The sequence below is a fragment of the Pinus tabuliformis genome, chromosome 6 (assembly GCF_031772625.1).
Source record: "Pinus tabuliformis cultivar Carrire ecotype Pingquan chromosome 6, CPIR1, whole genome shotgun sequence".
Classification (NCBI taxonomy): Eukaryota; Viridiplantae; Streptophyta; class Pinopsida; order Pinales; family Pinaceae; genus Pinus; species Pinus tabuliformis.
In genome coordinates, this window is record NC_142292.1 from 1,113,092,163 (window position 1) to 1,113,164,251 (window position 72,089).

General features: G+C 38.4%; 1 protein-coding gene across 1 annotated transcript; it reads right to left on the minus strand.

Moving 5' to 3' along the window:
• Positions 1 to 9,550: 9,550 nt before the first annotated feature.
• Positions 9,551 to 40,117, minus strand: LOC149262792 (proteasome subunit alpha type-7). The gene is made up of 3 exons (XM_089425221.1): positions 39,735 to 40,117; positions 37,052 to 37,466; positions 9,551 to 9,952 (listed from the first exon to the last, which is right to left on the minus strand). Exons 1-3 carry the CDS (start codon positions 39,905 to 39,907, stop codon positions 9,791 to 9,793), a joined length of 750 nt encoding a protein of 249 aa, XP_089281347.1. The 5' UTR covers positions 39,908 to 40,117; the 3' UTR covers positions 9,551 to 9,790.
• Positions 40,118 to 72,089: the final 31,972 nt, after the last annotated feature.

A 72,089-nucleotide genomic window follows, 5' to 3' on the forward strand; every position in this document is an offset into this window, starting at 1 on the left:
ATAATCGGAGCCATTACTGAAAATAAAATTCCTTGCTCATGAAACCCATGAGACGAACATCACAATAATAATTTTATTTTTCTTCTTTACATCAGAGTGGCGCAGCGGAGACATGGTGTGGCTGGTACGTGAAGACCAAGCGATGAGATGGTGCATTGAAGCCAGAGCGGTGAGTTGGTGTGTCTGTCGAGAGCGTTGTGACTGTGACCTTAGCACCGTTGTGACTATGGCACAAATGGTATGTATGTCGTTGGTATCAAAGCACCATACGTTGAATATTGTGACTATGTTAATTTATTTAAAAAAAACAACCTCGAGTTTTTTACCACCGGTGTCACTTCCTGTGTACTCCATACGTCGTTGCTTTGTCCTGGTTCCCATCGTGGCCCCGTTATGCAATGATGTGTTGCGGCATCAAACTAATAATCTCGCACTCATACAACTCCACACAGGACTGAACTACGAGCATTCAATATAATATAACTCTGCCATCATTGCATACACATTGCAATACGGTGTCAGTTCGTTGTTGTGTTTTGGGGTAACCCCTCGACCCTTCGATCTTTTGGCTTCGACTCCCCTCTACATACGTTGTCCCTCACACCTACGCAGCCCCTTGCACAGTCGACACCCTCGCAGTCAACATCTCTCCACCCGTTGCAGTTGCACCATCATACAATACCGCTCACACCGCTCATTGTGTTGCTCCATGTTGTCAATACCACCCCGGCTGCATCTTATTACCACCCTAGCTGCATCTTATTACCACTCCACATTGCGTCTTAATACCGCTCATATAACACAGCTCGATTCCCACTGGTCATATCACTCATACAATTCGGTTAATACAATCCGATTCCCACCGGTCATACCGCTCATACAATTTGATTAATACAGCTTAGTTCCCACCGGTCATGCATTGACCTTGCTCCCCATTCAACCCTTCCCCACATACCAAATCATAGCTTTGTCCTATTCATACCAAAAGTGCATTTTTTGCCACCAGAAGTGCATTTTTTGCCACCAGAAGTGCAATTTTTTCCAGTACACATATTTTGAAATGCATTCATTGATATCTATTGTTGGAGTAGTTCTCTCAGGAAAAGAGAACTATCCCGAACGGTCGCGAAAGATAAAACACACTCATTTTCAATGAGTTGTGGAAAGGAGTTTGTATAGGAGAAGGAGGTAATGAACCTGCAAAGCCCACCCAAAATAAGGAGATCTCCATTTGGGAAAACAAGAACAGCAAGGCCTATGCCTTGATTGTTGCATCTGTAAATGAAGAGGTGAGTCGCCACATATCACCATTTCCAAATGCTTTTGAAGCCTTATAGAAGCTAAAGGAACTCTATGACTCACACTCTGAACTTGAAGTTGTCCAATTGATGATTAAATTGTTCAGTCTTGAATTGAAAAATGATGATCCTCTTGCTTTAGCATCAGAAGTAAGATCTATTATGCATGATATCAAAACCACTGATGTTCAACTAGACATTCCTCTCATAGCTTTTGTCAAGGCACTATATCCCACTTATTCAAATTATCTTGAGTCGTTGCAAGCAAGTGGAAACCTCAAGGAGATTACCTTTGACTCATTTGTGAAGAAGTTTGTTGAGAGAGAGAAGGCTTTTGGGAAGAAGACAACTCCTCAGTCTTCTGAAGAAGTTGTGTCTTGCGCATAAAGAGATGGACATGATGCATCTACATGTAAGTTGCCTTGGGACGGAATTGAGCTGGAAAGAAATCAATCCAAAGGTAAAACCAATGACAAAGAGAAAGGTAAAGCACCTGAATTCGCTCGTAATTGAAGACTTGTTCAATGCTTCACTTGCTTCTTGGAAAAATGATCAGTTGCTTAATTAAAGGGAAACTTGCCACATTACTTTTAGAAGAGATTTTTTTGAGGAATTTACTGACAATGTTGATGGAGCAATATACTTTGCAGACAAAACAAAACTCAAGCCATCAGGGCTTGGCATAATCAAGCTAAAATTGCCTAGTCTTCCAAACATTCTTCTACGTGATGCTTTATATCTCCCGCAGCAGGGGAGAAACTTGTTGTCCTTGGTCCACATCCGCTAGCAAGGACACTCCATTCATGTGTTTGATGGCAAGGTTGAGGTCAGAAAAGCATCAAATCACCCACTTGTCATGACAAGGATAGAAGAAGAAAGACTTCTGACGCTGCAAGGTACCTTTGTTCATGCACAAAACTTCTCATACAGTTCTCGTTATGATGGAGGTACATTTCCATCATCTTTTATGGCATGCTAGAATTGGACACTTAATCTATGACAGCCTTCGCTTGCTGAAGAAACATGGTGTTACTGGTTTGCCTACAATTCCTAGGAAACTTAAGCAATGTGATGCTTGTATTCTATGAAAGCATAGCAAACAGTGTTTTCATGATTCACATTCCAAAGAACATAGAAAACTTGAACTCATTCATTCATATTTATGTGGTCTGATGCTTGTTCCTTCTACAAATGGAAATAAATATATGATGACATTTATTGATGACTACACCAGAATGTGTAGGGTTTATTTAATGAAAAACAAATCTGATGCTTCTCAAACATTCAAGAACTTTCATACATAGATTGAAAATGATGCACAATCTCATATTGCTTATATTTGCACTGATAATGAAAAAGAATACACTTCAAATGAATTTGAAAACTATATTCGCCAGCATGGGATCAAACATTAAACAATTGTCCCTTATAATCCCCAACTGAATAGATTAGTTGAAAGAATGCACAGGACAATCTTAAATATGGTACGTTCCATGATGTTTTTCAAGAATGTAAAAAATGATGTTTTGGGTTGATGCAGTTCTATGCGTTGTGTATGTAAAGAATAGATGTCCATCTAATGCTATTAGAAACAAGACTCCTTATGAAATGTGGTATGGTCACATTCCTTCGATAAAGCATCTCAAGGTCTTTGGTTCCACCTGTTATGCCTTGATACCAAAGAAACAAAGAAACAAACTTGGTGCAAGGAGTCATAAGTGTATCTTCTTGGGATATTCAAATACCTCCAAAGCATATCATCTCTATGATGAAGTTAACAAGAAGTTTGTTGTATCTAGAGATATAATCTTTCTTGAATCTTCCAAAGCTGACAATGTTGTTGAGCGATAGCTTGATCATTTGGATATATTCAGACATGCAAAATCGTTTCAAGAATTTGATAATTAGATTCCACCTCTTGAATGGGGGGATTCCTATACTAGATCAATCTGTGGAATCTTCTTCTGAAGCACTCTCTCCCCCACATGAAGCTCCAACCACTGATGATAGTTTGAGTGATGTGATTGACAGAATTGGGAGACTCAATCTTGACTCAGCCCCAACTCCATCAACTGAGCAGCCTGGGCCATCTCAAAAAAGTCCTCTAAAATGGCTGACAAAGACACTTGAAAATGTTCATCCTTATGAGGTTGGAAAGAAATGAACAAGAAATTCAACTAGGCAAAATGGAGGTGATGTAGACGATTATGATTCACCTATTGACATGGATGTTTCTTATGATTGTGAATTGAATTTGTCTACAGATTTTGAACCAACTTCCTTCAAAGAAGTAGCTTCTCATGATGAATGGAAAGAAGCAATGCAAAAGGAGTATGATGCCTTGATAAAGAATGGCACATGGAAGTTGGTTGATCCTCCAATGGGAACCAAACAAATTGGCTACAAGTGGATCTACAAGAACAAGTATAAAGCTTATGGTTCACTTGACAAGCACAAAGGCAGGCTTGTGGCAAAAGGTTTTGCACAAAAGGAAGGGGTCGATTATGAGGAGACTTTTTCCCCCACAGCAAAATGGGCTACCATTCGAACACTCTTTGCCTTGACAGCTTAGAACAATTGGAAATTCCAGTGGGTCTACAAGAACAAGTATAAAGCTTATGGTTCACTTGACAAGCACAAAGGCAGGCTTGTGGCAAAAGGTTTTGCACAAAAGGAAGGGGTCGATTATGAGAAGACTTTTGCCCCCACAGCAAAATGGGCTACCATTCGGACACTATTTGCCTTGGCAGCTTAGAACAGTTGGAAATTCTATCAAATGGATGTAAAAACTGCTTTCTTGAATGGAGATTCGAAAGAGAATGTTTTCATGTCCCAACCAGAAAGATTTGTTATGAAGGGCCTAGAACACAAAGTATGCAAACTTGTGAAATCCTTGTATGGCCTCAAGCAAGCACCGTGAGCCAGGTATGAAGAGTTAACTAAGCATCTTCTGAAACTCAACCTCAAACAATATGATCTTGATGATGCAACTTTGTTTGTCAATAAAGTTGGCAAAACAGTTGTATATCTTGTGGTGTATGTAGATAATCTTTTGATGACAGGGAATAATGAGAGCTACATTACATCCATAAAGAAGGAAATGAAGAAAGGTTTTGAAATCACTGACTTGGGCTATGTTCACTACTATCTTGGTATTAAAGTAACTCAACATCCGAAGTTTATATTCCTCTCTCAGAAGAAGTATATTAGAGATATGTTGAACAGTTTTGGCATGGATAAGTGCAACCCTTTGACTACTCCAATGGAACAGAACTTGAAGCTCACATCCATTAAAGGAAAAGAATTTGAGGATGCAACAAAGTATAGACAGCTTGTAGGAAGTCTCAACTACCTGACTACTACCAGACTGAACATTTCATTTGTTGTTGCAATCCTCTCCAAGTTAATGCAAAAGCCTTGTGAGGGACATTGATCTGCTGCAAAAAAGTTCTAAAATACTTGAAGGGAACTCAAGACTTTCGACTCAAGTATACATAGATGGGCGACTTCAGCTTGATTGGATAATATGATTCAGACTTCAATGGAGATAAAGAAACTAGGGTATCTACTTCAAGTTATGCTACGTGTCTTGAATCAGGAGTTGTCTCATGGAGGTCACACAAACAATCAGTTCCAGCGAATTCCACAACAGAGGCAGAATATGTGGCAACAGCTAAAGCAACAAAGTAAATTGTGTGGCTCAAGAAAATTTTGGAAGATGTGCAGGTGAAACAAGTGCATTCAACTCCACTCATGATTGACAACACCTCTGTAATAAAGTTGGCCAAGAACCCAAACTTCCATGATCGAACAAAGCACATCAATACAAAATACCATCTAATTCGACATCATGTTGAGGCCAAGACAATCCATCTACGCCATTGTTCCACTAATGCGCAGATTGTAGACATCTTCACCAAAGTGCTTGGACAAGAAAAGTTCGAAAGATTCACAATGATGCTTGGACTCACCAACATCCCTTCAAATGAAAATAGTGTAAATAATAAATAAGGAGAATAGAAATATGAAGAGACATTGGGAGGTGAAGCCCAAGAGTCTCTCCCTCCATGTATATATCCATGAGCAATCTTAATGCAAAAATACACTCCACATTGTGGAGTTACCTCCTGGCCTGAAAAATTACATAAAATCAAAATTACACATGTCATTATGAAGACTGAACTTAGTTAGACTTTTCAACACAGGGGATGCAGCTCAACAAGACACGAAGGAGGATTGGGCACAACCGCCAATGAACAAAGGAATTGCAGTGTGCAGTGGACGTGGTCGAGCACAGATGCTTTGGACAACAATCAATGCCAACAAATTAAACCTAAGTAGATAACCAGGTCATGTGCTAAGATTACAGTCGTTGGCTAGAGTCAACAACCCCATTCGCACAGGTAATAGCCAACCTGCAGGGCTCGCAAAGGTAGCAAGACATCAAACTCTGGCGGCTCGTACCAGTCTCAGTTCGCTGCCAAGGATCAGCTATCGAGCTATAAGTGAATCAACGGTAGTAGAGGGGTTCAGCCACAAGACCTCATCCGCTAAGAGGTTGGACAAAGCGTAGGAGATTGGTGGCGTAGCAGTTGTCCTGGGATTGTCGGGAGCGCAGTAGAGTCTGGTGGTACAGGAAGTTGAACCATTATCTTGTAAAAGCACGCATAGATGGAACAACCATAGTTACAAACAGTGTTGCAAGAGGGTGGCAAGAACAAGGTTGCATAGGAGGTAAATCACAGACAGATTGCACAGCTCGGGCTTGGAACAGCTGAGTGGGGTTGTGACATTGTTGTGAGAGAACCCAAGAGCACAGGGGCAACGGTAGATCCATGGGCAATGAACTGTGATTTTCAGGCAGTATGCAAAAAATTCGAGCAACAATTTCGGGCAACAGGCAACAAGCCCAAGCAAAGGGCTAAATAGCCATACGGGATGCTCAAGAGCAAAAAGATCCTAGGAGCATGGTTGGAATAGGGGTTGTCGAGAGCGCAGTAGAGTTTGGTGGTGCAGGAAGTTGAACCATGATCTTGTAAAAGTGCATGTACATGGAACAACCATAGTTAGAAACAGTGTCACAAGAGGGTGGCGAGAACAAGGTTGCATAGGAGGTAAATCATGGACAGATCGCACAGCTCGGGCTGCGAACAGCTAAGTGGGGTTGTGACATTGTTGTGAAAGAACCCAAGAGCACAGGGGCGACGGTAGATCCATGGGCAATGAACTGCGATTTTCAGGCAGTATGCAGAAAATTCCAGCAACATTTTCGGGCAACGGGCAACAAGCCCGAGCAAAGAGTTAAATAGCCATACGGGATGCTCAAAAGCAAAAAGATCCTAGGAGCATGGTTGGAAGGAACAGGTCTTCAGATCGAATTTCCCAACAGGAAGCAAGGAAGCCTTCTAGTTCAAAGGGAGCAGCTGCAGCAGCGGAGAATGTGGTAGTGTTCGAGACAGATCCCGCTGGACGAGGTTCATAAAGAAGCACTTGCCTCGCTAAGAGGGAGTGTTGAAACATGTAGCAAAGAATGTCTTCTTCTTGATTTGTGCCTTAGTCAAAAGAGACCTCAAGTTGTTTTCCTTTTGTCAAGTACAAGTTCTTGGAAAAGGAAGAGTTAGATTGTTCATGTGCTAGTTGGAGGCTCAATTATGTAGCTCTCCAAGTGCGTGTTTATATTGGAAAAAGACGAGTGAGAGTCTCAGTGTCAAATTGAGGCAACGATGAGTTAGGAGAGTCAATTCAACCAAGTTAACAAATCAATCACAAGTCTGAGTTCTAAATATGAACTTGCCAGATATAGCATGATCAAATAGCATAAATGAAGGATGAAGGCACTGAATTGATTCATTTGTTTCTGTGTGCACAAGGTTGTCAGATAAGACAATAGAGCATGAGTTTTGTGTCAGAGCTTCTTGTGGGAAGAGTGTATCAAGGAGCAGCTTATACACAAGTTTTTGACACAGAGAGAATTTCCTTGTGAAGTGCGCTAGGATTTAGGGAGAAATTCCTAAATAATAGGGGCTCAGATCTGCGTTAGGAAATAGGAGATTTCCAGCGAGATAGGAGCAAAGGCTGCGCAAGGAAATAGGGGGCTGGGTCAGTATCCTTGCAAGGAGGCTTCGCGCTATGTATTAGCAGAGAGGACAGTCTTGCTTTCTGTTGAAACAGTTTGCCTTGTAAAGAGATCAATTGCTCTATTTTCTGTCAAAAAAATTCTACAACAGAGGGTTTTCCCAGTTGGGTTCCCTATAAAATTATTGTGGCTTTTGTGTAATTGTGTCTTTATCTCTGTGTTTAATTCCGCTGCTTCTATTGTTGAGAAATTATGTGTCTTGGTGAAAAGAAAAGTAGTTTCAGATTTATCATCCAAGCAGCAAGCAGAATTTTCAAGGAAATTCAACAAACTTGTAGTAATATTGCCTCGATGGCCCATCGGAGTGTGGTCTAGCAGCAAGGTGATTGGACTTGCATTAACAAGTAGACCCTGGTTCAAAACCCTCTCAAGTGGGTGTGAATAAAGCCAGGTGCAAGTCCTGATTGACTTCGATGGCATAAATACTACCCTCATAGTGCAGCAGCTAACCCAAGAGACTCTATAAGAATTATTTCTTGAATATATATATATATATACATATAAGGTCAGTACTATTATTAAAGTTCAACATCAAGTGTTACTAATTGAAATGGCTTAAACAGGATATGGGAATTTCAAGTTCGTAAAAATATCATTGTCTGCAAAATAAAACAAGAAATCAGATCTGTCTCTTTTGTCCTGCACTAATTGTACCAAAACAATTGATTAAAATTCTCCGCTGTTAGAAGGGAACATACTAAAACTGCTGAAAAGATCCCAGTCATTACTATTCTAATAAAATTATATAATTACGGGTCAAACTTCTGTCTACAGTGTACATAGTAAAGTGTTTAAGTAGTTCGGGAGGTACTGGGAACCAATACATTACTTGACAATTAGGTGTCAACGACAACCTACGTCAGGCATAGCCAATTAATTTTTGCTAATGCTATGTCCTCCCTTAAAAGTAAATTGCTTGAATATGGCAATTATTTCAAAGAAAGAGACAAGTTTGCTTGCCAGAATTCTAAAAAAAAAATGCTTCAATACTCAGTGTTATGCATTTGTCTCCTTGGTGATCCAAATCATACCATGTAATTTTCAACATTCTGTGAACTGTATACAATGAGACCAACAGCAGTGAGGATTTTACACTCCAAATTTTACATTTTCCCACTCAAACACTAAAAACTTGAACAGCGGAATTTTATCAAGGCTTTAGAAAAATAGGTTAAAAAAAGCAATCTGAATGTTTAACAGATGTGTACATGCAGGAGAGATACCAACAGAGCCAAGACAAAGTAGATGTGGTTTGATGGTATATATACCAATCAGTATATGTTGTATATAGCATCTAGAAATTCCAATTGGTATATGACATACACAGCATCAGTAAATTATCGAATTTGTGGGAACACTCTTAGCGTCTACCGTACATATTCTAAAATTATTGAATATATATGGTTTTATAAATATGGCTTAAACTCAGAAAACTGAGATACTTGGGCCGCATAGACATTAAAATAAGTTAAGCCCTCTTCTATCAATGTTCCAGCTCCATTCACACATTTGTCATCTGTCCATTTCTAGCTTTTCTTTATTGTTAAACTCTTAGGATGCAATATAATTGCTATCTTCTAGGAACTCAGAAAGGTAGAAGCCTTTCTGACTGTGTCGTTGGTAGTTGTTTGATTGCATGAATATCTTGTTTCCATTGCTAGCTGTTTACTTACATAAATATCATGTTGGAGAAAGTCATTTGGCAGATATCATTACCCCCCACACTCCCACTTCCCTCTGTCTTGGGCATGTGTTTCACTTCACTCACCGAAAACCAGAAAGAGCTAAGGTAAAAAGAGGCTTCTTTAGTTTAACATTTTAAAAGTGGCATGGAATCACAATTACCTTGTCCACAAAAATGAACTAACCTTCACCCTCACAACACCATTTACATAAAAATTTGCAAAATGTATATATGAACCTACAGTCCCAGATTAAAAAAGACATAACCTTAAAACTCTTTGTAAGTGATGACCTTCCTATGATCTATTCCATGTTTAGATTTGCAACAAGTAAAAAAATTGTTCCAACAGCTACATGTAAAGTAAATGTTGAACATCAGAAAACATCCTACACCATCCCTATATGCATCATTCTCTTTTTGTGCAAAGGCATATATTGTCATGTAATCCAATTATATAGAAATGCCTGTTCAAATGTGCTATTTATTAGTTCACTGGCTCCAACGGAGATTTGTTTAGTGATTTCCTTGAAAACTGCCTTTCAAAGATTGAAAAAGCCCAAATCATAAAAGCAGAATGCATAATGAGAAATGACAGTTATAAAACTGAATGAAACTCAAACAGGCAAAAAATATCAGTAGACCTGCAATTAATGGCAAAGGAAACATTCAGATTTAATCTCTAGGAGTGGGAGCCTTTTTCGCAGCCTCAGCCGCTGCTTTTTCTGCTTCAACCTCAGCTACAATAGCCTCAACCTCAGATTCCTCAAGCTGCCGCAACCCCTTATCGCGTGTCATCACAGCAATCTCTATGTTGTTTCCTTTACTTTCAACAACCTGAACAACAGCACAAATAGGCATTAAAAATTAATACTAAAGAATTAGAATGGACTTGAAGATTACTTGCGAGACTAACAACACCATAGGATTGTCCCTTCAACTTACTGTAAGAACTTCATATCTTTAAAAGATAAGCCCTCTCATCTTATAATGAATCTAGAAAGTTTGAATAATAAAAATCAATATTAAACAGGGACAGAATATTTCTACAGAATCTAGGACAAAATATCAAACAGGAAAACAATCTTTCTGCAAGTGTGACAACGTGAGTTCCAGAAGGTGACTATGTCCTGGAAACCCACATGTTTACCTTCAAAATTGGAGGCTTTCATATTGCTTTGGGTGCAAAATAGTTGAAAACATTGAGGCTCATTACCATGGATTTCCTGGAGTTAAACATGAACTTCAAAAATGACAGGCATTGCTGCACTCTCAAACGTTTATCCACTAGCTTCAAAATGATGGATATTGCTACACTCTCAAAGGTCTACAGATGAGCTCTCTATAAATTGCCAGTTCTCACAATATATAGAATCTCCTTAAGAAGGATGATCAGGCTTTATTGCACAATTCAATTCCATCCAAGTCCTGGAGGATGCTTCTCAGTCAATACATCCTGAGCTGGAGGAAATTTTTTACGAACACCTCTTGTGGCGAGCATGTACATAGTGTTGGAAAATGTAACTATGTTCGGTCTTCAATAATGTACTTGAGGCATCATGTAATGTACTTGTCAAAAGAATAAAGAAGAGAATTTTTATTATTATTATTGTGAGACTTATTAAAGCATGGGTTTCATGCTTGGGTCACCATGTTTTAGGTCAAATTCCCCATTGAGGACTTCTAGGATTTATTCTGAGTCTATAGAGTCATTGTTCATTTAAAGAAACCCTTCTTGGGCTTTTGAATCATGTAAAAAGGTTAAGTATTGAGTCAAATATGAATTATGTAACCTCCACACCATGTCGTCCTAGAAGAAGATCAAGTCGGCCTAAGGACCCAATTCGACCTCGCAAGAAGCCTATAAAAGGAAGCTCATCGAATTCATCTGAAGCATCATTCACACACAAGTTTGAATTCTCATGTAGCTGGGAAGAAGTGCGAAAATCTCTTGTAGCTGGGAAGAAGTGCGAAGTTGTCTTGTAGCTGGGAAAAGGTGTGAAGTCTGCTACCAGAGAGCCGAAGTGAATGCGAGTTTGGGGAAGTCTAAGGAGAGAATGAAAATCGAAATTTTGGTGTTTCTCTTTCCCTGTTTCGTGCTCTAGATTGGGAGATCAAAGTCTTCCAAGTTTCTCTATTGTCGGAAGCTACCAGTTATCGTAAGCTTAGGAGATCGAAGTCTTCCAAGTTTGTCCGCTGCCAGAATCTACCAGTTGTCATAAGCTTGGGAGATCGAAGTCTTCCAAGTTTGTCTGTTGCCGAAAGCTACCAATTGTCGTAAGTTGCTACTTAGTCGGAATTACTGGAAAGAGGTCGGAATTTTGGGAGGTTGACTTGGTGTGGAGGAACAATCTTGTCTTGGTCTAGGGTGAAGAGTCTCAAAGAATACTATTGAAAGGAAGAATTATCTGACTGAGTTTTCCCCTCAAGGAGGGTTTTGCCCTGGCATGTGCCTACATCTAGTGTCTATTGTTTTATGTGTTGTTGCTTTTGGTAATTGCTTGATGAACTAAAGAAAGAAGATATAAAGAATCGTAATAATAAGAAACATCGCAAGTAATTATTAAGAACAAGAAAATATTTCTGCCATTCTGATTTTCTAACATGTTTTCAAACCTTTGGTGAAGAAGGAAGTAAAAGGCAGTCTCAAGCACTTGATCAAGGAACCATTCAAAGGGACTATCGAAGGGAAAGAGTCTATTATATTCAAGAAAGATGTCTAACTCAATCAAGGGAGAGAACAAACTTGAAGGAGCCTCTAACTTCAAGTCCTGGAACAAGAGGATTGACCTAATCCTTGAGAAGAACAAGGTACTGGACTTGGTCAGAGGAAATGTAAAGAAGCCTTCAGAGGAATCCAATGATGTCAACAAAGTGAAATACAGGGTATTAGAATTGGTGGCCATGACTCTTATGGTAGAAGGGATAAAGGAAAATCTTGTCCCATTCATAGCTAACACTGATCATTGTCGAAGCTATTTACTATTAAGAACATTGGACAAGTAGCAAGTTTGAAGAATGAGCTAAGAACTACGAAGATGACTAAAGAAGATACAGTGGCAACCTTCTTTGTGAAGATAGCTAGACTCAGGGATGATCTCTTGGCCATTGATGAGATTGTTCCGGACAAAGAACTTGAGATCATTGCTCTATTAGGATTGCCATCCCCTTGGGGAGCATTTGCTGCAAGTCTCAACAGTTGGAAGATAGCTCTCACCTTTGAAGAATTATGGACCGCCTGCAGTCAAGAAGAACTAAGAATCTCAATGGTTACCAATCCTGAAAGAGTATCAAATGCTTACATTGCTCATCATAAAGGAAAGAGATCGAAGGGGCCAAGGAAGAAAGTTGACATGTCCAAGATAGAATGCTATCAATGTCATAAGAATGGTCACTACAAGAGTGACTGTCCCGAGAATAAGAAGAGAGGAAGACATCAAGCCAACTTTCCTGAAGGAGACTCGAAGAAATTCAAGCCCGAAAAACCCGACATTAGGGACTTACACTACTAAGACCTTTGCTTATAACTTTAGATATTTTATATGTTTTAGAATTTATAGGTTTTTAACATGTTTTGGAAAAGACATTTTTGTATTGTTTTTATAAGTTTGTAAGTATCCCTCAAGCTTTGGAGGGAGCCCCCAACAACTACCTACGATAAGTATCTCATGTCTTTTCAGTTTTTGTTTCCATGTATTCATTTAGTTTTGATTATATTAAATATTAATCACCATTCTCCATCTATTGTCTTGATTAGGAAAAACATCTGCAAGAAGCATAAAAGAGGATCTCTCAAGACAAGGTTGGTCAAAGGTATGCTTTAAATACAGTGATTGAAAGGATTATTCATTTGATAATCTATTACTAACATTGTTATGTTTAGATATATTGAATCATAGTGATTCTTGTTTGGGTGATTCATCTCTTGATAAATCTACCCACCCCACTCATATTCTTCACTGATTATATAGAACTCTAGACAGGTTCTGGAAAACCCTAAACTGAAGGGTATGCTAGCGTGAATGTCTAGAACCCTAAAACTGCTTAGGGATATTGTGAAATGTTGTTTATTGATGATGTCATGTTTAGGATTTTGGTATGATCAGGAAAACCTAACTTGTTAGGGTTGAATGATAAAGGTCTAAAAGCCCTGAAATTTTGAAATTTTGGTTGTGTTGGGTTTGTTATGTTTCTACATTGAAACCCTAGCTCAATAGAGTTTGGTGGAATGTGTGAGCAAGACCCTTATATTGTCTTAGAAATGTTTTCCTTGGTATGGGTGTGTTTGTCTGATCAAACTCTGATATAATCAAGTTTGAATGTCTAACTCTTATTTGATATTTTCTGTGAAATTGGGTTTGACTAACACATGATATGAAATGTCTCTGCATGATGATGAAATCTAAGCATATATAGATATGTCCTTTTGCTTGAAACCCTAGCTTGGTCTAAGTCGGATATGTTAATGTTGTTGGACATATAATATGATTATGAATGATTATGAACTCCCAGATATGTGAGTTGACCTAGTCATTAATGGTCATGAGTCTTAGGATTCTTAGGCTTTAATGGAAATCCTTGATTGAGATTTTAAGATGATGATATTTCAAAACCTAGGGTTTTGTAGCTAAGCCCCAATAGTAGTTAAATTGTCTAGTATGTGTGATATAAATCTAAGATCTATTTAAATGATTGTTGAAAATGAAAAATCTAGGGTTTTGCAGTTAAATCCTAGTAGTAACATTATCTAGTGTGTGTAATATAACAATCTGAGATCTATGTATTTAATGATTGTTGAGATTGTGAAAAATGGAATTCTAGGGTGTTGGAGTTGAACCTTAGTCAAAGTAAAATCTCTGAAATATGATGATTTGAGATTTGTGTAAGAATGTTGAACTTGTAAAAATGGAATTCTAGGGTTCTGGAGTTGAACCTTATAGTCTTAAGTAGAAATCTCTTATGAACGTTGACAATATGATAATTTGAGATTTGTGAAAGATTGTTGAAATTTGAGTTTTGGATGGAATTGATGATTGATCAGAAACCTAGGGTTTGCAACTAACCTAGTGGAAGTTGGTCAGGTTAATTACTAAGTTGTGATTGACTTTGATTAATTCTTTTGTATGAAATCTAGGATTTGTATGAATCCCTAGTGAGAAGTCTAACATATGAATTTTGAAAGGTTGTTAGATGCCTTGTAGATCTATTTTTGTGTAAATTGTTTCTAGGGTTTGTTATATGTTGAAGTAAGGTATGTCATACCTTTGTTAGAAACATTGAAACCCTAGATGGAATGAAAAGTGTTATGAAGTAGTCTAGGGTTTATGATAAAGTCCCTAGCAAGATGTTGAAGAGTATATGTCTCTTGTTTGTAATTAAGTTTGGGTATCTGATATGAATAAAGATGAAATGATTTTGTGATTCTGATATGGCTAACCTTTTGCTTCTATAGATTTGGTTGTACTTGTACACAATCTTCAACTTGGTGAAGATGCTCAATGTGACAAGCGTGATGAGGATGATAATAACTCTGACGAAATGGTTGGAAAACACGAAAGATTCTTCGATGTTGAAAAGAAGAAGTTGGTCTCTCGGAGGAAGCCTACATAGAAGAGATCTCCCTAAGATAAAGAGGGAGTCTGGATGAAGATGTGCTTCCTAGTTGAGAGGGAGGGCATAGCTTGATTTTGATTGAAAGAATGTATTTCGAAGGATATGTTGTTGGATGAGAAGTAGGAAAGGAAAGGATATAACTAAGGAATCTTCTGTAAAATATTCGGTTGATAGTCCTACTAAGTTAAGGAGCAACATCTAGAATGACCTCGTAGATTTATATTTGATTATGTAAATGTGAAAATATATTATTGACTGGGGTTGTGTTTGTACAGCTGAATCTCTCCAAGGTTTTGATAGCATGTTGGTTACCTATCAATTTGATTGGGAGAGATTGGTCATTCTTGATCTGTTGGATCAAGGGGTGTTGAGGCTTTGCAAGTGAAGCATTGCCTGGGAAGACATTTGGCCGGCACATTGTGTTGATGTCTAGAAGTTGGAAAGGTGGTGTTGCTCATAGAGCTTTGTTTTGGATACACACTGGATTTTTGGTTTGATGGTTAGCAAATAAGCCTGATGGTACCTAGAGGGGTTGAAAGCTTGAATCCATCTTAGTCCCACATGGATAGATTACCTTGGTCAGGAATCTAGTCCATCACATTGCGGTGCCTAAACTGTTGAGTGACTGTTTAGATAGATTGCCCCGGTCAGGAATCTAGTCCATGGCATTGCAATGCCTAAAGTTCTTCATGGTTCATATAGTTTGAGAACTTCCATTGTATTTCTACATTATGAATACCTCCCTAATTAAGAGAGAGTGTTGGAAAATGTAAATATGTTCGGTCTTCAATAATGTAGTTGAGTCATCATGTAATGTACTTGTCAAAAGAATAAAGAAAAAAAAAATTATTATTATTATTGTGACTTGTTAAAGCATGGGTTTCATGCATGGGTCACCATGTTTTAGGTCAATGTCCCCATTGAGGACTTCTAGGATTTATTCTGAGTCTATAGAGTCATTGTTCATTTAAAGAGACCCTTCTTGGGCTTTTGAATCATGTAAAAAGGTTATGTATTGGATCAAGGGGTGTTAAGGCTTTGCAAGTGAAGCATTGCCTGGGAAGACATCTGGCCGGCACATTGTGTTGATGTCTAGAAGTTAGAAAGGTGGTGTTGATCGTAAAACTGTGTTTTTGGATACAGACCTGGATTTTTGGGTTGATGGTTAGCAAATAAGTCTGATGGTACCTAGATGGGTTGAAAGCTTGATTCCATCTTAGTCCCACCTGGATAGATTGCCCTCGTCAAGAATCTAGTCCATGGCATTGCGGTGCCTAAACTGTTGAGTGACTATTTAGATAGATTGCCCTGGTTAGGAATCTAGTCCATGGCATTGCAATGCCTAAAGTTCTTCATGGTTCATATAGTTTGAGAAATTCCATTGTATTTGTGCATTATGAATACCTCCCTAATTAAGAGAGAGTGTTGGAAAATGTAAATATGTTCGGTCTTCAATAATGTACTAGAGTCATCATGTAATTTACTTGTCAAAAGAATAAAGAAAAGAATTTTAATTATTATTATTGTGAGACTTATTAAAGCATGGGTTTCATGCTTGGGTCACCATGTTTTAGGTCAAAGTCCCCATTGAGGACTTCTAGGATTTATACTGAGTCTATAGAGTCATTGTTCATTTAAAGATACCCTTCTTGGGCTTTTGAATCATGTAAAAAGGTTAAGTATTAAGTCAAATGTGAATTATGTAACCTCCACACCATGTCAGCCTAGAAGAAGATCAAGTCGGCCTAAGGACCCAATTTGACCTCACAAGAAGCCTATAAAAGGAAGCTCATCAAATTCATTTGGAGCATCATTCACACACAAGTTTGAATTCTCTTGTAGCTGGGAAGAAGTGCGAAAATCTCTTGTAGTTGGGAAGAAGTGCGAAGTTGTCTTGTAGCTGGGAAAAGGTGCAAAGTTTGTTGTTAGAGAGCCAAAGTGAATGCGAGTTTGGGGAAGTCTAAGGAGAGAAGGAAAATCGAAATTTTGGTGTTTCTCTTTCTCTGTTTCGTGCTCTAGATTGGGAGATCGAAGTCTTCCAAGTTTGTCTGTTGTCGGAAGCTACCAGTTGTCATAAGTTGCTGCCTAGTCGAAGTTGTTGGAAAGAGGTCGAAATTCTAGGAGGTTGACTTGGTGTGGAGGAAAGGTCTTGTCTTGGTCTAGGGTGAAGAGTCTCAAAGAATACTATTGAAAGGAAGAATTATCTTGACTGGGTTTTCCCCTCGAGGGGGTTTTTCCCTGGAAAGTGCCTACATATGGTGTCTATTGTTTTATGTGTTGCTGCTTTTGCTAATTACTTGATGAACAAAAGAAATAAGATATAAGAATCATAATAATAAGAAACATCACAAGTAATTATCAAAAACAAGAAAATCTGTTTGCCTTTCTGATTTTCTAACACATAGCATGCCACTGATTCCAAGTAGCCTACAACCCAATGTGCATTTGTACCACCATCCTTTTGTGCAGAGAAATGAGACGGAGAAGATCATCTGGGAATTTTTTGAAATAGGTGTGATCCATCCTAGTACCAACCCCTACTCTCCACTTCTCATGGTTTTAAATAAAGAAGGCACTTGGCACATGTGTCCCAACTTTCATAGTCTTAAAAATTGACAGTCAAACATAAATTTCCCATTCTGATCATTAACAACCTCTTGCATGAGCTAAATTGTAGTGTCCCTAGGTAATTTTGCCCTTAGGGTTTTAGAGTTAACTAGAGCTTTTCCAATAAATTAGAAAAGATTATGTAACAGCAAATCACATTCATACAACAGTAGGTATCCTTATATGTATGCACAAAAATAAGGATTTCCAAAGTAAAATGATTCTTCAATCAAATCACAATAAATTAGGGTTGATGGCCCAATGAACAATGATTGTATCCAACCATTAATCCACTAGTGTAGCAATGTCAACAATTTAGTAAACCAACACTGTCAACATTTCTGGTGCTAGATCACGTGAAGAAACAGAAGTTGAATCTGGAGCGAACGAGCGAAGAAAAGCATCCGCGATGAAGGTGACCTAATCTCAGTGTTAGCGCTCTTCGCGGCATCCCCTGGCGTCGCTGGTTAGGGCCACGCTGTCCCCTGGTCGTCATGGTGGAACCACATCAGAACCTTGGCACCCAATCCTTCAAGGACATGGTCACTGGTAGGCCTCCAAACCAAGATTTATTTTTCACAAAGTTTGCCTCCAGCTCAGCCTTTTGCTCGATAGGAAGAAACCGTGATAACGAAGGAATAAAACACTCCCAGCAAAAAGAACCGCCTCAGACGAATAAAGGAATAGAGAAAGGGAAAAACAAAGATATTCGCATAGCAAATGGAAAGGCCTCAAACATGCCTTCCCTCGCAAACACAAATCCTACAAAATCTCAGGAGAAGATGCAAGAATAGAGGAAAAAACAAAGAACAACTGCAACCCCATAGCAAAGAAAATCCCAGAACTGGAAATCCAAGACCTAGGAGTAGCAGTCTACAGAGAATACATGCAAAAACATGCAGTAATATGCAAGTTTATGGGCATCTGGCCAACTGAAAGAGCCCTGAACTAGTGGATACAAAGCAAATGGGCACCCAAGGGGGAGATAAGACTTCAGTTGGGATCCAAAGGATTCTTCACAGTCATCTTTGACCTCCTAGAAGATAGAGATAGAATATTTGAAGGAGGACCCTATTTCTACAACTCAGCCGGATTATACATGAGATTTTTGAAGGAAAACTTCACACCGGAAAAGGAGGATTTCACAAGAGTTCCAGTTTGGGTTTGCCTTTACTCCTTACCAACTGATTACTAGGCTCCTTCGGTCTTAAAAGGTATAGGAGACTAGCTGGGGGAGTATATCAAAATGTCTGAAGGTACCAGAACTGGACACTATGTTTCCTATGCCCATATCTACGTATACATTGATGTCTTTGGAGCCCTTCCAGAAGCAATAAAATTAATATTCAGGGATGAAGTCTGGCTTCAAAGTATAGACTACGAACATATCCCCTTCAGATGCAGGAAGTGCCACGAGCACGGGCATCTCTTCCGAGACTGTCCTCTTAACAAAACCCCTCAATCTCCAGAGCAAGCAAGCAAAAAAAAGACAGTGAAGGCTTCACTAAAGTCATCTCCAGGAACAAGAACAACAGGAAAAAGGTGATCCCCAAGAAGAATCAATACAAAGAGGCAAGTCAAAACCAGTTCGAGGCATTGAACATCACTCAGGAGCAAACGGATCCCAACTACCTGACAGGAGATGAAGCAGGAGAAGAAGGACTGAACCAAGCAGACAGAGAATACGAAGATAGGGACACAGTCTATACGAATAGCGAGAAGGAGCACTCACAAGAGGATACAAAAATGGAGAAAATAGCGACAAAAGAAACACTAGAGGAAAGTGCCATAGAAGAAGATTTGGAAGGGGTAGACTTAGCAACAATTGCAGAGGCATGGAAATTAAATGGAATTAATGCCATACCAGAACACCAATTAGAAAAAATTGAAGGTGCTCAGAGCACTCCACCCCAATCAAGAAAGTACGGCATCAAAGGGCATCTTAGCAAATATTCAGGTAGGAGGACTCAACCTCAAAGGCCCAAGCCGGTCAACTCCTCCAAGAACTAGGAGCCAAGCTAATCAATGAAGGAAAGGTAAAAGCTCTTGCCCTTAATCCCTCTCCATGTCAATGAATTGCATTTCTTGGAATATTAGAGGACTGAACAGTCCTGGGAAGAAACGAATCTTGAAAAACAGAATTCTGTCTAATAATCTAGATATCCTTCTAATTCAAGAAACCAAACTTGAGTCGGTACACCCCCCTCTCCTTCTCAACTCTTGTTTCAAGCCTTACAGCTTCTTAGCCAACTCGGCAACAGGTTCGACAGGAGGAATAATGACCCTATGGAAAAACTCCAAGTTCGACCTCATATCCTCCTTGGCCACTCATCATTCCACAACAGTGGTCCTAAGAATTATTGACGCCAATGACAATATCGGAATAACAAATATCTACGCTCCGCACAAGGTTATAGACCGAATTAAAATGCTCCAATGCATCTCCAACCTCCTTGATCCTATACACCTTCCTTTCAAAATCATAGCAGGTGACTTTAATATGATAACTAATCTGGCTGAGAAGAGAGGGATAAGTTGGAGAAAAGAATTGCCAATTGGACCTTCAGATCCCTCAATCTGGCAAGTCGTCTTGTCCTTGTTAAATATGTTCTTCAGGCCATCTCGCTCTACTTGTATTTGGCTTTGGCTGCCCCTAAAGTGATCTCAAACAAAATCAGAAACATGTAGAGGAATTTCTTATGGAGAGGTGCAGAGGTTAAGCAAAAATGGGCTCTGGTTGCATGGGAAAAAATTTGCAAGCCTAAAAAAGATGGAGGCCTTGGTCTAAGAGACATAGACCTTCTGGGGAAGGCCCTGGGTGCCAAAACCTTATGGAGATGGATTGAAAATCCCAACTCCCCTTGGGGAACCCTTTAAAAATCTAGGTACATCCCTTCCCTTTTGTAGGAGAAAATCATGAGGCTAAATGGAAATATCAAAGGATCAGTTATCTGGAATCAAGCGTAGGAGAATAGGGATATCATTCAAAAACATAGTTTCTAGGAGATTGGCAATGGAAACAAGGCTCTCTTCTGGGAAGACGCTTGGCAACAAAGGTCAAAACTTGATCAAGATCAATACCATCAAATCAATATCGACATGAAAAACTGAGGGAAGACTAAAGTAAGCTAGTATTGGAAACCGAGTGACGAAGAGGACAGATGGAGAATTTGGCTAGATCTGATCTGATCTATCATCAAAACTTCAAAAAATACAAATCCTTCTTGACTCCGCTGAGGACAAAATCAGACAGGGAAAAAACTCAGCGAGTCTTTTAAATTTAAAATAAGCCTATAGATACATTCCAAGCTTGATCAACTACAACCAGACTCGAAATGGAATTCCATCTCGGACACGAAGCATTGGCCTAAAATATCTATATTTCTATGGCTAGTAATGCACAGGAAGAGCTTAACGTGGGACAACCTAAGGAGAAAAGGCTTCATCGGTCCCTCCAGATGCCATCTCTGTCAGCAAGAAGAAGAAACCCCCAATCACCTTCTGAATGAATGCCCATACGCGTCCAAATTTTGGGACTGGATATTACTGGTCTTCAACAGCTCACATCGGGATCCCTCCTCCATACAGAACACCATCACGAACTGGAGATCATCCTTCTCCTCACATCCACTGGTTAACCACACATGGAATTTAATTCCTCGTCTAGTCTGCTAGCCACTTTGGAAGGAGCACAATGCAATAATTTTCTGGGAATCAAAAGATCAAAAAGCAATCTGGGAAACTGTGACTTCTCTACCCACTCAGACTTCCAAAGCCCCTCCCACCAACTCCGAAGCGAGAATTCTCTCAATGTTGGGCCTTCTTCAAATCAAGGTTAACAAAGTCACCTCCTTCTCCAGGCATGACAAACAAAAAGACATCTGGAGGCCGCCAAAGTTGGGCACCTTAAAGCTCAACTACAATGGCACAGCAAAAGGTAATCTGGGCCAAGCAAATTTTGGAGGGGTCTTTAGGAACACAAAAGGTGAAATAATTTGGATATATGAGGGCAACATAGGTTCAGCCACAAACAATGTTGTTGAACTTCACGCTCTAGAAAATGGCATTACCACACGCACAACTTAAAGCTCAATCCTTTGATTGAGGAAGGAGATTCCACGATGGCCACTTAGATAGGCAAAAAGATACAGCAGGGCATCAATGTAGAAAAAGTCTCTGACAACTGGCGACTAAACAAAATTATACAGCAGATCAAACACATAATAGAAGGCCTCCACTTTTAGGCCATCAGAAGGAGCGGTAATAAGCTCGCAGACAGACTTGCAAATGAGGGTACGGCGAGGACCCTTCGGCTGAACTCTAGAGCATGGAAAAACCTGGAGGACAGTGACCTCTATCAGCACTGCGCAACCATTAATGTCAAAGATATCCAATCTACTGAACAATAATTGTTCGCATACCCTTCATCATTTCAAGGTCGATTCCAAGTACAGGAGGAAGGACATCATAGTGGCGCACGCACCCAGACCCATCCTCGGCTCGCCAGATGTCATGGCCCTTACTGCCACCTCCCTTCTCCCTTGTGCGAACGCCGCCTCCCCATCACATCCTTTCTGCTTGGCTCTTCCTCCATCGCCTTGCATCCATTCTTCGCAGGCTTCCCCTTCCAGCCCCTCTTCCTCGCCCCATACCTCCCTTCATCCCCTAGCCTCTATATGTATCCCCCTCACCTATCTCCCCCTCATCTTCTCCTTTGCTCTCTTTCTTCCTCGCTCATCCTTCACTCTTTGGTTCCTCTCGCTCCCCAACCCCTCTGTTTTTCTCATGGCTCCAAAGAGTAGCTCCATCCCTGGCTCCAGTCAGAGAGGAGGGCGCAGTCGTGCAGCGTCCCGATGGCATTCACTGGGTTCGCCCCCTACTACCCAAGCGGAGACCTCCGCGAGGCGCGCAACTCTACGCTACGCCGCGATTGTTAATCCGGAAACTCAACAGCGCATAGACAATTTGGAAGCGCAAGCAAATGTTCTTCGCAGAGAGGTCACGACTAAGGAAGTTGACACCGACTTCACCTGGATCCCTGATCCTGCCCTCACTAGAGCACACGAGAACCTCTATGCGCGAACCATAGAAACATGGTGGCAGATGAAAACCATCATGGGGCTTGCAATGAAGGAGAAGGAGGAGCACACCAAGGTACTCGGAACAAAGATTGACAGTCTAACTCAGAAGTTCATTATCTATGTCAAAGTTGTGCACCATTATCGGTTCATAACTCGGGGTTCGCCACAATATATGGTTATCAGGAGGAAGTCGACAACGAAGGTCCATTCTGCAGTTGAAGGCTCCCCAAGCATCAAGAAGGAGCCTGCAGGAGCCTCCACCAATCGCCCGAAAACTATCACGCAGCAAGAGGGGAGCACCCAAGAGACTCCCATTAGCCTAAACGATGATCTGGTGACCACCAACTAAGAATGACTTCAACAAACTCCTTTTTGTCTCTTTTCCTCCGTGGAGGTCTGACTGTTGTGGACTTCTTAGTCTCGAAAATAATAGACTCAGGCCTAGTCTACTCTACTTCGGTTATAAGTAATACTCTCCTTTTTTAGGATGTTGTAAAAAGGGTTCTCCTCTGTTTCCACCGAAGACCTCAAAACCCATTTTTGCCATGGCTACCATGTAAAAACGATAATAAGAAGGCCACATCAGGGTTTTTTGTTGGTCCTTGTGTCGGGCTCTCTCCCCTACACAACCCAAACGTTGTAATTTTCAAATTTTTTTAGTAATACATAATATCTTATTCACAAAAAAAAAACAATTTAGTAAGCTAGCATTCAACTATAACTCGTGCTAGAACTAATTTAATACTATTGTTACTACACTAATTAGTAATCAACTCATTGTCTTCCTTACCGCCACTGAACTTATTTGTTGTTAAGGGAAAGGGCTTGTAGTAACCCTGAACAATTTCCACGTTCACAATTGTCCCTTTTCTGTGCCCATGCTAATCTATGATAGTCTTGTTGTTCCACTGGGTCCAACTTTTCTGACACAAAGACCTGAATCTCTTGCTATCCTTCAATGATGCCTCTATATTTAAATTACCATTTACTATTGTCTTTTATTGTGGCTTCAACTGCTCCTCCTGATCATGAACCCTTGTTGTCCTAGTTCTTCCTTTGTTGCCTGGGAGTAACTAACAATCCAACAAACTCAGCTCAATTCCTCTATATGCTAGGCATAGTACCCCGATTTAGTATGATGTGTTGGCCAAGTTACCTCTGTGAATCTGTTGTTGCCTCAAAAAAATGCGATTGTTAACATTGTACCAGCCTGCAGCCCTGCGGCTGCAAACTGCAACCCTACCTGCAGCCTACAACCTCCACAAGAATCTCAAATGGCTCATTGCTACAGAATCTACTCACTGTGCCTCAAAAACCTTGACATCCGCTTCAGGGGCAGATATAATCTTATGCTGGCTTGAGACAATGTTTGTAGATCAATATAACTATTTAGGGTCCTATGATTCATAGGATCAAATGATGATTCCAATTGTAAATAATATTGTATATTGCAAATGATTTTCAAAAAAAAGATATATAAATCAAAATAAAAAATGAAAAGAGGGTATATATAAAAATGGAATAGAAAAAAAGAAAAAAAAAAAAGGATGAAAAGAACCGCATAAAAGAATAGAACCAAAAGTGATGCAAATTCAAATGCCACTACTAGATAAATGCTTTGATTTTCTAGAATAAATTGATTGTTGTGTGCAGCTTGTTTAAAATGCCACAACCTTGAGTCATTGTTTGGGTCATACAGTGTAATCATGATCAAACAAGTTTCAATTTCTGCTTTTTAAGTTAGATAATAAATTAGCCAAACAATGTAATCTTGGCTAATGATAGCGAGGTAGATTAGGTGAATAAATTGATCCAACAGTTTAATCTGGATCAAAGAATTACTAGGGTTAGGTTGCAATTAGATTAGATGATTTTCCCTTTTAAAGAAAATAAAACAAGGATTGGCCCCTCTAAATGCACCCTTGGTTAGTCAAAATTTACCCTAATCAAGAGCAAAATGGAGATCAAAACGTGGACATAAAACAAATTAATATTTCGCATTGTCTTATACTTGGCGCCAAATGTAAGTTTATCCAAAGTCCGAAGTTCATATTGTAAAGCTACAAACGACAAAAGTCTTTTGTCATATTCGGTTAAACTTCGCACCCCATCCAACCATGGATTATTATCCGCGACCAAATCAACGGCTCTTGGGCCTTTCGTGCCCCCCCCCACCTTATCTATCTTAATCGGCGGAGGGGGGGTCCGAAAAGGCAATTTCCCTGTCCAGCCCCACGCCTCTGTGTCACTCTCCTGCTCTTTTGCACCCCCCCCCCCCCCGCGCGAAAAATTGCGTCACTACCATTTCTTCCCACCAACATTCCTCGCGCCTATTCTATCACTCTCTCCATGACACCTGTCCCCTATCCCCTAATTGTTAAGCATTTATTCCCCGACCTAAATTACCGTTAATCTCTCTAACGTCCCCGCGCATGCAACGGACACACTCAACCATAAAAACACTAGATTTTCCCGCATTTTTTCCCTTCATTGTCTCTGAACTCTGCATGTGTTAAACTTCACAAATTGCCCATTTGTCCGACTGGATACAAGCAAAGGATTACCAGCGGCCAAATCATCATCATCATTACAAGCCACCTTTAGTTTTCAGGTTTTTCCGCTCAATTCCCTAAATTCCCCTGTCTTTTTGCTCCTCTAAGACTGCCACCAGTGCTGAGAATCCCATGATCCCTCCCTCCATTGACCTGGATCACCTTCCCCTGGTCGACCGAGATTATAAGATCTCAAAACCAAAGTGCGAATTCAATTTTTTCGAGTTGCACAATTGGCTCAAAGATCTTCATCTTAACCATTCTGATGAAATTGGCCTCTAGAAATCAAATCTGCCCCTCTACATGTTTCCCCAAGTACATTATTTTCCTGAATTCATCCTCAAATGCAGAGTTGATTACATACCAAATCAAAGAGCCATTATAGCCCCCACAGGTGAAATTTTGTTTGCAATTACCCCTTAGTCCATCCAACAAATGATGCACATTCCTGAAAATAGTGCCTTCACCCCTTTTTCAATAGAAGCCCTAAATGAACTATACCAAAAGCTAGATTTTTCCCGAAGGGCTAGAATTTTTAAGATCTTCCTACTTGAAGATATACAATTTGCCTAAGGAAAACCCTCCCTATCCCTCTTCAATGTTTCCAGAAAGAGCCAAACAAATAATATCAATTCTCTCCTATTTATTAGGTTACTATTCTGATGAGTGGGTAGATGAACCCATCTTAGGTTTTCTGTCAATATTTTCCACTGAAGACAATCCCTCAGTTGTGTTTGATTTCAGTCAATTTCTTGCTGATAGGATCCATGAACAATTCCTTAAACTCCAAACTAAAGGAATGTTCAGATATGCTTCTGTTATTATGTATCTATTTTTATTTTTCCAAGCAAACAAATTCCCATTTGCAGTGCAGAAACTCAATGAGCAGGGGGAGCCACAATCAGTTATATTTTGGACCTCTATTTTAAGAAGAAATTCAAAAGAGTATGCTTTTAAAGACTTCATAGATCAGTTTGTGCATCCAGCTACTTGTTTGTTGACCAGTGAGATAGAACCCAGGGTTAGTCAAGAAATCCAGAAGATCTTACACCTCAGTGAGCAAGCAAAGATAAGTGACTGGTACTTGTACCAGAATTACACCGAAATTAGAGTATATGGGTGTGAATTGCCACCCTATAAGCTACCCAGATACCTTCCCATGAGGATTTTTGCCTTGGAGTACATTAGGCAAATGATTAATTCTGATGAAATCCATTTTGTTGCAGCCAAGAAAAAATCACAATTCAAGATAAAAACACAAGTGGGGCCTTTTATTTGTAACAGCAGGGCAAGAAGCAGATGAAATTCTAAAACAAATGAAATTTCCCCTAAGCTTTACTTAGTCATATGACCCATTTCAAATAATTTCAAAGCTTAGGATGGAGCAGAAGGCTACACCATATGTGCATACTCGAGGACCAAAAATCGAAAAATATATGAACAAGGGTCAGTGGGAAGAGAACACTTTACAAGAGGTAGAGGAGCATCTTTTGCAGAAGACCACCTCACATACTCTTGTTCCTCAAGAAAAGACAGAGAAAAGACCAAGAGGAGGACTCACCTTCAGTCACAGAGCACTCAGCCAAGGAGTTCAAGATGTACACAAAGAAAGTCAAGAAGAATCCTACAACATGGTTTGCAGAACAAGAAGAAGAACAAGGACCAACTACAATAGTTATGAGAGGTCTACCATTTCATACACATTCAGAGGATATATCTATAGGGTCCCCAACTTCATCATTTTCACAGGGCAATCCAGAAAACACTCCAGCATCAGAAATTGTCCAAAGGCAGAAAGAACTAAATATTTTTGAGAAGTACAAAGAGATCAAGCAAAGAAACGCTTAAGCACAGCACCTACACACAGTTTTGGAAGCAAACTTCCACCACTCAGCATAGATTCATGTCAGCATTTGATACAGAAAAGGGGAGAATGCAGATGGCATTCTTTCAAGCACAGGTCCCCCATCCACAATCAGCAACAGATTACAAGCAAAGCACATTTGAGTTTGAGGCAAAGGATGTTCATCCTTTGGACCAAATGGACATGCATATGCAAACTGAAGAGATGGTTTACTCCACATTCACACAGACTGCAATAATTGCTTCTAAATTGCAGGTATCTTTAAGTAACATTCAATCACAGCTAAAGCTTGAGAAGGTTTCTTCTTTGGCTAAGGATAATAGAATAAAATCCTTAGAAGATCTAGTTATTAAAGCAGGGTATGATCCAAACAACCTAAAGGCAGTGGAAGAAATCATAAGAAAGAAAAATGCCATTGCTTCTCTCAAAAAACAATAAAATTGCTAGCTACTGAAGATCCTCAAGCTAAGGAGATGGAAGAATTGTAAAGTCAGAAGGAAACTATGCTCATGCTCATCATGGAGCAGAATGCTCAAATAAAGGAAATGGAAGCAGAAATGGACAAACTCATCAAGGAGAAGGAGCAGAATTCTCAGCTCGCTTTGGTACCTTTTGACGCAGTGCCTCTTGCATCAATACTTCAAACAGGTCTTTCTACATCAGCTACAACAGCAGGAGCATCCACCTCTACAGCACCCTCTACTTCAACTACAGATGATTCTATCAAACTGGCCCAATCAATGGAAAATATGTCAATACAAGGAGAAGAAATAAAAAAGCTACGAGAGGATGTAAAGGTCCTACAAGAACAGAACACCAGATATGAAAATTCTCTCCTAACAGAGCTGCAGAAATCCCAGAGGCTTACCCAAAGAATGCAACAGATAGAGAAGGAAACTGCCATGGGTAATACCCTAGCCCAGGTTAAGGAGAACATCTGGAAAAGAATAAATGAAACCATGATAGAAATTTGGCCATCTATACAGATCATATTTGAGCAAAAGGAATTAATTGAGAAACCTAAAGAAGTTATTGAAAAGATCAAAAAGCAGTTGGGTGATAAACCAAGTGAAGCTACAGAGCTCATTAAGTTCCTCAATTCCAAAAATAAGCAGGAGCTAGAAGAACTAGAGATTGAGGACAAGACTGAGACAATACTAGAGGTGAAAAAGGTGCTGACCAAAAGAAATTTAATCAGGGCGCTGGAAGAAAAAATGTCAAGTTCTGGACATAGGTGTACAGAGGTTCTTCAGCAAATTGGAAGTCCTTTACAAAAAGGGACTTCCCAGTTTACTAGTGATAAATGACAAGCTCAACACATGGCCAGATTATAGCCAGAAATTGATGACCATTGCTAAAGACGATACTAAGTTTGCAGGAGTGAAAGGCAGCATAACAGGGAAAGCATTTTTAGAAGCATTGACATATGATTTAGACATCTAGTATAAAATCAAGCACATCTTTATTTCCAAGCCAACTTTTGCCAAATATACTGAAGTGGACGAGGTCTACAGAAAGTTACTCAAGATGTCTATCCCTAGTGAACAACGTTGGGATAAATTGTGCAAGTTAATGGAGTAAGAAGATGATTTTGTTTTTCCAACACAGGCCCAACAGCGCAGCAAAAATTTGAGGGCCAGATATTCAGCAATTCCACAAAGCTAGGGCCACCAATCTAAGCAATTTTAATTTTCCTATATTTTGTAACAAATAGATAGAATTGGTTTTAGAAATTCCTAAAATACATCCTGATTAGGTTGACAAGATATTTTGTAAATAAACTTATAAATACTTCTCTTTTTTAAGTATGAAGGGTTGATTTTTGCAGTCCATAAAGCTATTGTACTCTTTCATTTGATGCGCTGATCAATAATAAAAAGGACATTCTTCACAGGATTCATGTGTTGGACTATTTGGTGAAGTGCTTCTCTCGTTGTCTATGTGTTTATTTCTTTGTTTTCATACTTATGTGTTCTTAAATCTGAATTATTTTACAAAAAGTTGATGAACAGAATTTGTTGAAAGATACACTTTGATTCTGGTTGTGGATAATTTAAATGTTTTCCTCTGATATTAAGTTAAAGAATTCTTCACTGCTCTTTTGCTTAATTGAACCTATCTCTTTTCTTCTCTTACATTTCATTTGAAACTAAGAGATCCAATTAGTTCAGCTACCTTGCCCTGTGAAACTCCTTTGAAAATCTGAGACTGATCCACGTTAATTTTGTAGACTCCATAGCCCAATGGAAGTTTCAAGCATTTAACCAACCAAACCAATTCTTAAATAAAACTCCGAACTCTCATAACTAGCCTAAAATCACAAATACAATAAAGTTAAATCTGATAGAGAGATCCCTCTCTGAGTTTAGGAAGGCTAGATCCTAAGCTCCAAAGTGGTTTTGTGGTTACCTCCATGGTTTCTTTCACAAACTCGAAAATTACAAAGTGCTAACAATAACAACATAAACTTTTCCCTTGTTAAACAGGATAGAACTTAACTGCTCCAAGTAAATATGTTGTACCAAAACAGAGAAAAAGGGGAGGTCTAGGTAGGGTGGGATGAGCTACACCGAAACTAGACAAAAGATTAGATAACGTGGGATCACCTCCACCAATGCTAATCAAGAAGAAGTGACATTGAACCCTTAGAGCCTCGGCTCAAAAGATGAAGATATCAAATCCAAATTGATGATGAAAATGTGATTCCAATTCTCCTTTATTTAGAGATTCCCTCATGGGGTTTTCTCAAATGAGAGGTGTTGCAAGTGCCACCCACAATTTGGGATTTTCACCCCAATCGACCCAAAATTTACCCATTGTTGCCCCAACATTGGGTAATTCGGTCTTCACCCTTTATCAAGACTATAGCCTACGAGGTTGGATAGGCTACTTCGTCCTCCCCTAGGGAATTAATCCATAGGGGAATTACATAAATGAAGCCCAATTCTTCACTAAACTTTATCTCCATCCAAGTTCTCACCATATTATTAAGGAAGCAAATATTCCTAAAACTACTTTCTGCACACATGAAGGCATTACAAGTCCCTAGTGATGCCTTTTGGTCTTAGCAAATGCACCATCCACTTTTTAGAGCCTCATCAACAAAATATTTCAAGCCTTGTTGCGCCATTTTATCCTTGTCTTCTTTGATGATAACTTGATCTACAACAAAGCTTAGGAGACAAATGTGGATCATTCCTTATAAATCCTCTGCACTCATCAATTGTGCTTCAAATGTTCCAGATATCAAGCCAACAACAACAAAAAATGTTCCAAATACGTTTTTCGTGCATCAAAAGTGGAATATGTAAAAGTCACATTGTCAATCGAGAAGAAGAAGATGTTCATCCTAAGAAAATTGAAGCAACAAAAGATTGTCCACATCTAAAGACTCTCAAAAGTTTGTATGGATTTTGTAATGAACAATAGTTTGTATACTCAAAAATATCCAACATAAAATGAATGATTGTTTAAACCATAGTATCCAAAACTGGTTGGGTCGAACCAATAACTAGTCAAACCGGTCGATTCATTAACCTCCGTAACCAAACCGGCCAATAAACCTAGTTCATCCCCTTGCAGGCCTGTAACTAGTCAAACCAGTGGTTTCATTAGCCTTCGCAACCAAACCGACCAATACACTCAGTTCATCCCCCTGCAAGCCTAGTGTTTGCATCAAACAAGTCATAAACCAACCGGTTTATGACGAAACCGGTTGGTTTTTCCATAAACCAGTTGGTTCATTACCAATGCGGCAACAAACACCGTGCGTAGCAATTTTGGGCATGCATGAGTGGTTTTGAGGGAAATTAGGGGTTGTTTGCCTCCAAAAACAGGCCCTCCAAGCATTTAAAAGCATGCCTCCCCTCTCATTTGCCTCACACATCTCAACCCTAGCAATGTTAGCAATCAATGGTAATGTTAAATTCTTAAAGTAAAAGAAAGTTTTATCATTACCATGAAATGACTTAGGATGTTTGGGAGTGGTTTCGACCTCATTGGATTTCATATGGAGAAACTAGAATTTTAGATCTCGCTCAAAATCCAGCAGATTTAATGGTTTTCAAGATTTCAGGATTTGGGGGATTGCAATGTTTCCATTTGATTATGTCATGCATGAGGGTATGAGATTAGCATTTGATCAAGAGCATGAAGCCCTTTAAGTACCATGATGTCAATATGATTGATTGTTAAACTTCGTTGATGTAGGTGGTATTGATTGTTGAACTCCTCTACCATGGCCTTAACAAAAATGTACCCTTCACTCAAAGGAAAATAATTGGTTATGCATGTTGAGCTTTTTTTACCATATTATAAAGTTGAGGAGAATAACCCTTCACTCAAACCAAAATCATTGGTTAGGCATGTTAAACTTTTTCAATTTCTACCAACCATATTATAAGGTTGAGCATTATGTAGCTCTTGTTGATGATCCCATTTCTAGTGGTGTTGAATCAATGATGAGTATCACGAGTGATCATGTTGATCAATGATTTGTAGTTTTGGTGTCTAGTTTCGTTGCTGCTACTACTACTACTGAGGTTGCAAAGGAGTCTAAAGAGTCTAAACACTCTGAGCCAGATGATGTTTATGTAATTCATGTTGATGATCCCATGTCTAGTAGTGGTGATGAGTTTGATCAAGATGAGGAGTGATCATGTTGATCACTAATATGTAGACTTGTAGACTGGTCCAGTCACTGGTTCTAGTTTTGAATACTATGGTTCAAACTCATATAGGATAATAAGATATCATATATAATGAATGAATGAAATGATTTATACAATGAGCCCTGTGACGATACATTTATATGCAAGTCACAAAGGTGAAGTGTTGTCTGTTAACTTATAATTATTATTATTACGTATTTTATAATCATTACATTACCTCTCCCTTCAAAGATGCTTTGTCCTCAAAGCATAAAAGGGTAAGTTTGTGTTCTTGCTTCTAATGCTTTCACATGATACTTTATTCTTGATGTTTCCATAGTCAAAGAAATGAGGCGATACAATCTTTAAAGCATTGAACACAATTGGCGTATTGTTGAAGGATCATTCCACTGTAGAATCCTTTTTGGAATTGTATGTTTATAGCATTTGTTGGATAAAACCTTTTGTAATTTGATTCCAAAAATCACTTTTGTTTTGAGGCCAAATTGCACTAGAATTGATCTTCTTTGGAATATAGGTCAAATATTGCTTTGTTCAAAGTGATGTTGACACAATGGTTGGTTAAAGTGTGAACTCTTGTAATTAGGATATCAATAATGTTTCCTTGTAACATGATCTTTCCTTATCATATTCTTGAGTTTTCTTGATTCAACTTTGGAAGAACTATGGAAGTTTGTGCAGAACCATGGGGTACAATTGTAGTGCCTCTCACCACCTTGCTCAAGAAAAATGCCCTTGAACGGAATGACGTTGCAAAACAAACCTTTTCAAGTCCTAGCCATGTCAAAATTTTATAATACTTCATCTTGGAATTTGATGCATTTGGCAAAGGTAATAGAGCAGTGTTAATACAAGAGAGAAGCGCATTGGCATTCAACAGTAAACAATTGTGTGATAAAAACCTTAAAACCTAGGAAACTCAACCTATGAAAAGGAAAAGATGGTTGTTCTTCATGCAATTGATATGTGGCATTCTTACCTAATTGAGCATTGTTTCCTTATTAATATAGACCATTGCATTTTGAAATACTTCTTGGAACAAAGGTTTCTTCACTAGAGTAATAAAAGTGGGTTAACAAAATGTTAGGCTACGATTATGAGATCATTTACATTGAAGGAAAGGAGAAAATTGTGGCCAATTATTTAACTCGGTAGTATGAGGAAGAAGGCTTTCTATTTGCTTTCTCATTACTAGCGTCAAATTGGATGTAGAAGGTATATCGGGAATTGTTGGTCGATGCTAAGATCATTCAACTTAACCAACAATTATAGGCAAACAAAAAAACACATAAGGGCTACACTTGGCATAACGATGCATTACAATATATAGGTGTTTCTTTGGTACAAAATTCAACATGAAGATCAAGAGTGTTAGCTAAATTACATTTACCTACCACAGTGAACCATTTAGGTTTCAGGAAACCTCTAAACAAATCAAGTGTTCACTCTTTTGGGATGGCAAGAAGAACAACATTCCCAACTTTGTGGCAAAATGTGACACACGCCAAAGGAAAAAGGGTAAAACAGTGAAGCATCTGAGAGCAATGTAGCCTTCAACAATACCTGCAACAATTTGGACGATCATTTCCATGGATTTTACTGCGCAGCTATCTAAACTTTAAAGTAAAATGATCATCATAATGCTTGTTGATCGTCTTTCCAAATCACTTTTGTGCCTTACAACACCCTTCAAGGAAACAATAGTTGCACAAGTCTTCATGGACAACATTTTTTAACTATAAGGCATGCCCTAATTCAATTGTGTCAAATCATGATCCTACATTCACCAACTATACCTAGCAAGAGTTGTTTAACTTACAAGGAACCCAATTGAAAATGAGCATGACATATCATCCCCAAATAGATATTGAGATAAAAGTGGTCAAAAAGTGTTTAGAAAACTATTTGAGATCTTTTGCCTTAGAACAACAAACACAATGAGTTCAATGGCTACTCCTTGCCAAATGATCGTAGAAGACCACCTATAATGGTGCTACCAAAATGTCACCTTATGAGGTGGTCTCTAGAGAAAAACCTTCATCAATGGTCTTGTACTTACCATGCGCATCCAAGGTTCAAGAGGTGGACAGATTCCAGAACAATAAACAGTGAAAAACACACAATGACATTCTTGGTATACTTAAGGACAAATTGGCATTAGATCATAAGAGAATAACACAATAGGTTAATCAGCATTGGTTCGAGCATCACCTTGAAAAAGGGGTTTAGGTGTTCCTTCATCTCCAGCCATATAAGCAAACAGTGCTCAAGGAAAAGAATCACCACAAGTTCGCACCTAAGTATTATGGATCGTATCCAATATTAACACATTGGACATGTTGCTTAGAAGGTGGCTCTCCTAGTCCACCCCAAGATCCACCTAGTGTTTCATGTGTCATGCTTGACAAAAGTGGCAGGGCCAAATTGCCACATTCAAACCTCCCCCCTAGAACCATATGAAGAGGGTTCTATTTGGTTGTAGCCAAAAGGTAGTTTTGACAAATTCACATTTATCGTCTTAGTGAAGTTATCACCACAGTGTAAAACATAACTTATCGATAGTATTGGGAAACTTTAAAAAATACAAAAAATTAATCATTTTTTTCAATTTTTCAAACATTTAAAGCAACAACATCAAACAAACACATTGCTACATAAAAAGGAAAATAAAACTATTATATAAGATGTATAAGATGTCATGTAGTAGATCACGTATGGCTACTGAAATATGATATTTGTCTTAAGTCATAAGTCCTAGCAAGATGATACAAAATCACAAACAAAAATAAGCATAACTCATGAGAAGAATCATAGCAATGAAAACAACATATTTTCCTTTGCTTGCTTGACGGAAAATGGTCACAATATCCTCAAAGCTCAATTCCCTAACTCACTTTTGCAGATGTGGGTAAAAGACCAAGAATCCAGTTATAAGGTGATATTGACACAGAGTGTGTGATAATTTCCATGTTGATGCGATAATCACTGAAATTATCGTTATATTTTCAAAAACATAAATTATTGTGCCTTTGATTTTTTTCATGATATATCACGATAATAGTGATAAATAGCCAATAAGTGTAATAGAGCTTTGGACAAAACAAAGTGTTGTCTGCACCAATGCATTAACCAAAAGTCTTCATCCAATGAAAGGATACACAGCCCAAATATGCCAATGGAAACCATCCATAATCCCACAACAATTTCCACATCTCCAACATGGATGACAACGTTGCTTTTGAAAGGAGAGGGCATGTTAGGATGCTTCCCGAAATCCCCTACTTAAGGGGATGCATTGATACTTGATGTATAGTGGCCATCTTTATCAGATTAGGTCCACTAGATGGAGTGTGTAATCAATGATATAAAGTGGCCTCATTCAAGAAGATCCATGACGTAGTTGATGTAACCTCATTAATAAAGGTCCACTACATGGTTGGGGTTTGGGATAGAAACTAATTATAGTAATAGAAGCTATGCAATAGGATGCCATGTGATTAATTTGTAGTGAAATTCTGCTCAATTGGAGGTTGCCCCCTTGAAGAGGCAAAGTAAACATTGCTTCTTATTCAGAATGTCAATAAAGTTTTGCCTACTGTCACAGCTTCAATACTTTGATTCTCTTTTGTTTGCTCTCTGCAGTTGCATTTCTATTATCGTTGCTCTGAGTTTTCTGTTTAGCTATCAAAGTACATCACAGTAACAAAATAATGCCTCTCCCACAAGCAAGTCATCCTTTTACAACTTTTTTACCCTCCTGCTTTATTTATGTCTGGTCATGTTATGTTGTATACAGTGTACGCTGTGAACACAAATGTACAGGCATTTCAATTCTCAAAGGCCTTGTCTTACAAATGTACAAGCATTTCAATTCTCAAAGGCCTTACCATACAGCTAGTCCTAAAGTTTTCATCTCTGAGGAAAAGAAAAGTAAATAAATTCTCGCTTAAAACTAAAAAGATAAGGCATCTTAAGTTCAAAGCAAAATTGTAATTTGAAGTCTCATATAGTGGCTGATGTAAAGTGGCCTCATTGAAAGAAGATCCATGAGGTAGTTGATGTAACCTCATTAATAAAGGTCCACTAAATGGTTGGGGTTTGGGATATAAACTAATTATAGTAATAGAAGCTACGCAATAGGATGCCATGTGATTAATTTGTATTGGAATTCTGCTCAACTGGAGGTTTCCCCTTGAAGAGGCAAAGTAAACATTGCTTCCTATTCAGAATGTCAGTAAAGTTTTGCCTATTGCTACAGCTTCAATACTTTGATTCTCTTTTATTTGCTCTCTATGGTTGCATTTCTATCATCGTTGCTCTGAGTTTTCTATTTAGCTATCAAAGTACATCACAGTAACACAAAATAATGCCTCTCCCACAAGCAAGTCGTCCTTTTACAACTTTTTTACCCTCCTGCTTTATTTATGTCTAGTCATGTTATGTTGTATACAGTGTACACTGTGAACACAAATGTACAAGCATTTCAATTCTCAAATGCCTTATCTTACAAATGTACAAGCATTTCAATTCTCAAAGGCCTTACCTTACAAATGTACAAACATTTCAATTCTCAAAGGCTTTACTGTACAAATGTACAAGTATTTCAATTCTCAAAGTCCTAAAGTTTTCATCTCTTTGAGAAAAAGAAATGTAAATAAATTCTCGCTTTTTCAAAGCAAATTTGTAATTTGAAGTCTCATATAGTGGCTGACAACCAGTTTTGGCCTCTATATAAACAAATGTACTCCTCTATGCTAATTTCAGACCATGCTCTACTTATCATCCTAGCTTGTTCCTAGCAAAAAATGATCAAACATAAAGATACTGGTTTGGCCCAAATTGATGATCGGTGTGCAGTGAAAAAACTAACTGAACCATAGATAGTTAATTTGATTTGAAATCTTTTTCTGCCATCAACGTGTGCAAATTAAATGCTGATATCTTGATATCTTTAGTGCTAGACTGTTTCAGAAATAATCAGGAGTTGTTAATAGTGTTTCGGAATACAACTGTCCATATGTTGAAAGGGGTGTCAATTGTTTAGTCATATGAATCTAGTTCTCCATGTCTACATAAAGCAAAACAAGTTTCATTTCAGAGTGAGCACTAAATTAAGGGTTAAGGTGTGCAAAACCCCAGACAATGAATGCTCAAAGCACTTGTATCCAATGCCCCATCTAAAAAGACAATACCTCGGGAATAATATATCATGCAAAATAGAACAAGCACTAAAATTATGGATCAGGGGATATATATATTATAACTATGGATGAGGGGATATATATATTATAACTATGGATCAGGAGATATATATATTATAAACATAAATCTAAAGCACAATATGTTACTGATAAAGGAAAATAAAAAAGAATACCATATCAAAATAGCGACAATCTCATGCTTGGAAAATTAATACATATATGTGCAACGTGAAGATGGCGAAGGTGAAAAAGCATGAATCATGACTCCAACTTGAAGCTTGAACAGTGCACAGAAGTCAGCAAAATATCTACCACATCCCCTACCAGCCAATTAGAGTGAAAACTTACTTCCAGTAATGCTCTGGCTGCAAGCTTTATAGTTTCATGCCCTGCTGTCTCTTTGTAATTCTTTTCTAAAAAATCTCTGATAGAATTTGAATTTCTTCCTGTTGCATTTGCCTTCCATGCTGAAAATGTACCAGATGGATCTGTCTGGTAAAGAGAAGGAGCACCTGTATATGGATCAAAGCCTACAATGAGGGTGGACAGACCAAAAGGCCTCACACCACCACTTTGGGTGTACTTCTGCTGGAGACCTGCAATGTATCGAGTGATATATTCCACGGTAACAGGATCCTCAACAGTCAGTCTATGACTTTGACACTCAATTCTAGCCTTGTTAATCAGCACACGAGCATCTGCTTTGAGCCCCGCACAAGCCAATGCAATGTGGTTATCTAGATTTACAATTTTCCGTACTGTTCTGCACAAAGGAGGAAGACAAAATTAATCTCACAAAAAACACAAGAACCAACCATGAATGAGGCTTCAACTAGCATGTGAAAAGAATAACTTGTGCAAGACTGCAAGTATTAAAAATAAAATAAACCTTGAATAAGAAGCAAACACACTTACAAGTACTCTGGTTTAAAAGGTTAACAAAAGCTGGAGTGCCACACATTATATTAGCATGTGAAAAATGGACAGAAAACATTCAAAAAGTAAGCAAAAAAATGAAACATTCACTATGGCTAAAATTAGCAAGGAGACATCATATGCAAGCAATGAGATTTTAAAGAAAGGTGGAATATTCAAAATGCAATATCGTTGACAGGTCTTGAATGACAAGTAAACAATTTGTACAGGCAACTAAGGTAAATTAGCTCTAAACCTCCGCATCAATCCTTATGTTTACAAGGAGAAAACAGCACCTCAATTTTTGGATGATATGAATACAATATGAACAATGAAAGTATTCGCATACAAGAAAACAAAAGAGAGAGAGAGAGAGGCATGCAAATATGAGAGAACTTTGCCAAAACTGTAAACACATATATATACCCATTTAACCCCTAGGGTAAACTCAAGTGGTTTGACTTGCCATGGTGAAGCCAACAAGAAGGTCATGAGGTTGAATCCACCTGGATCCCTTGAGGTTAGGTGTACATGTTATATGTCAGTGATAGTTACCCTAGCACCATTTATAAAATTCAAGGAAGCCCCCATAGGATCTCCCCAAGAAAGTATTCCATGGTTAAAAAATGAAAACACACATGCATATACACTCATCTATATTAAGAAATATAGAGTACAAAACTGCGGGAGAGTGATCATGTTTGACCATCTCCAATAAAATACAATAAAATTGAGTGGGCAATCACTTTAGACCAAGTTGCCCAAAAGAAATCAGGATGAAGTATAAACATAATACATGCTCCCTAGACTAAATCTCATCATGACCAACAAATAAAAGATTACAGATTAGACAAAACGGTGGGGTTTAACTAAGGAAAAAATGTGTACATGATTAGCAAGGCTTTGATTAAGAAAAAGGTAGCTCACTTTTTCAACAATTCCCAATTAACATGCAAAAACCTAAAAAACAGTCATGTTTGTACTGAAAGGGGAAGTTCACATGCAACTATCGTAGAAAAATCACCATGCAATCCCCACGCCTCAATAAAAGTTCAGGGAAAAAACAAAACTTATAAATGACAGTAGCCCTATTTGAGTAAAGAAGCAAAAATCATGGACCAGGAACCCTGCTTAAGATTTTGTTTGTAAACAAAGCCTTCTATGACTACCAGATTTCCTTTGACCGTGCATGAAAGCCAGTTTGATTCTAAGCCTTTTAAAATCAGATCTATGTTATTCTGAATTCAACATTATTATGAATTTTGCAAGACACCTTAACATGCTAGACTAAGACACAGAACCAGACAGCAATGAATGTGACACGAAAATATGATATTAACCTAAGCCGTGGGCCATCGAAACTTAAGGGTTACGCCGTACTCTCATTGGATGCCAGCTGTTAGAATATCATATCACTCTAAACAAGCGGATCCGAAAAGTCAACAAGGAAGAAGAAGAGGGGAACTAGGCTTTCAATTAATGTTCAAATTCCAATACCGGACTCGTAAAAGGAGCAGGATTGCACATTAACAAGCCAGACTCGTAAAAGGATACAATAGTGTGTAAAGGATAAGATGACACAATGTTTGACAGGGCCGCTCAGGGAAAAAAACAAGGGTTCAAATCTCACTGCAAGCGAGTTGAGTTTTGACCGAAGGCTCTTGAAACAATGCCTGTTCATGAGGGTCAAAATCTACACAACAAACCGAACTGTCATTGGATGCCAGCTGCTAGAATATCATATCACTCTAAACAAGCGGATCCGAAAAGTCAACAAGGAAGAAGAAGAGTGGAACTAGGGTTTCAATTAATGTTCAAATTCCAATACTGGACTCGTAAAAGGAGCAGGATTGCACAGTAACAAGCCCGACTCGTACAAGGATACAATAGTATGTATGAGATAAGATGACACAATGTTTGACAAGGCCGCTCAGGGTGAACCCAACCAAACAAACAAACAAAAACAGGGGTTCAAATCTCACTGCAAGCGAGTTGAGTTATGAGCGAAGGCTCTTGAAACAATGCATGTTCATGAGGGTCAACATCTACACAACAAACCGAAAACTACATAACAGAAGGGAAAAAGCGATGAGATGAAAGAAATCAGATGAGAAACCTGGAATCTTCAAGCTTAGCCGTGGACTTTCTCTCGACAGCCAACACGATGTTATCAGTCCCTCGAACTCCAACAGCTGCGTTACCCTTCCGTACGGCCTCTAAAGCATACTCCACCTGAAACAGATGTCCGTCTGGTGAAAACACCGTAATTGCTCTGTCATATCTCGCCATTCTTGCGATCGCAAAACCACCTTCAGAACCCTAAAATTATGTGCAAATGTACTGCTCAGCTAAAGATAGTTTTCCCGAGAATAAAGCACCCTGAATATGGATATGCCTTCCTGCAACACTCAGTGGGCTACTACAGCAAGAGAGTTGCTCGTCCAAATTCTTCAGACAAAGAAAGGGGAGGAGTAGCGAACAAGCAAAGGGGTAAAGGCGTTAAACATTTGCCTTTTTATTATTATTAATAATCTCGCACGTTAACGTCAAAGTAAGGGTTCCAAAAAGAAGTGGAGTGAAAAATAAAAGGGGAGAAGGCAAGGTTCCAAAGAGAGGTGGAGTGAAAAATAAAAGGGGACAAGGCAAGGTGCAAGTTACCTCGCAGGCCGGTTCATTCAATGGACAACAGATATACCAAGAGATACCCACGAGTGAACGTGAGTATTTGTAAGGCATGTACTAGTAGTCAAAATAATTAAATAGCTACGCATAATATACACATAATTTTGCGGTGGAGGTAAAAGAATTATCAAACTAAATTAAAGTATAATATGACAAATGAGGATGTTATGTATGGATATTGACCATTAAAGTAAGAAAATGTTATTTCATGTAATGTAATTTAAGGTAGAGGGTAGAAATTGAATTTATAGGGAAAAGTTACACAACATATACTTTGGTAGTGAAGGAAGGGATTTACATTTATTTTATTTAAGCTCGAGAAGTGGAGGCAAAAGAGCTCTCAAACTGAATTAAAGTATAATATGATAAATAAGGATAAAGTATAATATGATAAATAAGGATGTTATGTATGGATATTGAAAATATTATTTCATGTAACTTAAGGTAGAGTGTAGAATTTGAATTTACAGGGAAGAGTCACATAATTATACGTTTTAATAGTGAAGGAAGGGATTTACATCTATTCAAAGTAATCAATCTCTTAGTGGAAAACATATATAGTACTTGGACTGATTGTTTCGCTTTCTATAGATATTTTTTGCTTTTATAGATGGGTTTAGTCTATTTAAACAATAAAACTAGTATGGTGAATGCTTTCAATGTAGTCTATAATGTATTTGTACAAATTACCTTGAAGAATTAAAACTTAAGTATGCTAAACAGAGTTTAATATGTTTTATGATGCTTGTCAATGTTCTATTCTACTTCTTACCTAGTTATGTTGTGGGCCTTAAATTGGTACACACATCATATAAATATTTTATTTATTTATTTATTTTTCAAGCACTAAAACAATTAACCAACCTCGAATCATTATATACCTACTAAAGTCAAATATGTGTGAAATTTTAATTTTCATTATGCATGTAGTACCCCTTTTTACCAAACATATCAAATGGGTTAGTAAAGCAATAAGCATACCAAAGTTCATTTCTTGCCTAAATATGACGTAGGCCCCAAATTGTGATAAATATAATGTGACATTTGTGCATTTTGTTATAATATAAATATAATGTGACAAGTTGGATAAGTATATCAAAGGTATCATTTCCTAAAGGTTTTTTCCACAACCTTCAATATCTTTATATAATGTATTGTCGTGGTTTAGTGAAGGTTGGAACATTGCCAAATAGAAAATACAAGGGTTTTATGGCCTTCGAAAAATATTAAGGTTAAACATTAACAAATGTAAAGAAGTGGAATAATTGTCGAAATGTCGAACAACTAACATCAATGGTGCATCTTGATATAGTTGACTATCCTAAATTACAATGGATGAGGTAGTAGTAAAGCACTTATGTTAACGAGTCCTAAAGAGCTTAACGTGTATTTAAAATAGAATTCATTCCCTCACACATGTTTAAAGATTAGACTTGTTCCTTAACCCATATTTAAATTAATATCCTTCTTCAATATCATTATTCATTTTATTTTTTATTTTTACAACTTAGAATCATTCTTTAATACCATTCTTCTCATTTTAATTGATAAATATGTGTAAAGCATTATGTTTTATGTTTCATAATTGATGGTCACATTAATAACCAATTATGAGTGATGTTTCATTACAAAATTTCATATTCCATGATTTTTCTACATTTTAGTATGTCCACTTATTCTGCCTAGGAGAAATCCACATTTTAGCTAGAAGCAATAAAGAGACACTCACACTAAATAGTTGATTAATTACACTGAGATGTAAAAATCCTTAACATATACAATAATGTTTTTTTTTGTCTTATTTGTGATGTTGTTGATGCCCTAAAATGTAGGGGGTGATTAGAGTAGTTGTGCCAAAAGTCAATAAAAGGCTATTCATATGGAAATGGTTTCACAACACTTGTTTAAAATATTGATACATGCTTTTAAAAATAAGATTTATTTATAGGCATATGTGTTTAATGTGAATTTTCTTTTTTTCAATATCATTTTTCATTTTTTTATTTTTTACACTTCGTTATTGTTTTATAGTATCAATTTTCTAATTTTAATAAATAAATATATGTAAAACATTATGTTTTTTTTTTTATTTTAGAATCACAATCATATTAACAACTTATTATTTGTTTATTTATTTACTTTAAATCTTTATGTTTTATAGGGTTTAGTTCAAATGGTTGGAAAAATAGGTTTGTATCATTTCCATCTAGTTTCAAATTTTGTAAAGGGACATCTTGGTTCATTGGGATAAGACTGAAAGAGTAGGTGCCCTTTGGAATAGAGTCCACTCCAGTGGATAAGGACATCTCAACTCTAGCTAAGCCATAAGTTATTGGTATATATGGCTTGTGATTTGTTGGATATAATTTTGATGTTACAATGACAATCGAAAGATTTGATCCTAGACCTTATCCAAATTACTCTAATGAGTTACTCATTCACTATAGTTTACAAAAATAAAAAAGTTAAAATTAAAAAAATAAAAAATAAAAAGTTATGCATTTTGTTATACCTGCCTACTCTGCCTAAACATAATCCACTTTTTAATTATATGCAAAGTAACTAGCATACTCTCAAATGGGGGGAAATGGAACGCAAAAAAGAAAAAAGAAAAAAACAAAGCAAAGCAAAACAAAACAAAACAAAAACAAAAAACTTAGTATCATATGTTTTATTAGTAAGAGAACAAATGATGAAACAAAAATAAGATGGAAAAGTAAATGGAGAAATATTGTTTTACAAATATTAGTAGAAACTAAACATTTATATGTGAAAACTTGTTAATTTTAGATATTATTTGGAGCAAATCCTAAAATGTTATTAATATGAATTATGAGAATTTATCCTCCACTAATACATATATCTATTTGGTCTATGTATGTTTGAGTTAATGTGTGTTTATGGATGAGTGTTTTGACAACTATTATTAAACAAAGTCAAATCTAATTTGATATTGTGAGTGTACAAATTCTCATCTAAGTAAACAATGGCAGTAGTTGAAGGATTCATCAACAGACAATTAAGACAAGGGATTGGTCATGGGATTAATCAATGTATATTAACAATAAATATATCTATAGAGTGATCACCTTTATCAATAATAAAACGTTGGGGTTTGACCTTTGATAGAGTCGAAGAAGGATGATCCAATCATTGTTGCAGAGTGTAAGGTGTTGAATTTTGTAGCTATGATCGGTCTTCGTAATTTATATTTTAGCCCTTTCAATGAATAAAGAATTTGTAAGACATGTTCTTCATGTCATTTTGATTATTTAACCCTTGAAAGAATTATTGTAAGACATATTCTTCATGTCAGATATAAAAAGAGAAAATTTCGAATTTTAAATTTTGAATTTTTGGCTCCAAAATAGTCAAGTCAACCTAGTGAAGAGACACATCCATCCTGGACAGACAGATCACTATATAAAGGAATTTATCTCCTCCATAAAGGCACCATTCAACCTCACACAAGAAAGACATTTTATGGGCATCCAAGCGAAGGATATTAAGGACAAGAAGGATGAAGATCATCTTTCTCTCTCTAACTCGCATCTCTCTCCTAGCATGTGTTTCTGGGCAGTTTTCTTGTACCATATTTTGGCCATGTCGAATTTCTGGGCAGACTGTGAAGCCGAAATTTTTGGGTTTCTTGACAGTTTCTGGGAGTTCAAATTTCGGCCTAAGGCATATCAAGTCAGAGAAAGTCACTAGGAAGATTGGAAGACTTGACTTGAGGGTTGTTGATCAAGTTTGTGTTGAATTGTGTAGCTCAAGAGGTATTCCACAGAACCCTAAGAGTTGGGTTTGTGTGAATTTGAGCCATTGAAGGATCTGTGGGCAAAGAACCCAAGTGAAGGGATTTAAAATTTAAAGAAGAAATTAAATATATATATATATATGGAAAAAATAATTCCTAATTTTAGAGTACCAAAACCCTAAGATTTAGAGGGTTCCTAAGAGGATAAGGAAGAAACTATTTAAAGAGGCATAGATCTAGCTTAAGGCATCAAGTGAGAGGTTCTTCATTTGATCGTAGAGGTTGGTCAATATGTAGCCTACAGGAGGTTGAGTTTGAAGGTTGAGCAGGGCTACTAGATGTGGTTGTGATCTAATCCAAGAGAGATATTCTTCTCAAGATGGAAAGTGAAGGAGACCCATGAAGCAAATCCAAAAGAGGATCGTTTGGTCCGAGATTTGCTAGCACTTGAGGAGGTCTTCTTTAGTCCTAAGGCATCCCAGATTCCCGTGGGTTTCACTGGGCTAAAGAAGGTAGGCCGCAGGCATATTCTAGGCTAGAAAAGGAGGATGAAAGGCATAGATTCTCATGCCAAGTGAGGGTCATAACATGGGATCACTAGTTGTTTAAAGGAGGAAGGCCTAAGAGGCCTAAAACTCAAGTCAAACTGCAAAGGAGTGATTCACAGGCCTGGTGGGCAAGAAAGGAGGCCTCAAGGGCCAAGATGAATGCGACCAAGAGGGTCGATTACCTTCAGATCTCAGCGCAATAGGTGGAGAGGCACATGTGGCCTAGTTTGGTGTGAAACAATCTAAAAAGGAAGGTCGCAGACAGTCTAGAGTTGTTGGTATGATGTTCGTAGGGTTTGAAACTGTGGTAAGGCTACAAGGAAAGGGTTAGTGCCAATGAGAGGAATATTTGAGTTGGGGTTCGTCCTAAAAGGATTTCAGATAGGATTTGTGAGCCCTAGATGAGGGAAATACTCTTTATATACAATATGATTTAAGTCTACTCTAAGACCTATGTAGAAAGAAGGGTCGAGACCCTTAAATGGAGGGTTGTCTCCATAACCAAAGTGCCAGATCCTACAGTGACTTGTAGAGGTTTTCGTGGGGATAACAGATCTTGAAGGTGGAAAAAATCTAAGCAGAAGAAAGGTGTCATATGATGTATTGACAAGTCCTGAGTTTTGGTAGACTATCCATAGGTTTTGGGACAAATTTTGTAGCAATTCATGTGCAGGTTGGAGGTTGTTAGGAAACTGCTAATATGACCCTGTTGTGGTCACCAACAACCCCCCTCTTTGTTTGTTATTAGCAATAACATCAAGCAAAGGGGGACCCTTAAAAAAAATCCCAAAAATATTTTTATCAAAATTTTTGTATTTAACTCCCTAAAAGCTATATCGCATCGCAAAGAGAGAGTGAAGCGTTTTCCTATGCGCATAAATAAGCTGCAAAGAAGCGATGCGAAATTCATCGCATTGCATATTTTGAAATCGCCCTTAAAAGAAAACCTAAGGAATCGCCGACGGCCGATATGCGACGTCGCATAAGCAACGCACAGTGATCAAATGAAAAATGCGATCTTGCGATTTGCGATCTGAGAAACTGCGATCTTGCGATTTACGATTTGTGATCTACGATGAATGAGACTATTAATTGCTGCGATGACACCTCTCGACATCGCAATCCTCGATGCTGCGATGCGAATCACAGAAACCACTCATCGCAAAGTTTCCTCAGCATGATCTGTAAACCCAAAATTGAGCACGCACCTTAAGGGAAATTAATGATTGCACGCCTAAGTATCCAAGGATGATCGTGTTGCGTTTTTCGAAGAGTCATGTCATTATGACTGTCATGATTATGCATTCATTAGAACTTGAAGCTTTCATGTCAATCTTTTCGTCATTTCTCTTTTCCTTTGCGTAAACTGTAAGGCAGCAACTAATATAAATCTATATGCAGGAAACATCTAAGGAAAAAGGGAAAAGCACCAATACTAGAAGAACAGAGAGGAGATGCCTTCGCAAATGGATGCCGCATGCAGCAAGGCCGCGGGTTCCATAGTATCACTCAACAGACACTGATGAAAATAGACTATCCAAGACTCAGAGTCAAAGGCGCATAAAAGTAGCATGTTTGCAAAAGATCCTGAAGCTCAGACTGGGTAAAGCAAAAAGAAAAACGTTAAAAAGGGAGGACGCTCCAGAAAAGCCTGGAACAAAGAACGGAAGCAATTTTCAATACGGAAGATTGTTCAGGAAACGAAATCCCTAACTCATTGAGTCATTCGCACAGCCGGAAACCGAAATAGCAACAGCACAATCAGTTTGAAAGAAATCTGGGTTATACTAAGTATACACACAGCAAATACACCCAGCCAGAGGAAGATTTTCGAAAATATCTTCTAGTTCGTCAGAAAGAGGTGCCAGCTTTTGTTATTTCTACTTTTATCGCTCGAACAAAAGAAAAAGACAACCAGCCGACTCTTTCCAGGCGAACCTTGCATTGCTTACAACACTAAGGAGCAGATACGGAAACGGTTAGAAATTAGATTCAATTTTTCGAAATAAATTTGTTTTAGTAAAAGGGCGGTCATTTGAAGCCGTTTCCTAAATTTGTGTAATTAAGATTAGTTAGTTAGTAGTATTCAACCCTTCTCATGGCATTTGGAGAAGGGTCCGGAAATTTGTCAAAAACTTGTCCTCAGAACATGCACTTTTGCACCCTCGGAGGGGGTTTTTGATAAATGGATGGATCGAGATTTATTTATGTTTGCATTTTAATGTCTGCTACTGATGTTGCACTTCTGTACTCTTAGTAGATGTTAGAAGTAAGTAGAGATAAATCGTTATTGCTTGAAGTTTGTGAGTGAAATCAGTCATAAATGGTACTTTTATCTCTTGATTAATTTCTGCTTATATTCTTAGAGTGATATACAGCTGAGTTGTTTATTTGTTAATGTATGAATGTGTGGGTTACCATTTGGCACTTTTGTATGGTGGAGTCATTTATTTGTGCTTGACATATGAATAACTTATCATGCGATATGTTGTTCACAACTGTTCTGCCTAACTTCTTATGCAGAATGGTTTATCTTAATTGATTTATATTCTTATGATAGCTGAATGATCTTTATTACCAGTTATTGTATGAAATCTTTTTTAGATCGCATGATGAAAGAATTCTACCCCGGGTTAGTATAGAGTAGATGTGTTGTTTTTGTTAGATTACAGTAGCATAGAGTCGGTTTAGAGCTTAGAATTAAATTAGCTTAAAATTACCCCTAGATTAGCATCATCAAAATCTACACACACACACACATCCTTTAGATTGGGAAGCTGGTCCCATTATCCCCAGTCGGACCCGCTACATAAAACGGGCAAGGAGCCGCCAACCAGGTTCCGGACTGGGTGGGTATCCCCCTTGTTGTTGACCCGATTTTAGGGCCCTCAACATATTTGGCGCTAGAAGGAGGGCACGAACTATGAATGGCAACTAAGTCAAAATCCAAATACCATTCTGAGAGTAAATCACCCTCATCAACTCCCCCGACTTCTCCAGTACGGTTAAACCCGGAGTTAGAAGTCGCTCGAGTATCCACCGCTACTACCTACCCTAATATATCAGACCAACTCATCATTGAACCCCCTGAAATTCAAACTTTGATTCGTAAACTCCAGGGATTCTCTATTTTTTCTCAGAGGTCTGATAAATCTCACAGCAGCGTGACTTCGCAGTACAATCCTGCTCATCCCCTGACCATATTGAAGAGTGAAAAATTTGGTATTCAACCAAGTGAACTCCCTCTCCCTACTAGGAAAAGAGCAAGGAAAACACCACCAGAGTCTGACAGTGAGACTCTTTCATCTACTTCGTCCATTTCAACTCCCTCGCCGTGAAGTCAACCACCCACATCCTCATCCCAAATCACTCATCCATCTTCCACAACCCTTCCTATTCAATCATCAAAGATCATAATATCTTCATCTTCTCAGCATCAGGGACCATCCTCTGCACTTTCATTAACTAGCGGCTCAACGATGGTCGAGTCTCCATGGAACAATCCTGGGGCGGTTTTAATGCCTCCACCCCTGAGCCCAATACCAGCCCATCCTGAGAAATGGCTACCTAAACTCAATCCAGAAACAGGCATGCTAGCTGAAGAGCATATCAATAATTTTATGCTTTCTGTTAATCTCAATGGAGTTACCAACGAGGATGTTGTTGTCCGGCTTTTTCCTTATACAATGCAAGGAACAGCCGGGTCATGGTACTTTTCGTTACCTTCCGGGTCCATCACAAGTTGGGACATTTTTCAAAGTCAATTCCTCACCAAGTTTGGTGATGACAGATCAACAACGACATTGATCAATGACCTATCTAATCTTAAATCTGAGGCTAGAGAACCCATTAAAGATTTCAATTTACGGTTCAATAAGATCCTCAACAAAATTCCCGCTGCTTCTCAACCCAGCGAGGAAGTAAGATGTGAATGGTATATCACGGCCTTACCATCAAACTTGGTTATCTTCGTAGATAGGGCAAACAAGACGACCTTAGTTGAAAACTTGACAGAGGCGTTAGCAGTAGAAAAGCGTGTAGTTGCCCTAGAAAAGAGATCTGCAATAGAAGAACGCAAATCTAAGAAAATCTCTTTCAAAGAAGACACCAAGAAGAAGCAAACGAAAGATCCTTTCGATATGGAAGGATTACAAAAAGTGTTAAAGGCCATGTCCAATGAGATGATTGACATAAGAAAACAAGTAGCAGAAACTTCTTCAAAAAAGCCCTACAGATCTTTTAAAAGAAATCCTCCCATGGAGGTGAAACCACCCAATGTTGTCTCAAATGTCGAATCTGAAGAAGAAGAAGAAGAAGAGAATACCACTGAAGGGCAGACCGATGATGAAGAAGTTGTGGAACTACAAGGAATGTGGGATTTCATCCTCCCACAAGAAGAAGATCAAGAAGCATTTCCGGTTAGCACACGAAGCAAAAATCAACTTGATCCTCCCCAAACTACCCCTAAACAGAAGGGCGCAAGCCCTGCAACAAAAGATAAGGTCGCAACAAAGAAAACAACCGCTAGAGCGACCCAATTTAGCCCAGTCCAATCAGATCAAGCACCTCCATCAAGAACACTGATAGTGTCGGATGAAATGGAGTATAACATTATCGATGACATGAAAAAGACTAGGGCTAATATCACTCTTTACGAATTGAGCAAATTGAAACATCAACAGAAAATAATGATGAAAGAATTACATGTCGTGCCTACTACATCTTTACCTACAGCTGTAGCTTCCCACAACATGGGAAGACCTCCAACCAACATGATCAATAAGATTGATCCAAATGACATTGCCTTGATTGGAGGAAGATCAAGATCTCATACTCCTCCTTTTCTTCTCACTTATGAAATTTTCAATAAAAATGTGCACAATTGCTTGGTTGATTCTGGTGCTTCAACGAATATTTTACCCAGATCAATATGTGCCAAATTGAATGTTCAGCCACAAAAATCCGCAGTGCGCATAGTTCAACTTGATCGATCTCAAGTCGAAGTGATTGGTGAACTTAACCAGGTGACCATAAGATTGTCGTCTAACCCGAAAGTATGCCAGGTTATCGACATTCTAGTAGATGATATCCCTGAATTCTATGGTTTAATTCTTAGCAGGGATTGGTCCGAAAAACTCCACGGATATTTCTCAACCGACTGGTCGCACATGTGGTTACCCTACAACGGTAAACCGAATCAAATAAAGGTTGAACGAGAGTTGCACCAAAAGTACATAGTGACTGAATTGGAAGGAGAGAATGAAGCAATAGCATACAACAGTAGTATCATAGGCAATTACTCGGTAGATTCTTTCCTCGGCAATTTCAATGCTCACACCTCACCTTACTTAGAAAATTCAGTTTTGTCCCAAGTTGAAAATTTTTCCCAAACTGATGATTCAAAGTGTTTTAATTTTTTAGATAACTCTGTAAATACATCTTTGTTTTGGAAATTATATTTTGATGGCTCTAAATCTAACGAGGGAGCAGGAGCAAGATGCGTTCTGATTAGCCCAGACGGAAACAAGATCATGCTTACATGCAGACTTGAGTTTGATTGCACAAACAATACAGCGGAGTACGAAGCCTTGGTGCAAGGCCTATACAAAGCAATCGGGTTGAATGTTAAGTATCTTCAAGTCTTTGGAGATTCTGAAATTGTCGTCAAACAGGTACGTAACACCATACATTGCCTGTCAAGTCATTTTCAATCTTTAGTACAAGATCTGACTTCACATTTCATAGCATTCAATATTTCGTCAATCCCAAGACTCCAAAATGCGAACGCAGACCTGTTAGCTAACGTAGCCTCTAGACTTATTCCCTCTGAAGATTTTAGTCCAGATAGGTTCTCAATAGAATTAATCTTTAGACCATCCATCCCTGACAACATCACCAACTGGAGAGTATTCAACGACGATCCTGACATTGTAAATTTCCTCACTTCTGAAGGATCCTACTCAAATCAAATAATTGACGAAGACCATCATGATCACCAAATACAGCAAAATAGCACTGATAATGCTATACCTAAATCGATGGTTAAGTTATAAGATTTATATGATTTAAAAAGTCGGTTTAAAAGGTCTGCCAATTCTAAACTCTACAGTTCAACTCTGAATTATGAATTAGTGAACCTAGGAACCAATCAGAAGCCGCAAAACGTTAATCTGGGCCACGGCCTAGCCCTTGAAGAAAAATCAGCATATATCCGTCTTCTGAGACAATACAAAAACGTTTTTGCATAGAAATACGATGAGCTGAAGACATACAACACTTCTATCATTCAACACACTATCCCTATGATTGACAATGAAAAACATGTCCAGCAAAAGCTCAGAAAAAATCCACCCCAACTTAGAAAATCAGATAAAAACTGAGCTAAATAAGTTGTTGAGAGCCAGAATAATTTTCCCCGTCAGACATTCCAAATGGGTATCCAATGTGGTGCCCGTTAGAAAGAAAAACGGAGATATCAGGATCTGTATTGATTTTCGGAATCTCAACAAAGCCTATCAGAAAGACAATTTTCCCCTCCCGCCTATGGAGCAAATACTACAGGCAGTAGCGGGCTCAGAATTAATGTCTTTCCTGGATGGATTTTCAGGATACAATCAAGTGCTAGTACAACCCGATGATCAGTTGAAAACCACATTCCGAACCAAATGGGGCACATATGCATATCGGAAGATGCCATTTGGTCTAATCAATGCCGGCGCTACCTTTCAGAGAGCCATGGACATCGCGTTTAAAGGTTTAGTCAATAAATCGGTAGTGATTTACCTGGATGATATAACAGTGTACTCCGAGAAGCGAAGCGACCATCTCAAAGATTTGAAACAAATCTTTCAAAGATGTTTAAGGTATGGGATTTCACTTAACCCAAAGAAATCTTTTTTCACATTAAGTGAAGGGAAATTGCTAGGATTCATAGTGTCGAAATCTGGTATTCACATTGAACCTGACAGAATCAAAGAAATTTCCGAAATATCCATGCCCCATAACAAAAAGGCCATGCAATCTTTCCTTGGACAAATCAATTTTGTAAAAAGGTTTGTCCCGGATTTTTCACGTATTATTTCTCCTTTACAAAATATGATAAAAAAGAATTCAAATTTTAAATGGGGTCAAGATGAGCATGAAGCATTCAACTTGATCAAACAAGCTATCATCAACGCTCCATCTTTAGCTACCCCAAATTTTTCAGAACCTTTCATCTTATACACTTTTGCCTCAGAGAAATCTTATGCCGTGATTTTAACTCAAGCAAATCAAGAGAAGGCGGAAGCTCCAATCGCATTCTTTAGCTCGAACTTACAAGGTGCTGAGCTCAATTATTCAGACGTGGAGAAACAGGCATATGCTGTTTTCAAAGCGATCAAATATTTCAGACCTTTCTTACTTAAAGCCCATACCAAAGTCGTAGTACTGTTTCCAGCGGTAAGAAGCTTGCTGGTACAGAAGGATGTGGGCGAAAAGAGAGCAAATTGGATTACCGCTTTACAAGAATACGATCTTGAGATCAAGCCAGCAAACATCGTAAGAGGTCAAGGCTTCTGCAAGATGTTAGCTGGAGCATCACAAATTCCTGAGAACTCATCTGAAGAGGTACATACATATGAGGTAAGCCTAAACGACGCAGAATCATTATATGCGGACACCATTTATTATCTTAAGAACGGGTATGCTCCATCACACTTGGATCACACCAAGAAAAGAGCTCTGAGATTGAAAGCTAAGCAATACCAGCTCATAAATGATGTTTTGTTTAAAAGGAATTACGATTCTGTACTTCTTAGGTGTCTTGAGAAAACTGAAGCCGAAAAGGTTTTGCAGGAACTCCACGATGGACCAGCAGGTGGACACTATGCTGGAGAAGCTACTGCACATAAGATCTTACGTGCAGGATATTATTGGCCCACACTGTTCAAAGACTCATACAATTACGTAAGGAAATGCCAAATCCGCCAGACTGCTGCAGGGAAACAAAAGAAATCGTCCATGCCACTACAGCCGGTTAACATCGAGAAACCATTCAACCAATGGGGCTTGGACATAATAGGTGAGATCGTTCCTCACTCTTCTAAGCAGCATAGGTATATCCTCACGGCAACAGATTATTTTACTAAATGGGTAGAAGCAGTTCCTCTCAAGACAGTTAATTCTGAAAACATTATTGAATTCATAGATCAATTTATCATCACTAGGTTTGGATTGCCAACGGCCTTAATGTTTGATAATGCATCATACTTTTCTGGAAATACAATGACTGAGTTTGCACTTAAAAGAGGGTTCAAACTGAAGTATTCTTCCAACTACTATCCGCAAGGTAATGGGTTGGCTGAATCAACAAACAAAAACCTAATCAGGATTATTAAAAGAAGAGTCGACCAAAACCAAAAGAATTGGCACAAAGCGCTGGTAAATGCTTTATGGGCAGATAGAATTACGAAGAAAGCTTCAATCGGCACTTCTCCCTTTAATTTAGTTTATGGGAAAGAAGTGGTTCTTCCAACTCACTTAGTCATTCCCTCTTTGTCTTTAGTACAACACATCGATGAAGTATCTACTTCCTCTTTACAATTGAGACAAATGGAGATAATCAAACTAGAAGAACGACGAGAACAAGCTAAGAAAAACCATGTTCACCACCAAGCGCTAATAAAATCCTCTTTTGACTCAAGCATAATGACCAAAAAAGCTTTCAGATGGGAGATTTAGTTTTGAAATGGGATAAGGCTCATGAAGAAAAGGGCAAACATACGAAATTTCAGAAGCTGTGGCTTGGTCCTTTTCAGATTGTAGAAGTCATAGGCCCATCGACGTTTGTGTTGCAAGATTTGGCAGGTAGAAGAGATTCTTTGCCTGTGAATGGACAGATTCTTAAAATGTATTTTCCGTAGAAGTTCATTCTTCTATTTTTGTAGGATAGTTTTAGTTTTTTTTATTATTTTTTAATTTGTTTTTCTCTTTCTTATAAATAAAACCGGTTGTAAATGATCATAAAAAAGGATTCATGAAAGAGCACACCAATTCTCTATCAGATTTTGATTTCACTTGTACAAATAGCAAAACTTTTCGAAAAATCTGATTTTTATTATTGACAAATAGAGTTAACTTTAACCCGAATATGATATTAGTTTCAACCTCTCAAAAAACTTTGATGAAAGCAACCTTTGGTAAAAAATTGTTTTATGTCAGCACAATGAAATGTATCATCAATAATAAAATAAATATTCTCTGTAAAGCTGTTGTTTTCAAACTCTATTATTGTCGTCCAGAGCTTTCTTAAGGAAAAACAATGACTTCCTCCCTGCTAAAGGAAACCGCAGCATTCAGAGAAACAATCTGAGAAAACACTATATCTCAAAGAATAAGAGGTCTCATCACGAGCCGACTTATCATGATCACAGATATTATAACTTGCTGACTTTGCCAATACTGTCTATCAAAACAGGGCAACGACTCAAGATTGTTGCAATCAAAAGACAAGGGGTCTCATCACGAGCCAGCTTGTTCAGCAAAAGTGTAAATCAAGTGAATGACTGTGTCATAATTTGGCCACCAAATCAAGACATTGTTCTTTAGAGAATAAAAAAGGAAAAAGTGTCAAAAAGGATTTTTCTCTGAAATGTTGTAAATAACCTCAAGCAGGAAAAAGGATCATTGTTGAATAACATGGTAACCCTGTCGAGGCTATGGACGCTTGCGGGCAGCAGAGGCTCTACCTACGACAAATGAGCATATTTTAAAGCCAGTACGCAGAGAAGACCTTATTTTATCTTTAAAAAAAGACCGAGCAATGTCTGGTATGAATGCAAGAACTAAGCCTAAGGAAGCAGACAATTGGAATAAAAGAAAGGTTGAGACAAAGTATCATTGACAGGATAAGGGGTAATCTACTCTATCTGCCCATAACAAAATTTAGACATATGAAAATTTTTCAGTTTCGGAAGTGGAAATGTCAATAGAAAAGCAGAGATAATTGGTTCTTCACAGTGAATCGTCATTGTTGTGGTCACCAACAACCCCCCTCTTTGTTTGGCATTAGCAATAGCATCAAGCAAAGGGGGACCCTTAACAAAAAATCCCAAAAATATTTTTATCAAAATTTTTGTATTTAACTCCCTAAAATTTATATCGCATCGCAAAGAGAGAGTGAAGCGTTTTCCTATGCGCATAAATAAGCTGCAAAGAAGCGATGCGAAATTCATCGCATCGCATATTTTGAAAGCGCCCTTAAAAGAAAACCTAAGGAATCGCCGATCGCTGATATGTGACATCGCATATCGCAACGTCGCATAAGCAGCGCACAGTGATCAAATGAAAAATGCAATCTTGCGATTTGCGATCTGCGATGAATGAGACTATTAATTGCTGCGATGACACCTCTCGACATCGCAATCCTCGATGCTGCGATGCGAATCGCAGAAGCCACTCATCGCAAAGTTTCCTCGGCATGATCTGTAAACCCAAAATTGAGCGCGCACCTTAAGGGAAATTAATGATTGCACGCCTGAGTATCCAAGGATGATCGTGTTGCGTTTTTCAAAGAGTCATGTCATTATGAGTGTCATGATTATGCATTCATTAGAACTTGAAGCTTTCATGTCAATCTTTTCGTCATTTATCTTTTCCTTTGCGTAAACTGTACGGCAGTAACTAATATAAATCTATATGCATGAAACATCTAAGGAAAAGGGGAAAGCGCCAATACTAGAAGAACATAGAGGAGATGCCTTCGCAGATGGATGCCGCATGCAGCAGGGCCGCGGATTCCAGAGTATCACTCAACAGACACTGATGAAAATAGACTATCCAAGACTCAAAGTCAAAGGCGCACAAAAGCAGCATGTTTGCAAAAGATCTTGAAGCTCAGATTGGGTAAAGCAAAAAGAAAAACGTTAAAGAGGGAGGACGCTCCAGAAAAGCCTGGAACAAAGAACGGAAGCAATTTTCAATATGGAAGATTGTTCAAGCAACGAAATCCATAACTCATTGAGTCATTCGCACGGCCGGAAACCGAAATAGCAACAGCACAATCAGTTTGAAAGAAATCTGGGTTATACTAAGTATACACACAACAAATACACCCAACCAGAGGAAGATTTTCGAAAATATCTTCTAGTTCGTCAGAACGAGGTGCCAGCTTTTGTTATTTCTACTTTTATCGCTCGAACAAAAGAAAAAGACAACCAGCCGACTCTTTCCAGGCGAACCTTGCATTGCTTACAGCACTAAGGAGCAGATACAGAAACAGTTAGAAATTAGATTCAATTTTTAGAAATAAATTTGTTTTAGTAAAAGGGCGGTCATTTGAAACCGTTTCCTAAATTTGTGTAATTAATATTAGTTAGTTAGTAGTATTTAACCCTTCTCATGGCATTTGAAGAAGGGTCAGGAAATTTGTCAAAAAACTTGTCCTCAGAACATGCACTTTTGCACCCTCAGAGGGGGTTTTTGATAAATGGATGGATCAAGATTTATTTATGTTTGCATTTTAATGTCTGCTACTGATGTTGCACTTCTGTACTCTTAGTAGATGTTAGAAGTAAGTAGAGATAAATCGTTATTGCTTGAATTTTGTGAGTGAAATCAGTCATAAATGGTACTTTTATCTCTTGATTAATTTCTGCTTATATTCTTAGAGTGATATACAGCTGAGTTGTTTATATGTTAATGTATGAATGTGTGGGTTCCCATTTGGCACTTTTGTACGGTGGAGTCATTTATTTGTGCTTGACATATGAATAACTTATCATGCGATATGCTATTCACAACTGTTCTGCCTAACTTCTTATGCAGAATGGTTTATCTTAATTGATTTATATTCTTATGATAGCTGAATGATCTTTATTACCAGTTATTGTATGAAATCTTTTTTAGATCGCATGATGAAAGAATTCTACCCCGGGTTAGTATAGAGTAGATGTGTTGTTTTTGTTATATTACAGTAGAATAGAGTCAGTTTAGAGTTTAGAATTAAATTAGCTTAAAATTACCCCTAGATTAGCATCATCAAAATCTACACACACACTTAATGGGACCCTCTTTGGGGTTTGAAACGTCGACAGAATGAACACAAAACTGTGGATAATCCGGATCATGCCACTGCAAAAAACTTCCACAGAAGCCTAAAATCTAATATATATGCTCCATATATCAGGAACTAATCTAATGCATGCTAGACTACCTTGTTCCTACCACTGCATATTATTGATGAACGCTGAAAACTGCAGGTGCCAAATAGCTACCCCCTGAATACCCCAATAAATGGGTTTATGATACTCACAATCAACTCAATATATGTGGATCCATCTTGCTCCTGCCAACCATTACCACTAAGTCTCCACCCACCCTCTCGATAATGTGCCAATACAATGTCTGGAGCCTGGTCACCCACTAGAAAATTTGCTTAATCATATATGGTATCCTCTGCTCATGCAAGATCCTGGGAAAGAGTGGCACATGTCTCCCCCATGACCAGCTCCCCAAGTGTAAGCTCAGTGATGAACGATATGCCACCCCTGCAGAATATCACCTCATCTCCCAACCTGTGGTTGTCAACTCACGCACCGACCTTACTCCTCCACTGTAGAATATCTATCATGCCCTTGAGGCACTGAATCTCATAGCGTCATCTCAGGAAAATCCCACAAGTCCTGCTATCCACACTATGGGCCTGGATCAAACACAACAAGGATCCCCTCAACTGCATGTGGTGCCAATGAGTGGAAGATGTGTGGGTTCTGATGAGTATGATCAAGAACCCATGTGGACGCTCCCGACCCATCCTATGACTGATTCGCTCTCCCAACCTGGGTATGTCCACCCCAATGACATGCCTAACATCCTCATCAAGGAATCTCCCTGCTAGTAGCACTCCCTCTGTTCGCAGTGCAACCTCACACACTACTGCATATAACCATGTATCCTCGTGTCTCCTGGCATACAACTGCACCCAATCACACATCTCTATGCACCACCGGACCCTGCTACATGCTGCTACATCATCTCGGATCAACTGGTATCCCTCCTGTATCGATGTGTCTGTCACTCTATGAGGGAATGCATTAATATGTGAATCACTCCTCCTACACCACGATGCAACCTTGCACACCACTGCACACCTTTGTGCTCCTCCGCATATTGTTGTGCACCGTTGCATACCCCTATACACCCCTGGATATCAAGGTCTAAGACTGAGTCCATAGGCATCCTCTTGCATCCTGTCAGGGTCACCATCTCTACTACCACTCTGTTGGTAAGCCCTCCACGATGTGAGCTATATCTCCTCATCTACCCAGATAGACCTAAGCGACCTAACCCTTTACATGCTAACGTGAATAATAATACTAAGCCTGTCCTCAGTAGCTCTGGTGTCCAATATACCAGTGAGAGAACATCGTCTCCATACAATACCTTGTTTGGTGGCCTGCCGATGCCACCTCCTCCTACCAACTCCTGCCAAAGTAGGTTAATCATCCTACAATCGCATGTATGCCCAACATCCCATGACAACTCATGAAATTTGCCTGCTCCCCTGTCAATTGATCCGGTCAATAGTGCTCTCACGCTATGCAGGGGATATGAAACGGTGTGGGTGCCCAACCATTGAGTCCATCATGCGACTACTACCGTCACCTACTAACTCTACAATGTGAAAGAGAATCCCACCTGGATCCTAACAACAGTGTGTCTCTCTAGCCCCTATGGTAATCCATAGCCTCTGTTGAACTGTGGCCATGGATGCATCTAACCTCCTAACCAGCTCCATTGGATACCAACTCAATATCTCTCGCCATCCAATCTCGAGAGAGGGATCGAATGCATAAACAACCATACACGAAACCAGTCACCCATCCTGCGAATGTTGCTCCATGTGTAGCTCATGTCGCCTCATCACACTGACCTGGTCGGTACATAAAATTTGTCAGGGTAATTTTGCACCTCCCTCTCTGTTGTGCAGAGGTAGCCTAGAAATGTTGCAAGTCCCATCTATATAAGCCCGAAGAGAGCTACTGTCTGGAAGTATTGTGGCTTTGGTGATGGTCTGTGCATCTGTATGCTCTAAATCAGTGGCAAGCCCAAAATACGACTGCTTGTCCTCCTCCACCATGGGCTCTACATGGGTCACAACCTACCCATCCATGATTATATCACGTCCCTTTATGTGTTCTCCATTCTGCTGTAGGTGGTTGCCGTCAGGGAACTCAGTCATGGCTTCGGGTGCCTCTGTGTCTCCTAACACCTCACCTAGGGACAACACCTCATCAACATATGGCTTTAGGGGTGTAGGCTCTACTATCTCCACCAAGGTGTCAACCTGTGCTATCAAAGAGGTCTCCAACAATGGTGACTCTTGTGCCACACTGGGTATATCAATGTGCTCCTCACCATCCTGTGTGTCCTCATGCTCAACCTCCTCCTCAGGCTCCTGACATCTAAAGCCCGGTCTCCACTAGCAGAAACCCCCCCTAGTCTCACCCTCTAACTGCCCTCCTCTACAGGATGATCTCGTCCTTGACCCATGCTTCTCCTTTGGCTCATCCAGAAAATGAGGCATGGTAGGACAACCAAATTGGCGATACGTATGGGTGTTGTATTGTTGGGTTGTGTGTGCATGCACATGGCTTCTTTGCTGGGTATGACCCAAAATCCCCACCATTTGTTGGATCCTCTCTAGGACTCGTTGGTTTTGTCTCCCCAATTGTTGGTTCTGCCTCATCAACTCCTCCATGATCCCCTGTGTACTCTTCTCTTTTTGTGTCATTGGAGTGCCCATAAATTCACCAGTCACTATGCATGCATGGCCAAAACCTCCATGATCTTGTTAGCTCCCCCACAGCTGGCCAAGATCATGCTCTAATACCACTGTAATGTTCCTAAATAGGAAATACAAGTGATAATAACAATTATCCTATGCAGCAAAATACAAAAACGAAATATTCATTAAGCACCCACAGAAAAACTACAAATGAAGAACTTTTGAGCCATTTTATTATAATTCTGCAAGCCAAATACAATATATAGTGGAATGGTGCACCTGGGCTTGTCTCAATGGACAAGCAGGACCAAACCCAGGTAGGAAAATGGCTGAGCTGAAGGCTGCCCAGCTGCTGCACCAATCTACACTGTGTTGCTTAGAAAATTGTTGCACTACTGAACTTTGACTAGTTGGAAAGTGCACTAAAACCACCTAGAAAATTGTGTGCTTTTAACCTTGGACTCCTTGGCCAAAACCCAGAAAAACCCAGAAGGGAATTTGGTTGGTTTTGACTTCTAATTTTCGACCCCCTTGGAGCCTCACCCCAGCTATGGCTGCCAAATTCGACTTGCTGCAAACTACCTACAAATCCCTTTGCAAACTCCTCCAAAATGTTGGATTTACCCTTGCTATCCAACTCCTCACTACCTGGATGACTCTTAGCCAAGATCAGCTGCTCCCCAAACACCACAAATTTCTATTGGGTGGCCTTTGCGTTGTCCCTCTGCTCAAAAATGCGAATTGTTGGTAGCTGGCTTAGCTAGCTGCAAACTCTAGTGAAAATCCATGCTCTATGTTGCCTCCTCATCTCCCGAATCACCCGACATGCAATGAGTCCCCTGTTGATCTTTAGTTCCCTCTACGTGTTTTTTGGTTGCCCAGAAATACGCACTTCCCTCTCTCTGCACTAGTGACTGATGTGTGTTGTTGCCCCTGACTCCCTGAAATCTCCTGTAGAACAACCTCCCTAGGGTGGGCACGGATGGTCCCTCAAAGTAGAGGTTGAATCTCCTGCGTGAGAGATTCGTGGCTAAACAACCGGTAGACTTGCTAAACAACAAAGCGTACAAGTGAGTGTTTGTTTGCAAATGTAGAAGATAATCCACAAAATGAGTCCATCCTCCTTTTATAATTTCTCCTCATTCCTCTAGACTTTTTTTAATATTATTTTATTGGTGGGGGCCATTTTTTACTAAGTCACTGTTGCCACCATTTAATAAAATAATAATTTGCCACTATTCTCCGATAAAGTAATACTAGCCACCTTTCTCTAATAATATTTGCCCCTTTTTAATTAATATTACTAAAATTGGGTAAAATTCCTTAGCGACTCCCATGCTCACAAAATTGGGGATATTACAAAAGGTTGAGAGGCATAAAACTCAAGCTAGACTACAGAAAAGTTAGTCGTAAGCCTGGTGGGAAATAAATGAGTCCTAAAGGCCTAAGATGAATGCAGACAGGAGGGACGGTTATCTTCAGATCTCAGCGCAACATGTGGAGAGCCCTGTTTGGCCTAGTTTGGCGTGAAACAATCCAAAAAGTAAGGCCACAAATAGTCCAGAGTTGTTGGTATGATGGTCGTAGGATTTGAGACTGTGGTAAGGATACAAGGAAAGGGCTAGTGCCAAGGAGAGGAATCTTTGAGTTGGGGTATGTCCTAAACGGATTTAGGACATGGTTTATGACCCCTAAATGAGGGAAACATCCTATATATACAGTATGCCTTAAGTTTTCTCTAAGACCTGCGTAGAAAGAATGGTCGAGAACCTTAGATGGAGGGTGGTCTCCACAATAAAGGTTGCAAATCCTATTGTGACTTGCAGAGGTATTTGTGGGGATAGCATATCCTGAAGCTGGTTACAATCTTAGCAAAATATTGAGCAGAAAAAAGGGTATCATATGATGTATGGACAAGACCTTATTTTTGGTATACTATCCATAGGTTTTGGGACAAATTTTGTAGTAGTTCATGTACAGGTTGGAGGTTGTTAGTACACTGCTAATATGGCCCTTAGATCAACTTCTTATGAAGGTGTATAAAAGCTATAAGTAGGGCAGGTTCATTGAAGCTCAGGGCTAACCTTTGAAGGGACAAAGGAAGCAGCCAAGAGGGATTAGCACCATGCCCTAGTTCATTGTATGAGAAGGACATAAACAATGGAAAGAGGGCAACTTTTGTGCCCTAGACAAGCCATCATTATAGCAACAGAAGTGGTAGAAGTAGGCAGACTATAAGAGTTGTTTATAAACAAAGTTGTGAGCAACTAATCAAAGGCCCTTTGTGTTGGTGACCTTGAAGAACAAAGGAGTAGTTAGAGGGTAGAATTGATTTAGTCAAGTTCAGTGACCTAAAAGAGCTGCACTCACATTAGAGGTAGATTGAGGAGTTGCAGATCGGGAAGAGGACCCACCAGATTTTTTTAGAATACGTGGACTAAAAGGGTTGCGTGTGGCCACCATCAGCAAGTAGGTCAAGTGTTGTCTTGTTCAAGGTAGATTAGCTGTCAAAGGACTGACACCAAGCCCTGGTTGTATTCCATTTATCAGTGTGGTTGTAAAGGGTCACATTCCCTGGTACAAGAGCCCTAGATTGTTGTATTATAGTTTGTAATATAACAAAGAAGGTTTTGAAAAGTTAAAAATTGTCATGTGCACTAGTTGATTCATTGATGTGTGTAGATTTTGTTATGCTAAGTAGGATGGTTGTGGCATTTGAGTGTGTTTGTGTCGAAGACTTTAAGACCAAACCCATATTCTCATGTGTCGTGGAAATTCAATAGTTTGACAATAAGTATTGTTGGTTTGTTTCCCCACAATTGAATAGCGACATTTGATGTATCTCTTGTTGAACTAAAGAATTTCTCTAAGAAAAAGGTTGTTGGTTTTTCTCCCAAGTGGGTTTTCCTAGTGTAAAATCTTGAGTTTTCTTTATGCATTGTGATCTCTACTGTATTTATGGTTTTATGGTTGAATTTCTAAAGTGTAATTGCTTAATAATAAACTTGAATTTTTAAAATAATATCTATATCATTTGAAGTAATGATCAGTTTTTTTTTCTTCAGAAATTAGTGCTTCTCTCTATTACGCTTGAAAACTCAACATGGGAACAAAGCTTTAGTGAAGAGCACGACATTGAGATAACTTTTGGAATTAAGCTTTGGTAAAGGGAAGAGCATTGAAGAAGACCTCATCTAAGATCTCTTTGCTTGTCTATAACTATGGGTTCCTATACCAAGGCAAAAAACAAATTGGAAGGAGCTACAAACTTTAGGGCTTGGAAAACAAGGATCAATCTCCTCCTTGCAAAGTATGATCATTTAGGCATTGTGAAAGGCAAGGTCACTGAACTAAAAAAGGATGAAGAAAAACTAAAATTTGAGAAAGATGATATTACGACTAGAAGTATCATTATAGAATCCATTAGAGATCACTTGATTCCATATATTGCAAATCTTTACTCTTCAAAGAAAATGTATGATTCCATAATTGGATTATACACTATCAACAATATTGGTCAAGCAATGAGTTTGAATAATGAGCTTCATGATGTTAGATGACAAGAAATGATATTATAGCCTTATATTTCATGATGATTTCTCAATTGAGAGTTCAAATTCAAGAAATTGGTGAAATCAATCCTGAAAAGCTATTACTGACTACAACACTTAATGGTTTACTTGAATCATGGGACTCATTTGCAACAAGAATATGTGCTAGAAAAGAAGCTCCAAAGTTTGATGAACTATGGACTACATGTACTCAAGAAGAATCAAGGCTCATGTCAAGAGGGAAGATTCAAAGATCCGAAGAAGGTGACTCTCAAGCATATGCAACATGTTTCAGGAAGGGTGGAGGAAGAAAGAAGTTTGGTTTCCAAATAAGAAATGGAGGAAGAAAAAATGAAGGAAGAAGATTTGCTCCTCAAGGAAAGAGATACATGTCAAATGTCCAATGCTATCATTGTCATAAATTTGATCACTATAGACACAATTGTCTTGAAAGATTGAATGATAGAAAGAGAAAGCAACATGCCACCACAACAAACATCGATGAACTTCCAAAAAGACCCAAGGATGAAGAATCAGGTGACAAATATTTCTTTTATTTCTCTGCTCTGACCAGTTCTATTACAAATAATTTTGATTTATAGCTAGTAGATAGTGGTGCCTTAAAGCACATGACAGGAGATCGTGACAACCTCACAAACTCAATGGAAATAAGATTATTTCAAAAGGTAGATCTTGGGGACAACAATAATTATGCAATTAAAGACATTGGGAAGACTTCTATTGAGCTGGAATCATGTCAAAATGTTCATCTAAGAAACATACTATATGTACGATGTTTGAAAAAGAGTTTGGTTTTTATTTAATGTTTGGAAGATAAGTGGGATAGAGTAGAATTTTTTGATGGAAAATTTATTGTATGGCCAAAAGGCTCTAGTATTGATTCTGCTAATATAATTGGAATTCATGAAAAAAGGTTGTATACTCTTGAAACAACCTACTCAAGCATTTATACATAATGATATTAATCCATGTGAGTCTTAGCAAAGAAGATACACTCACTTTCACCATAGATATTAGTATGCTTTAAAACACATGGTTTTAGGTGTTCCAAAATTGGAGGTGGTGCATGAAGAGATATGTAAAGGTTGTGCACTTGGAAAGAATGCCAAGAAGCCTTTTCCAAGTAGTGAAAGTATATCCAAGGATATTTTGGGGCTAGTCCATTTTGATGTATGTGGTCCAATGCTAATGAAATCTCTTGGAGGTTCCTTGTACTATGTAACATTCATTAATTATTTCTCTCGAAAGACTTAGATTTACTTTATGAAGATGAAGGATGAAGTCTTTGACAAGTTTTAGGAATTCATAGCTAAAGTCGAAAACTTGAAATGAAAGAAAAATAAAGATCCCTAGATCTGATAATGGAGGAGCATATACTTCCATGGAGATCATACCTTTTGTAAAGAAAACGGGATTAAGAGGGAGTTGATAGTCCTTTATAATCCACAACAAAATGGAGTCGTTGAAAGAAAGAATAGAACCATCAAAGAATTTGTTAAGGAAATGATGCACGACCAAGAGTTCCCTATGTTTCTATTGAGTGAAGCATATATGACAATTGTCCACATTGAAAATATAAGTCCTCATCGAATTCTAGAAAACCAGTCTCATGAAGAAGCATTCACCAAAAAGAAACCTCAAGTTGGTTATTTGAGAATATTTGGCTGTTTTGTTTATATCTGTGTACCAAAAGGCAAGAGAAGGAAGCTAGAGCCTTCATGAAAGAAAGGAATATTATTTGGATACAATGAATCATCAAAGCCATAAAATCTATGTTCCAGGTCAATGATGAGTTGAAGTTAGTAAGGACATGACCTTTGTTGATAATGTCACCTATTGGAAATCTAGAGAAGTATCCATGGACTCTGACATTGATGAAGAATTTGAAGCTCCTAAGAAATAATTTTCAGGGCTATCCAATATTGCAAAACATCTCATAGACCATCAAGAACAACCAGAAGGGCCTAGTGAACTAGTGGATATGATTGTTGTTCCTGAAATAAGAAAGAGGCTAGCTAGCTTAGATATACCTTGCCGGATGTAGAAGGACACACAACACCACATGGCACCTTAGGGAAATCAAGAGACCTAAGAGGTATTATGGTTATGCAGCACTAATGACTAATCTTATTGATTTTGAACCTTCCACCTTTGAAGAAGCAACTGGCCAACAAGTATGGAAGGATGCTATGTTAGAAGAATACCAATCGATTATGAATAATGATGTATGGGAGATTGTGCCTAGACCTAAAGGGAAATCAATGGTGACCTCCAAATGGGTATTCAAGATAAATCATATAGTGGATGGCAGTATCGACAAATACAAAGTGAGATTTGTGGCTATAGGATTCTCCTAGAAAGAGGGAGAGGATTGTGATGAGACTTTTACTTTACTACCAAGTACACTACCATCATATTTATTATTTCTATTTCCTCTTCTATGGGTTGGAATTTACATCACATGGATGTAAAGATTGTTTTTCTTAACAACTTGATTGAGGAAGAAGTATATATGGAGAAACCTCATGGTTTTGAGGTCCATGGAAGAGAGTCTCACATTTGCGGATTGAAGAAAGCCTTGTATGTAATTAAGCAAGCACTAAGAGCCTGGTATACACAAATTGATAGTTATATGACAAGACTTGGTTTCTCCAAAAGTGATGTTTATCTAAACTTGTATTTAAAGGTCGAGAAGAATGAACATGTGATTCTATTATTATATGTTGATGACTTTTTTTTTTTATATGTGTGAAACATCTCATTATTCGAAGTAAGACGAAGCTAGCCTCTGAATTTGATATGAAGGATTTTGGGTTTAAGCACTATTGTTTAGGACTAGAAGTATGGCAAAAACATGGTGAAATCTTTATTGCTCAAGGAAAATATATTATCAAGATACTATTTTGAGAAACTCCGGGTCACACGAATGGAGCCAAAGCATGAAAAGTGAAATTCTACGTTTGTAAATGTAAGGGAATATTTGGATACCCATTTGGGAGATGCGCAAGTGATCCTAATCACTTATCATGCCACTCTATTTTTGGGCTTCTTTTGGGAAACTTCGTATCAAACATGTTGTTCCTTGAGATGTTCTTAACTACTTAGGGACAATGCCAAGGCAGCTTCAAATCAACTTTTAATGTCAAGCTAGCCCTTGAGTCTAAGAGGGCTCCCTCATCAAATTCAAAAAAACTAGTTGCCCACTTTCGCTTAGCAGCAACTATAAACATTAAGCTTGGTGGTTGGATTTAAATGTTAGGAAAAGGGGAAGAAAGGCTAAGGATAGAGATGGTAGGGGACTTAGATTAAATACTTGTTATCACTGCGATTAACACCATCCAAAAATCTTCTCACACTTGAATTTTGGAGCCTACTGAGGATCTTACGATATCTTTCTCTATGGTTACTCCATGGTCATTTTACGTTTTGAAAAGCGTTTAAGTCTTATTCCTAGTATTAAATTGTCAAGTCACTTGCACTCACATGCACAGTCTTCGATGAGTTCATGAGGACACTTACTTTATGCAAGATTGAACAAGCATAGCACCGTCCATCAAGATCGTGTCCATGCGATGTTTAACTCATGTTGAAATTCAATGTGCACTTTTATTGACAATCTCCCTCACTTTGGTTGTGTTTGTACTTTTATTATGGTGAGTTTTCTCAATTGTCGTCTTGTGTGCATTTTCGCTTTCACAAGTGTCGCTTTCACATTCGCAGTTATCGTTTTGACTTGATTTTACCTTAATAAGTGTATTTTTCATGTTATCTTTTCTTTGGAATGTGTCGCTTTTAAGGTCGTTCACATTTTGCAAGTTGCCTCTTCATGTTTTCCTCTTGGCGTAGGTGTCGCTTTTGTGTTTTCACTCTTGCATGTGTCACACCTTTCAGCATCACCAAAATTAGTGTTTGTGCACTCTTATGCACTAGATGGTCTTACATATCATTGGAATATGTGTTAGACACGTTCCTACAACTTAACACACTTTTTGGCCACAATCGTCACTTCTATCGTAGCTTGTGTTATAAGTGTTATAATGTGTCGTTTCAACTATCACACTTAGAAATAGGTATCACTTTGTTGTTGTTTTAAGCTATGATTATTGTTCATGAGTCATGTGCATTCCATTGCCTTGTATTGATGGTATTTATGCGTGTGACCTATGTTTGAGTCATGTTAGGATGCATTTCTTTCTCCTACTCTGATGGTCCCACACTTAGCCATTGCGAGAGCTCTTCTTGGTCCTTCAATCCAACACAAGTTCTAAAGGCATTAACTCTCTTTCTAGGTGATAAGCGCATGTTATTCACGAGACTCATTGACATATATTTCTTCCCATACTTGTGCACTTAATATTTTTTAAGGTATCCTCCCTCTCACAGAGCATTAGTACTTCCTAAGGATAAGTCAGTTAGCCTTATGTTGCCTCCCTCACTTAAAAGTGCATTCCAGATGAATAAGTAGCCAATGTTGGAGAGAACTGCACCCTTCTAGGCTTGAGCGCACTTCAAAACAATGAATATCACTTCAAACTCTCAATGAAAAAGCACACTTCAAAAGCACAAGGATATTTTCTCCTTAAAAAGCGTACTCTCAGAGCCTAAGTGCACTTCAGAACAACCAGCACACTTTGGGACTATGAGCACTCCTTTGACTCAAAGAACTATGCCCTCCTTGAGCGCATGGCACACTCACGACGCATTAAGATTCATCCTTCCCTTAGAGCACATGGCACACTCACGAAGCATGAATCCTTAGAGCGCATGGTGCAATCACGAAGCTTCATCCTTCCCTTTGAATGCATGGCGTAGTCATGAAGCCCGAAGGTTTGGAACACTCCTTCAGCATGAAGAACTACACCCTCTTTGAGCGCATAAGCACATATTAAAGGCTTGAGTGTTTCTCCTTCGTCACTTTGGTGTGCGCCCTTGCACCCTCCTCGTCCTCATGAGCACATGAGAACACCTTGAAGGCTTGAAGTCCCTAAGATTCACTCCTTCGTGTCTTCGGAGTGCGCCCTTGCGCCCTCTTATTCTCTTTGAGCACCTGAGTGCACCTTGAAGGCTTAAAGGCCCAAAACCTCACTCCTTCGTCTCTTCAGAGTGTGCCCTTGCACCCTCTCATTCTCTTTCAGCGCATGAGCACACCTTGAAGCCTCACTCCTTCATGTCTTTGGAGTGTGACCTTGATTTCTCTCTCTCGTGTTTGAGCACACAAGCACACCTTGAAGGCCTCTTGTGAACCTTAATGAGTTTGCTTGCACCCTTCTAATCAAACCTTCTTCTTTTAACCCTCTCATAGGCCTACCATGAGTAGATCGTTCCATGATCCAGGTAGTGATATAATAGATTCTTTTAAGGTTGATCTTGCGTCATCATGAATGATCTTAATTGGTAGGAGTACCTTCCCAACATGACAAAGTGATTCTCAAGAGTTGATGGCAAGAAGAAATCGTAAAGGAACTCTTGCAAAGAAGAAGAACAAAAGAGAGCTATCATGGAGACATAAGCAGATAATGGACCGAGATAGAAAGAAGACATTGCATGTGACTCAGAGGATTTTGATATTGATCAAAAAGCCTTTGGAGAGTGAAGATAAGCAACAAAGTGGATCTTTCATGCAGATGTAGAATAGATCAGATCTACCATCAAGAATGCAAGATGGAGCAACAAGGAAGACAAGTTGGAATTGCCACCTCATCATGAAGTCCATGCCATCATTGTCAAGTTGTAACTTGTATGAATGTCATCGTAATGGTCAACATGTGTCGACGTGTCATGCCACATCATCATGCAGAATGTAATGATGTATTTCAAAGAAAAGGACAAAATGTAATGTGTGAAGTCCAAGAGTCATATGTGGAATATAAAAGGTCACTTAGTCATATATGGACAAAATTCCTTTAGGAAAATTCCAAAATTCACATAGAGAAGTCCAAAGGTCATTTATAAGTCCAAGAGTTGTTTAGAAGTCCAAAGGACATAGTGGAAGTTCAAGAGTCATGAGGATAGTTCAAAGGTCATGAGAGTATGAAAGATCATTCCTCTTGTTATAGAAGAAACCTCATAACTCAAGGAAAGGACTTTTGGAGGCTTAAGCTATGGAGAGCTAGTATTGGCTTCTCTACTTGGCATAGGAGAGAAAACTATTCTTTGGAGAACCAAGAAGTGACCTAATGTTCCACTATTGGAACTAGTGTCTCATTATTGTAACTGTGTACTTGGATCTTTCACCTTATAATTGAATTCAATGATCGAACACATATTCATGCATGTATCACAAATGTTTTAGGACTATTCTTGGGATGTTTACAATATATGTTGTTTCATATGTACTGGAGAAATTGAACTATTTCAGTGGCTTTGGTACTTATCCTATTGAATGTGTGTTGTATTTGATTTATAATCATTATGTGAACTATTTTGCTAATGAATATTTTTATGCTCTCGTGTGTCTCTCTTAGGTTAGTACTATTACTTCCTTCCAGAGGCTCACTTTTTGTCTCTCTCTCATGAAGGTATCCTTTTACACATTGCAATCAGTGTTTCACAATGTCAACTTACTTGCTTATTCAAGGTTTGTGTACATAACCTCTTATGTTATCCATTGAAACCAAGAAAAACCTTTGTGTTTGGTGGACAAATCGATACTCCGAATGGGGCTCCTACTCCAAACGGTGTGAGGTCTAATTGAGACTTCACATCCGGGAGACCCCCTGTATGTTGGCGATATCCAACGCCATCAACAATATTGTAACCTCTTCAAACTAGAGGCCTATCCATTCGACATGGAATCTCAAGGAGTAGATCACAATAATTGATAGGTGGAAGGTAGAAGAATTGAAGAAAACATTGAATCTCAGGTACAATAGAGAGTAAGGTAGTCATTACTAACATGTGATGAACAAAAGGGATTGTTGGGCACAATCAATGTATTCAAACGATAAGATATACATATACATATAGTTTATATAGCACACATATCATGTAAATGAAATATGTAAATCCTATAACCTTGAAAAATAAATAATAGTGTAGGTTGTACCAAATTCTTATTTCTATATTGAAATTATAGAGAAAATAGAAAATACAAAGAAAGAAATGGAAGTGAACATTCATAAACTTAATACAAAAAATAAGAAAGAAAGACAAACCTCTGGTTATAATGAGATATGAATCCTTGTGTTAGTGTGAAATTTCTTGGAAGGTGTACCAAAAATACTTCACTTAAGTCACTAGGCGACAAGTGACCCTAACAACAAGTTGATGACTGCTATCGATTTAGATTTGCAACACAAATAGAAAACCTGCAGTAAAAGTAAATATGATATAGAACAGAAAGCAACAATATAAAATATCCAGTATAATAACCCACTTGGAAAGACTTTTTTCAATGAATAAATATTTTTTAATAGCACCTAGTGAAGGAGATCTACATATGGGTCTGTGAGTCCCCCCTCCATGGAATGGGTCCTTTGATGTCCTTGATGCTTCAGAAAAATGATTCTCTCTCTCAATATGTGAAAAACCCAGACAAAAGTAGAGAACTCAAAATGGGAGCTCAAATAAAAAAGACGATAATGTTGATGATGATTATGATCATGGTGAAGAATGAAAAACTCTCCTATTTATAACAAAGTATTGAGTTAATATCGACAATGGAGAATAATAAAATATTATTAACCAAATTCAAACCTAACCACTTGGAATACTTTATTATATTTATTGGGGAGGGAAAAAATATTTAAAGTGGTCAAATATCTTTATTTAGAAATAATTAACAAATAAAATGATTGATTAATTATTTCGCGAGAAATAATAAATGTGTGAAATCAAAATAATTATTAAATAGTGATTTAATAATTATTCTAATAACAGAAATAAGGAAAAATAAATAAATAGTGATTTACTTAAATATTCCCAAGGGATTTAGTCAAATGTGACAAGGAATAATTATTCTTAAATAAAACTAAATAAATAATGATTTATCTAATTATTCTCATGAGTTTTTTTAATTTAAATCATAAAATAATTTAATAAAAGTGGTTTACTAAATTATTTTCCACATTAAAAGTGGTTTTAATATGGTAAAATTAAATCTACATGGTGTATTTCAATCCACCTAGTTAAAAATGGCTAGGTGATCATTTTTTGGTGATAACAAATTGCCCCCACACATGAGTGTTAGGAGCAAATCGCATGATCTGGATTTAAGCAGGAACACAACACATTATAGAGACAACCATAAATACAAAGATACAATAGAAATAATACTTCATTTCATTAATGTAAAATACTGAAATATGCTTACAAACAGTAATGGAAATAAACTAGCTTGAGGGATGGTAGCTTATCTCTGAGGAGAGATGTGGTGGCTACATGCCTTTGAACTATCTTACAATGAGGCTCGAAGGCCTATTTATTGTTGAGAAACAATAGAAAACCCTAAACATCCAAAACCCTAAACCTAGGAGATGAAGTGCCAAACTATGGGCCCCGTTTTGGGTAAATTGGTACGTCAACTTCACGGGGTCGTAACTTTGAAATACAATATCTGTTTGACGTGCACAATACCTCGTTAGAAAGATCTATTAGAGGAATACAACTTTGGGATGAGCAACATCGGTCTATGGACCTAAGTTGCTCCTAGTTTTTCCAAAAAACGTTGTTTAGGGCCTCAAAATGGCTATGGAAGTTTAGGACCCAAAACACTGCCAAAGATAGTAAATTGTGCTACAAATAAGGAAATTGAAAACCTAAAAGAAACAATGGTGGGGGTCAAAGTGGAATTGGCGGGTGGCCAGCAATATCCACCTGGATCATGCCTCCCCCCTTAGGAAGCAATGGTCCCCATTGTGTTGAGTTCCTCCATGAAATGAGGAACCGTCTGCTGAACTTGGTCCCTGGTGAGTCACTTGCCCTGGTGAAGAAGTTGGCCTACTTTGACAACTCGATACAGTTGGATCTTCTGCTGGCTAGTGTTCTTGATCTGCGTGTCCATGATCTGATCAGTTGCAGCTTGTTCCATGCATTATGGATTTAACTCTGTTGGTGTGAGTTATTCTGCAATGTCGGATGTGTCTACTAATGGTGGAAAGTATGGTCGAAGGCGGTCCACATTGAACACTGGGTACAGGCCAAGGAA

What these genes read in the sequence shown, in the direction of transcription:
- LOC149262792 (XM_089425221.1), bottom strand. Translation starts at nt 39,907, where the DNA reads ATGGCGAGATATGACAGAGCAATTACGGTGTTTTCACCAGACGGACAT. An exon ending in GCTAAGCTTGAAGATTCCAG is followed by an intron (nt 37,467 to 39,734) that starts GTTTCTCATCTG and finishes TCCTTTGTGCAG; the next exon opens with AACAGTACGGAAAATTGTAA. An exon ending in CAGCCAGAGCATTACTGGAA is followed by an intron (nt 9,953 to 37,051) that starts GTAAGTTTTCAC and finishes GCTGTTGTTCAG; the next exon opens with GTTGTTGAAAGTAAAGGAAA.